The sequence below is a fragment of the Saimiri boliviensis genome, chromosome 16 (genome assembly GCF_048565385.1).
Source record: "Saimiri boliviensis isolate mSaiBol1 chromosome 16, mSaiBol1.pri, whole genome shotgun sequence".
Lineage (NCBI taxonomy): Eukaryota > Metazoa > Chordata > Mammalia > Primates > Cebidae > Saimiri > Saimiri boliviensis.
The window spans coordinates 27666443-27738531 of NC_133464.1; the positions used below are offsets into that span (position 1 = coordinate 27666443).

General features: G+C 35.6%; 1 non-coding gene and 1 pseudogene across 1 annotated transcript; both read left to right on the top strand.

Annotated features, from left to right (window-relative positions):
- The first annotated feature begins 9587 nt into the window (after positions 1 to 9587).
- LOC120365776 (U6 spliceosomal RNA) lies at positions 9588 to 9694 on the top strand. Its single transcript, XR_005580629.1, has one exon. It is a non-coding gene; the product is annotated as a U6 spliceosomal RNA (small nuclear RNA).
- A 58954-nt stretch (positions 9695 to 68648) lies between these two features.
- LOC101034428 (glucose-6-phosphate 1-dehydrogenase pseudogene) lies at positions 68649 to 70213 on the top strand (annotated as a pseudogene).
- Positions 70214 to 72089: the final 1876 nt, after the last annotated feature.

The following is a 72089-nucleotide window of genomic DNA, read 5'->3' on the forward strand; positions in this document are numbered from 1 at the left end:
CCTTGGGACATTGATCCCTGCATTGAGGCTACTCTGGCTCCATTCTCAGTTCAAAGTGTCCCAGAAACATCTCTGGCCACTGATCTGAAAGGTGCAAACTGTAAGCCATGGCAGCTTCCACATTTTGTTAAGTCTGAAGGCGTACACAATGCAAGAAAAAAGAAGTTTGTCAGCTTCACCTAGATTTCAGAGAATATAGTATAAGAAAGCCTGGGTATCCAAGCAGAAGGCTGCCACAGGGCTGGACCCCTCACAGAGAATCTCTACTATGGCAGTGCAGAGGGAAAATGTGAAGTTGGAGTCCCCACACAGAGTTCTCCAGGGCACTTTCTAGTGGAGCTATGGGAAGGGGGATGCCACCTTCCAGACTCAAGAATGGGAGAGTCACTAGCGGCTTACAATCTAAGCACTGAAAAGCTGCAGGCACTCAAGTACAACCCATGACAGCAGCCACAGGGACTGTACACTGTAAAGTCAAAGAAGTGGACCTGCTCAAGCCTTGAGAGCCCACCCTTTGCACCAGTGTGTCCTGAATGTGAGACATGGAATCAAAAGAGATTATTTTGGAGCTTTAGAGTTTAATGACTGCCCTGCTGGGTTTAAGATTTGCATGGGGCCTGTTTGACCCTTTCTTTTGGGTGACTTCTCCCTTTTGGAATGGAAGCATTTACCTAATGCCCATAGCACCATTTTATCTTGGAAGTAAATGACTTGCTTTTACTTTACAGGCTTATAGGCAGTAGGAGATGATTCTCCAATGAGACTTATAACATTGGACTTAATGCTGAAACAAGTTAAGAATGTACTAAACTATTGGGAGGAAATACTGTATTTTGCAATGTGAAAAGGACATAAGATTTAGGGGGTCCAGGCTGAATAACATGGTTTGGATGTTTGTCCCTTCCAAATGTTATGTTGAAATGTAATCACCAATGTTGAAAGTGGGGCCTGGTGACAGGAGTTTTAGTCATGGGAGCAGGTCCTTCATGAGTGACTTTTTGCTGTCCTCATGATAGTTACTGCATTCTTACTGTTAGTTCACATGAGAGCTGGTTATTTAAAAGAATGCGGCATCTTCCTTCTCTCTCTCTTGCTTCCACTCTCACTATGTGATGTGTCTGCTCCTTCTCACAATTCTGCCATGATTGTAAGCTTCTTGAAGCTTGCCAGAAGCAGATGTTGGCATCATGCTTTGTGTAAAGCTTGCAGATCCATGAGCTAATTAAATTTTTTTCCTTATAAATTACCCAGTCTCAGGTATTCCTTTATAGCAATGCAAAAAAAGCATAATACAATTTAGTAGCCAATGTACAGCACTTAATAACCAATAATTATTAAAAATGAAAAGATAAAGAAAAACTAACTTACTCGTCCAGCTTTATTTGTTGTAAGTTCTCTAAGTAATCTCTCAGTTTATGGTGAAGACATCTCAAATAGATAAATTTTAACAATCATATTTATAGAGTTATTAAATTATGACTAACCTGTTGTTTATCTTTCCTTACAATATACCTAGCCAAGTATATATTTAATACCTATTTTATTACTTCTTATATATATCAAATTCCATAAAACCTTTGTATCAATCTGAAACCTTTGGACATACTGTTTAATTTTTGTTTTAATTCATTTTAAAATTACTAAATATAAAGAATAAAATAAATGTTGATGAATTTGTTTTCTAATCTCATATGTAAACTGATTTATATAATGTATCATATGTTAACTGATTATATCACAGAAATTAAGCATTTTTGTGACCTAGAAAAACTACATGATCTTCATATATTATAATAAAGTAAGTACTATTGGTGTTCTGCCTTCTAATTTTACTTCTAGTAGAAGTAAATATTCTTTTACTTTAAGACAATTAGTATGAGGAGTTTGTTTATATATCAATAATAAATGGCCCATCATCCTGCCTAAAGTCCATGGTACTTCATATTTAAAACACTAACCATGTTTTTCTTCATTATAGAAATCTATAGACATTAACACATCACTAAACTAGGCTAGATTTTTGGGAAGATGCAACAAAGTATGTAACTTTTTCTCACCCACACCAAACACATTCATAACCACTCAAGTCTTTGCTAAAATGGTGAATATGTGAGTGAGATGAACATGAAGTACCTAACCCATGCAGGAAGCAGGAGAGGTGGGAGGGGGAATGGCAGTGATAACATAGGGGTAGTAAGTGTGAACGTCATATTTGAAGTTGTAGGTCAGAGAGCAATTCCCTAAAGAGAAATTTTACCTACTTTGGAATATTTCCCATAACTAAAAAGAAGTGAAGAGGAAGGGATGCTTGACTACACATGTGTTTGACTGTATGACTAAGGATTAAAATAGTGGTATTTGAATAAAAATATTTTAAATGTATATATTTACAATACTCAAAACATTTAAAATCATTTCTCAAATTTTATTCTCTCTGATTCATTCAACAAATTCTAAATATTTATATTGATCTAATTAATCACTATCAGCCAGCTCAATTCAAACTGCATTATCTGACTAGAATATTTTTATTGTTGAGAAGAACATGAAAAGAGACTATTTAGATTAGAATGATCTTGATGTTAATTATAATGCTTCATTATGCACATTAAATCATTTCTAACTGAATTCATTCCGTTGAATACAAAAAATAATTGAATAATCAGGGAATAATTTAGCTATAATCTCGTAACTATGAATAAATATCCTGACACGTTATTTCAGCAAAATATCAACAAGTTTAAATGTACAACATGTTATTAGAGTACAACCAAATGCTATTTATGAAACTTCCTAAACAATTTGGGAAAACATGTCATATAAAATATTTTGAAATGTGTTAAGGAGCTAGGTTTATCCACAAACAAGAGAGTCTAAAGTTAGATCCAATAGTTATTTTAGCAAGGTCTTCTACTCTCCTTCCAGTTCAGATAGGTAATCTAGAATATCAACTGTCTAGGATGTTCATCTGAGAAACCATCTATGTTTGGGATGTTAAAACTTTCTGGATTTTTTATTATTTTATTATTAAATATGACCATTAGGTAAGCTTATTTGGGTTTTAAGGTAGCCATTACATATTTCTCCAAGTAATTTGGCCTGATAAACATAGCTTGTTTCTAAAACATGAACAACCAAGTTTAGCACAGGTACTAGCTTTCTAATGATAGCCAATACAGAAATAAATCCTTTCAGGCATAAGTTTAGAGTTTTCTTTCTTGGTATTTATTTTTTATATGGTAGGAATTAGTAATGCCTAGTTACATTTTATTAGTTATCTGAAGACTAGTTTTATATGAAGCTTCAATATGTTAGTGAAACCGGAACAAGATATTCATGGCTATATGTCATCTGATCTACTTCCACATTGTGTTACAGCTTTAAATAAAGCTTCTCCACTGTACTTCTTCATCTACACATAGTAAGCCAGGAAAATTAACTTTGGAATCTATTGGTCAGTTCATTTGCTACAGATATCACCACTATGAACACTATAAAATTGTATTTAAATATAGTTTAACTGTCTGTAAAAGGCCTGTGTTAGTCAGCTCAATTAGACCCCCTGCCGTATCTCAAGGACAGAGGGCTTTCTGTATTCAGGGGTTCTTGCCATTGTATACTGGAAGAATTGGATCGCAGGTGGGCTTGGGGAATGAGTGCAAGATTTTGTTGAGTGGAAGTAGCTCTCAGCAGATGGGGGAGCCAGAAGGGAGATGGTTTTCCCCTGGAGTGGAGCTGCTCAGTGGCCCAGACTTTCCTCTGACTGCCCTGGCCAAACTCCATGTGATTCCACTGGTGGATGGCCAGCTGGCATGTTGTTGTGCTCTTCCACAGAAGTGCTCTTCCCAACATCCAGTCACTTCTGTCTTCTTCACTGATGTGCTCCACTCAACGTCCAACTGCTGTGCTTCTGCCAGCTAGGATCTCAGGGTTTTTATAGGCACAGGATGGGGGCATGGTGGGCCAGGGTGGTCTTGGAAAATGCAGCTTTTGGGCATGAAGGCAGGAGCTTGTCCTCACCTAGGTCTATGGACACAGGTCCAGGGATAGGCCTCTAGCCAGGGACCTGCCTTTCTCTACCCACCACTTCCCTGCCCCCTTTCTGTATCAGTAGGAGTTGTATTGAATCTATAGATTGCTTTGAGTAATACAGTCGTTTAACAATATCAATTCTTCTGATTCATGTACAAGACAAATCTTTCCATTTATTTGTGTCTTGTTCAGAGTCATTCATTAATCTCTTACAGTTCTTTTTTTTTTTTTTTTTGGTATAGATCTTTTACCTCCTTGGTTTAATTTATTCATACATATTTTTTTTCTCTCTGATGCTGTGGTACGTGGAATCATTTTCTTAATTTTCTTTCCCATAGTTTCCAGCTAGTATAAAAAAATACAACTGATTTGTATGTTGATTTTATACCTTGCAACTTTAAAAACATGGGTAAAAAGCTCCTTGGCATTGAATTTGGCACTAGCGTTTTTTTGGTTGTGACATCAAAACCACAGGAAACAAAAGCAAAAATAAAGTGAGACCATGTCAAACTAAAAAGTTTTTGCAAGCAAAGGAAAAAATGAACAAAATAAAAGAGCAGTCTGTGGAATGGGTTGCAAACTGTATATCTGATAAATTGTTACCATTCAAAATATGTATGGAACTCACGCTACTCTAGCAACACACACACACACACACACACACACACACACACACACAAAATACAATTAAAAAATGAGCAAAAGTCGGAATAGAGAATAGGGAGCCCTATAGACCCTTAGTGTGAATGTATATTGGCATAGCCATTATGAAAACAGTATGGAAGTTTTTTTTTCACATTAAAAATATAAGTACCAATATGTTCTAGAAGTCTCACTTTTGGATATTCATTCAATGGAAATGAAATAAATATGTCAGAGAAATACTTGCACCACTCATTTCCATTGAAGTAATATTGATGTTGCCAAAATATGAAAACAACCTAAGTATCCATCATGGGATAAATGGATAAAGAAAACACACAAAATGGAAAACAATTCAGTCTTAAAAAAGAAGGAGATCCTGTCATTTGCTACAACATGGATGAACCTGGAGGATATTAGTTTAAGAGAAAATAGCCTAGACATGTAAAGACAAATGCTACATGATATCATTCATAGATGCCATCTGAAAAAGTTGAACCCATAGAAACCATAGAAGTAGAGATTAGACTGGTAGTTACTAGAAGCTGGGAAGTGGGGGAAATAGAAAGATAGTAGTCAAATTGTACAACCTTTTGCTTTTAAGATGAACAAGTTCTGCTACGGTACAGCATGGGTGGTGATAGATGTGTCAATTAATTTGATTGTGGTAATCATTGCATAGTGTATACATGTCAGATCATCACATTGTACACTTAGAATGTGTATAATCTATATTTTTGAATTAAATGTTTCAAAAATAAAAATTTTTAAAAAAGAAAATTCAGTGTAGAAACTTTAATATGTGAAGAGTGGCAATAAAATATGTACATGAAATTGCAGCTTATAGTCTACCATTCATATCAAATTATTCATTACCATGACACTATTTCGGGTAGTTGTAACACGGAGATACCGATGCAGTTATTTCCCTAGGGTGAGATCTGTTGCAACAGGAAGCCAAAAAAAGGGGAAAACAATTACCTAAAATGCTGACTATATAAAATTGTTAAAACACCATGTAGATAAGTGATATTTAAAGAAATTAAAAAATTAAATTTTGTTTCATTTATAGAAACAAAAATATTCAGGTGTTTTTTTTTTTTTTTTTTTTTTTTTTTTTTTTTTTTTTTTTTTTGAAACGGAGCCTCACTTTGTTGCCCAGGCTGAAGTGCTATGGCATGGTCTTGGCTCACTGCAACCTCTGCCTGCCAGGTTCAAGCAGTTCTCCAGCCTCAGCCTCCCAAGTAGCTGGGACTACAGGTGCCTGCCACCACACCCAGCTAACTTTTATATTTTTAGTAGAGATGGGGTTTCACCATGTTAAACAGCCTAGTCTTGAACTTCTGACCTCATGATCCACCCAATTTAGCCTTCCAAAGTGCTGTGATTACAGGCATGAGCCACCATGCCGAGCCATATTAATGAATTTTATTAATGACTCTAGGGAAAATATAATGTAATCAGAGGGATAATAAACTAAGATCCTTCACTGAAGAACCTGACATTATGATGAAAGAGGGAACTAAACTGAAAAATATATTTCAGTATTGTAATGATTCATGTTGTAATCCATATAGACTATGAGTGGTGTGAACATTTTTTTCCCCCTATATTGGTCAGAAAAGTCTCAGTATAAGATGACACTGACTTCTATATAGAAGGGAATCACAGATGCAAGATATTAAAAGTTGAAAGAGGAACAGATTCAAAAGCATTTTGCACTTGTGTTCACTTCATGGTGAATGCCGATAAAAGAATATTTGAATTACTGTGCATCATTGTTATTATATATATCATATACTGGGTTGTGTTTGTATGTGCCCTATTATGGCATGATTAGACGCCTTTCTACTCTAACATATTAAGACTGATAAATGTCTATCAACAAACAACAATTATTGCTTCAACAATAGAATATATCTATTTCTGGACTATAAAAAGTATTTATTTGCTTTATTTATATTCAATGTAAACTAGGTCATCTATCCTAGAATCCCATCTATATTAATTGAGCAGAAAAATACATGTGTATACATGCATGTTTTTATATGTGACTCTGTGTGTGTGTGTGTGTGTGTGTGTGTGTAAGAGAGAAGAGAAAAGAGAAATGCACAGTTACGTAGAACAGAGACCCAGAGAAGCATGCTTTTACCTTGGCATTTTCAGTAACAGTTATAAATGTTGAACTGCCTGTATTAGTAAAGTAGATAAAGAACAAGCAATTTTTGTAGATTACATTAAAATTCCATATCGATTCTGAGTAATATTTCTATTACTTCAAGTGAATAGAAGTTTTGATAAAGGCAAATTAAATAAAACTACTTAGCCTTTCTAAATTACATGGGAGAAAATAAATTGGCATATGAAATTCATTGTAAATTTTCTAGAAATTTTAGAACATTAAGTTGTGTGTAAGCATTAAGAAATTGACACTTGGTTTAATCTTATTTTGTGAACAAGCTAGTTTTGCACTGAAATAGAAAAGCCCTTGTGGTTTTATCTGAATGAAAGGGTATTTGGCTTGTTAATGATTTAATCCTATTTTACTTACTATTTAAATACAGTCATGTATTGCTTAACAATGGGGATGCATTCTAGGAAATGGATCATTAGGTGATTTTGTCATTGTGTGATCATCATAGTGTACTTAAAAAAACCAACATGGTAGACCCCACTACACACCTAGACTGTATGGAACAGCCTATTGCTCCTGGACTATGAAGCTATATAACATATTATTCTACTGAATACTATAGGCAATTCTAACACAGTGGTAAGTAGTTGTGCATCTAGACATGTACAACCATATTATAGAAAAGGCACAGTCAAAATATAGTGTTATAGTCTTACGGAACCATCAAGTATGCAGACCATCATTGACCAGAACGTTGTTATGCAGCTTGTGGCTGCAATTCATACAGAATATTTAAAATTTTGTTTTATATATAACTCTTTATAGCTGGATAAATGTGGCAGAAGTCACTGGATTAAAATTAAAGAGAGTTGGGACTTCTGCCAAGATGGCCAAATAGGAACAGCTCCGGAGTGCAGTTCCTAGTAAAAGCAGCGCAGAAGGCGAGTCATCTCTGCATTTCCAAACGAGGTACCAGGTTCATCTCAATGGGTCTGGTTAGACAGTGGGAGTAGCTCAAGGAGGGCAAACCAAGGCAGGGTCGGGTGTTGCCTCACCTGGGAGGTACAAGAGAACGGAGAACTCCTCCTCCTACCCAAGGGAGGCCACCGGGGACTTTTCCAGGCACTCCAGCACTCTGTCTCAGATACTGTGCTTTTCCCACAGTCTTTATAGCCCAGAGACTAGGAGATTCCCACGGGTGCCAACAGCAGTGTTGCAGGTTTCCAGCCCAAAACTGGGCAGACATTTTAGCCAGCACCATGGGTTTCCAGCACAAAACTGGGTGGCCGTTTTAGCTGGTGCCTGGAATGCCTGTGATATGGATCCACCCATTCCCCTGAAAAAAATAGGGGGCTAAAGGCAGGGAGCCAAGTGATCTGGTTCGACAAGTCCCACCCCCACAAAGACCAGCAAATGGAAACCCTCTGGCTTATGACTTTTGCAGCCAGCACAGCAGTTTGAACTCTAGCCAGGGCCTGTTGAGCTTGGAGAGGGGAGGGGCATCTGCCATTACCAAGGCAGTTCTAGTCTTGCCAGTATAAACAAAATCCCAAGGAAGTTTACATAGCAGCCAGGCAGAGCCTACGGCAGCTTGGCAAGGGCTCTGCAGGCAGACTGTGACTAGAATCCCTCCTTGCTGGGCAGGGCATCTCTGAAAAAAAGCAGTAGCCCATCAGGGACTTAAAAATAAAGCCCCACCTTCCCAGGTCAGAGTACCTGGGAAAAGGGGTGATTCTGAGTCCCATTTCAGTAAACTTAAATGTCCTTGCCCAGCAGCTCTGAAGGGAGCAATGGAGCTCCCAGCACAGCACTTGAGCTCTGAAAAGAGACAGACTCCCTCATCAAGTGGCTCTCTGACCCCCATATATCCCAAGAGACACATACAGTAGAGCTCTCTCACCACTCCTATTCAACATAGTGTTGGAAGAAAAACAAATGAACAAACAAACAAAAACAAATACAGCATATTCAATTAGGGAAAGAAAAAGTCAAACTGTCTCTATTTGCAGACAATATGATTGTATATTTAGAAGACCCTATCTTCTCAGCCCAAAGTCTCTTTAAGCTGATAAGCACTTCAGCAAAGTCTCAGGATACAAAATCAGTGCGCAAAAATCACAAGCATTCCTATACACCAGTATCAGACAAACAGAAAGCCAAATCATGAGCAAACTCCCAATCACAATTGCTACAAAGAGGATAAAATAGGAATACAACTAAAAAGGGATGTGAAGGACCTCTTTAAGGGGAACTACAAACCACTGCCCAAGGAAATAAGAGAGGACACAAACAGATAGAAAAACGTTCCATGGCTCATGGTTAGGAAGAATCTATATCATGAAAATGGCCATACTGCCCAAAGTGATTAATAGATTCAACACTATCCCCATCACGCTACTATTGAGCTTCTCACAGAACTGGAAAAACCCACCTTAAACTTCATATGGAACCAAAAAAGAGCCCACACAGCCAAGACAATCCTAAGCAAAGAAACAAAGCTGGAGGCATTACGCAATATGACTTCAAACTATACTACAAGGCTACAGTAATCAAAACAGCATGATACCGGTACCAAAACAGAGATATAAACCAATGGAACAGAACAGAGGCTTCGGAAGTAAGGCCATCTACAACCATCTGATCTTTGACAAACCTGACAAAAACAAACAATGGAGAAAGGATTTCCTAATTAATAAATGGCTTTGGGAAAACTCACTAGCCATGTGTAGAAATATAAAACTGGACTGCTGCCTTACATCTTATGCAAAAATTAACTCCAGTGCTTGCTTCAGGAGCACATATACTAAAATTGGAATGATACAGAGAAGATTAGCATGGCCCCTGCGCAAGGATGACATGCAAATTATTGACACGTTCCGTATTTTTACACATATACACCATGGAATACTATGCAGCCATAAAAAAAACAATGAGTTTGTGTCCTTTGCAGGGACATGGATGAATCTGGAAACCATCATTCTCAGCGAAGTGACACAAGAAAAGAAAATCAAACACCACATGTTCTCACTCATAAGCGGGTGTTGAACAATGAGAACACATGGACCCAGGGAGGGGAGCATCGCACCCTGGAGTCTGTTGGGGAGGACTAGGGGAGGGACGACAGGCAGTGGGAGGTTGTGGAGGGATAACATGGGGAGAAATGCCAGATATAGGTGATGAGGAGGATCGAGGCAGCAAATCACATTGCCATGTTTGTACCTATGGAACAATCCTGCATGTTCTGCACATGAACCCCAGAACCTAAAGTGCAATTTTATATATATATATATATACACACACACACATATACATATATATACACACACATACACATGTATATATACACACACACACACACACACATACACACATATATAAAATTAACTCCAGATGGATAAAAGATTTAAACGTAAGACCTAACACCATAAAATTCCTACAAGAAAACCTAGGCAAAACCATTCAGTACATAGGCATAGGCAAGCACTTCACGACTAAAACACCAAAAGCATTGGCAATAAAGCCAAAATAGACAAATGGGATCTAATTAAACTTAAGAGCTTCTGCACAGCAAAAGAAACAAGCATTAGAGTGAACCAGCAACCAACAGAATGGGAAAAAATTTTTGCAACCTACTCATCTGGCAAAGGGCTAATATCCAGAATCTACAAAGAGCTAAAACAAATTTACAAGAAAAAAACAACCCCATCAAAAAGTGGTCAAAGGATAAGAATAGACACTTCTCAAAAGAAGACATTTATGCAGCCAACAAACGTATGAAAAAATGCTCATTATCACTGATCATTAGAGAAATGCAAATCAAAACCACATTGAGATACCATCCCAACACCCTTTAGAATGACAATAATTAAAAAGTCTGGAGACAACAGATGCTGGAGAGGATGTGGAGAAAGAGGCATGCTTTTACACTGTTGGTCAGAGTGCAAATTAGTTCAACCATTGTGGAAAAAAGTGTGGCAATTCATCAAGATCTAGAAATAGAAAAAAAATTTGACCCAGCAATCCCATTACTGGGTGGTATATACCCAAAGGATTAAAAATTGTTCTAGTATAAAGATAGATGCACAGGTATGTTCATTGTGGCACTGTTTACAATAGCAAAGACTTGGAACCAACCCAGATGCCAGTCAATGATAGACTGGATAAAGAAAATGTGACACATATACACCATGGAATACTATGCAGCCATAAAAGAGGATGAGTTCATGTCCTTTGCACAGACATGGATAAAGCTAGAAACTATCATTCTCAGCAAACTGACACAAGAACAAAAAACCAAACACCACATATTCTCACTCATAAGTGGGATTGAACAATGAGAACACATGGACAAAGGGAGGGAAACATCACACACCGAGGCCTGTTGGAGGGTCGGGGGCTAGGGGAGGGATAGCAGGTGATGGGGGTATTGGTGAGGGATAACATTAGGAGAAATACCTAATGTAGGTGATGGGGGGATGGATGCAGCAAACCACCATGACATGTGTATACCTATGTAACAATCCTACACGATCAGCACATGTACCTTAAAGTATAATAATTTTTAAAATGTTATAATAAATATAAATTAAAAAATCTTTAAGTATAATAATTTTTTTAAAAAAGTTAAAACCAACTTAAAAAAAAAAAAAGACAAACGGGTGGCCAACAAACATATGAAAAAATGCCCAACATCACTAACCATCAGAGAAATGCAAATCAAAACCATCTCATACCAGTCAGAATCATTATTATTAAAATGTCAAAAAACCATTATGGCAAGCCTGCAGAGATTATATAAAGGGCACATTTATATGCTTTTCATGAGAACGTAAATTAATTCAGCCTCTGTGGAAACAGTCCCGAGATGTCTCAAAGAACTTAAAACAGAACTATCAGTTGATCCAGAAATCCCATTACTGGGCATATATCCAAAACAAAAGAAATAATTTTACCAAGAAGACATATACACCCATTTGTTTATTGCAACATGATTCACAATAGCAAAGACATGGAATCAACCTATGTGCCCATCAATGGTGTATTAAAGAAAGAAAATATGGTATATATACACATCTGTGAAAAAGAACGAAATCACGTTTTTGCAGCAATGTGGATGCAGCTGGAGGCCAGTATTCTAATTGAAGTAATGCAGGAACAGAAACCCAAATTTTACATATTCTCGCTTATAAATGGGATCCAAACATTGGGTACTCATAAAACACAAAGATGACAACAACAGATACTTGGAAGGAATAGAAGAGGGAGGGAGAGAGGGCGGGAGGGGGGCAAGGATTGAAAAGCTGTTGGGTACTATGCTTATACCTAAGGGACAGTCCCCAAATCCCAGCATCACGCAATACACCCATGTAACAATCTACACATGTAACCCTTGAATCTAAAGTACAAGTTGAAATTACGAAAAATAAAATAGCAAATTAAAAAAAAATTAAGGGGTGCTAACTGATTTTGGGGAATTTTGATAGATATTTGTGATAGGTAAAATATACCTTGACTACACATAGGTGTGTATTTATACATCTGTATATATTTTCTTCTCTTCCATATCTATCAAGAAAAGAATAGAGAATGACAGAAAGAGACAAGCAATAGTACAAAAAATTTATTTTGTTAAGGTATATTAAGAATAGGACTTAGCCAGGCATGATGGCTCACACCTGTAATTCAGCACTTTGGGAGGCTGAGGAGGGTGGATCACTTGAGGTCAGGAGTTTGAGACTAGCCTGGCCAACGTGAAATCTCGTCTCTACTAAAAATACAAAAAAATTATCCAGGTCGGGTAGAGGGCGCCTGTATTCCCAGCTACTCAGACGCTGAGTCTGGAGAATCGCTTGAACCTGGGATGCAGAGGTTGCAATGAGTTGAGAATGCACTGTTGCACTCCAGACTGATCAACAAGAGCAAAACTGTATCTAAAAGGAAAAAAAGAATAGAACCCAAAGAGCTCTCAAAGTTTGAACAGAGAGCTTGTTCTGAATATTACGTACCCATAGAGAATTTTGAGGTAAAAGATAATCAGTCTAATTGTCGGAATTCAGGACTCAGAAAACAGAATATATTTTAAAGGTTTATATTGTTTGATAAGTTTTTCAATGGATATGTTAAATCAGCAGATAATTATTGATTTATTTAGTTTATGCATTTACTGGGAATTAATCTTCTTATCTGTATTGTTATATTACTTATACTGACAAAAGTCAACTAGCTTATTTTACAAAACATATTATTAGGGTTACTGAAATGGAAATAAAATCCACAGAAAAGTACTATTTCAAAACATTGATTACCTGGGTTGCAAAAAGAAATACATATTTGTGGATGGCTAGCTGGAAAGAAACCTGTATTTGTGGCTTTACCATAGCTATTCTTTAAAGTACTAAAATAAACTTGCTTCTTGATAGAGTTTCCATGCACTGCCTGAGATGAAACTTGTTTATAGTCTACATTTCTCTCCTGTTATAATAGTAGGAGTTTATTTTTGAAGTCATATATGTCTGTGTATTCCTTTTCTAGTGATAACTTTGGAATAAAGTGATAATATCAGAACATAATTTGATTCTGTGCTTTTTTATATCTTATTTTTTTCTGTATTATCTGGATTTTCTGTTAAAATACACACACCCACCCATGAAACAGGTATGTAAGACTTCTGTTTTTACTTCCAACATGGAAAGAGCTTGGAAGCTGCCATTTCCATTCTTACAATAAGAAAAAGCTAAACAAACTGAAAATAGATTACTTTTGGGGGGGGCGCATCAGGAAACTAAATGAATAAACAAAACAAAATATATACATTACAATGTAATGCAGCTCAACTATAAAAAGAAATGAGCTACCTAACAACACAAAGGTATGGGTGAATCTTAAATAAATATTAGTGAAAGAAACCAGCCTGAAAAAAATTACATAATCATTCCTAGTATATGATTTTTAAAAAGAACATTAAAATATCAGAAATTGTTAGGGGGTAGTAAAGTTGAACACATGAAGAAGTATAGTGTGTTTTGTAAGGGCAATGCAACTATTCTGTATGATACTATAATAGTGGAAACGTGATACATTAGACAAAATGCATAAAATTTTACAGCTCAAAGAACATTTTAATTCATACAAATTTTTTTTTTTTTTTTTTTTTTGGAGACGGAGTTTCGCTCTTGTTACGCAGGCTGGAGTGCAATGGCGCGATCTCGGCTCTCTGCAACCTCAGCCTCCTGGGTTCAGGCAATTCTCCTGCCTCAGCCTCCTGAGTAGCTGGGATTACAGGCACACGCCACCATACCCAGCTAATTTTTTGTATTTTTAGTAGAGACGGGGTTTCACCACGTTGACCAGGATGGTCTCGATCTGTTGACCTCGTGATCCACCCACCTCGGCCTCCCAAAGTGCTGGGATTACAGGCGTGAGCCACCATGCCCGGCCCATACAAATTTTAAAATAAGTTTAGATAGAAGGGATTCCAGGATGGCATTTAGAATTAGAGCAAAACAACAAAACTGTGTTATAAGTATATAAAATGGCCTCACTAAAAGAAGTGGGGAAAAAGGCGCTCCCTTAAGTGACTCTGGAAACAAGTGGCATATATAATATTAAATACAAGAGAAATTGTACATAAACTATTTGGTAAAGTTATCTCCCCCAAGGAAAATATTTAATAATTCTGGTACTGAAATTGAACATTGAAGTTAATGGATGGTGGATGGTTGGAACTAAGTTTTTTACTGTTGGACTGAAAGATTATAGACAAATTTGAGAAGGTGGCTAGAATGATTTGGAAATTGATTAGAAATGGAGATTTTAATATGAACTATGTTTAACTTAATATGAATATACATAATTACATGTAGAAATAGATTTACATTGCGTAGAATAGAAATACATTTCTATGAGTATAAACATGGGCTAATACATAGGTACCTATATATGTGTGTATGTGCATGTTCATGTATATATTTACACAAACATATATATATAGTCTAGACACACTTTTATATGTGTGTGTGTGGATAGATAGATAGATAGATATGTCTCTGTGTGTGTGAAAATCTGTTCCTTGTTCTATTAGGTGAGAGGGGCTAGAAGCTATGGGAACATGGTAGTGACAAACCTGATGCCAGGATCTTAATTTACTATACCATTATCCAATAAGGAGACATAGGGCTCTATAGAGAAATGGCTGACTCAGACTAGAGCAAGTAATATGCAAAATGAGCCTGGAACATCTTCTCATGCTATAAAACAAAAAGTTCTCAGAAAACCAAATGAAACAAACATGTACACACAATGATATGGGTATGTCAAAGGGTCACAGGAGCCCAAAGAAAGCTGTCAATGGTGAAAGCTGGATGAATTCGAGCAGCAAAAGGAAATAAAGTATAAAATAAATATCTATGAATTCACACTGATGTAAATTATTGAACAAATATATGAAGCAGAGACACATCTTCAGTGCAGAAATACTCCGAACACTTTACGTGGATACTCTGCCATCAAGGAGGTGGATTATAACTCCCGATTCCTAACTGTAGGCATGTATAGTGACTTGCATTCACAGAATATATGGAAATGGGATATATTCTAATATCAATTACACAAATTACACAAATGTAATTAGCAGTGGGACACCTAACAAAGAAACACTACCTCAACCAGGTTGAAGGTGATGATGGTTAACAAATAGTGATAAGTTTTGTGATAGCAGGTAATATTTTTGATACGTAATAAAATAACATGTCGCTTCTGTGGTCTGCCTCCTCAAAACACGTAAGCTGAATTTAATCATGAGAAAAACATTAGACAAGTGCCACTTGAGGGACATTCTACAAATTATCTGTCCAGAATTTCATAAAACTGTCAAGATCATCAAAAATAAGCAATTTTGAGAAACTGTCATAGCCAAGATATACTTGAGGAGTCAAGGCAAGTAAATGTCATGCAGTATCCTGAATGGGATACTGGGTCAGTTAAATGACATTAGGTAAATCTTAAGCCTATCTGATACAATAGAGACACTAATTACTGCTAATATTTCAATACTGGTTCATTAGTTGTAACAAGTGTATCATGCTAATGTGAGATAATAATGGGTGTAAAATATTAATAATTGATAATAGTCATTAAAAATAACCGGATGTGTATTGTATAGAAAGTTTCTGTACAATTTTTGCAATTTTCCATCAAACATAGGACTATTTTAAATTAAATGTTTACTTAAAGCCACAGGTATCTTATTATGCTAATCTTCACAAGTCATCTTTGTATTTGACCACCTAATATGTGCCTAGAATTTTCACATATTTATACATTTACATAATTATCTCAAAATATTATAAATAAAGTAATTTTAGCAGACTGTGTACAAATACAGAATGCTGTTGTTTGTGGCAAACCTGGCCTGTGGTCCCATTCATGTTTCTTGGCCCTGCATCACCATCACATGCAACTTACCCCCAGAGGTTGGTAGTATATTATCTATACTAAAGTAAAAACTGTTTAGAAACAGTTTTCAGAGTCCTAGATGTTGTTAGTGGTGCTGGTGGTGTTGTATGTATGGCGATGGAGTATGTATGAAGAGGTGTGATTTTGTGAGTGTTTCTTCAGCAAGGAAAAGAATCAGCAGAATTGTTAAGGCTGGGAACCACAGCTCATGCTTATAATCCCAGTAATTTGAAAGGCCAAGGTTGGGGGATTGCTTGAGTGAAGGAGTTAGAGACAACAGCTTGAGCAATATAGCTAGAACCCATCTCCACACAAATAATTAAAAATTAGCTAGGTGTGGTGGTGCATACCTGTGGTCTTAGCTACTAGAGAGGCTGAGTCAGGAGAATAGCTTACTTCAGGCTGGGCAACAGAGCAAGACAAAAGGAGGAAGGAAGAGGGAGTGAGCAAGGGAGGGAGGAAGAACTCACCACCAGTACTGGAACTTGATTGATTAATGCACCTCAGCTTCTCTGTGTTTTACTTACTAGAGATTAGTTTGAGGTTTTGTTTGGAAAAGACGTTTCCCTGCTAAAACTAAGATTTAAAGTCAATTTGGTAAATTGAAAACTTATGAAAATTTATTTATTATTTTAATGAAAACTATTTTATTGAAAGTATTTAATATCGAATACCAGCACTTTGAGGAAAGAGAGGAAAGGATCATAATTAATGGGGTGTATAATAGTTCAAGGCAAAAAAAAAAAAGAGCATGGACACAGATTACTTACAGATGCATTCTAAATGGTCTTTGAATTTTCGGTGACCTACCTAGTACGGACACATAATAAGTTTATGTTTTATTTATGAGCATAAGTCTAAGACAGTCTGTACTATGGCAATGGAAAGATGTATGAGATGGAAGTAGAACAATATTTTCTAAATCTGTTGTTTTGTTATCTAAAGATTATTTAAACATTCAATTTGTATTTTTTTCTGTCAAGTTTCCACGCAATTTTTAAAAGATTTTATTTTACTATGATTTTTTTTTTTTTTTGAGAAAGAGTCTCACTCTGTCGCCCAGGCTGCAGTGCAGTGGTGCGATCTCAGCTCACTGCAGCCTCCTACCACCACCCCGCCGCACAACCATCACCCCTGAGTTCAAGTGATTGTCCTGCCTCAGCCTCCAGAGTACCTGGGATTACAGGCACCTGGCACCATGCCCGGCTAATTTTTGTATTTTTAGTGGAGACAGGGTTTCGCCCTGTTGGCCAGGCTAGTGTCAAACTCCTGGGCTCAAGTGATCCACCTGCCTCAGACTCTCAAAGTGCTGGGATTACAAGCTTGAGCCACTGAGCCTGGCGAAGTTTCTATACAATTTTCAAATGTTATACTCAACTTTTGTGGAGAAACTTTCGTTGGCCAAAACAAAGTTCATGGACCAGTGATGGTCAGTGGAACACATTTGGAGTATGACTGGCATAATACAATACCTAAGAAATAATAAGTGCTTGATAAAAGTTAACAGTAGGTCTGGGTCAACCACTGAATCATCATCTTTGTGAAACCAATATTGAAATGGCATAGAAATTTCATGTAAATAATATTAAAATTGTTCTAAAATAATAGAAGCAATAAAAAAGTATACTTGTATACAAATAAGCATTAAACTTGCCTCATATTTCCCTTTGAAGATAATAAATGCCACAAAATAAAGAAAAAGGATGACAATATTAGTAGAAAATGCTATAGTCTCATACTGTAAGAAGCATTTTAAAAATTTAAATATCTTATATATGCAATCTTTGGAAAGTAGCTTATAATTAAATTCTGCTGAACCCAAGTTAAACCAAAGCTTCAAAAATAATGAAAGCCCCTAGTTATGCTTTCCAATCTACAACAAAATAGGAAATCAGTGACACATTTGCAAATAGAAATGATGGATGGTAAGAGTGGATAAAACAGGGAAAATATCTAAAAACTCAAATATAAACACACATACACAAATAACAACCATAAAATTAAATAAAGCATGAAAAAATAAAACTGTTAATGCATATATTGTATATCTTCATAAGATGCAGAAATAATAAAAGGGTTATAGAAACAAAATGAAAAAACAGAAACAGCTCAGTAATCTTAGTATTAATTGAAATATCAAAAACTAAATTCAAAAAGTAAATAATTTGAGTTTTTATAAAGAGTTCAAGTTTCTAGGAAAAGAAAAAATGTATGCTCAGTTTATTTATGAAAATCTTCAATGTGTGACTCTAAAGATTGAAGAAATTTACAGAAAAACAAAACTATCACTTTTGAAGAAAAATACTAAAATTAAAAATTCTAAAAAGAATCTAATGGAATACATATTAAAATAACCTGCTAAATACTTAATATATGGGCAAGAAAGAAAGGAAATATGGCTGAAAAAATTTTTAAAATATGTTATAAATGTTATAAATTTTTAAAAAATTTTTTTATTGCATTTTAGGTTTTGGGGTACATGTGAAGAACATGCAAGATTGTTGCATAGGTACACACATGGCAGTGTGGTTTGCTGCCTTCCTTCCCTTCACTTGTATCTGTCATTTCTCCCATGCTATCTCTTCCCACCTCCCCACCCCCCATCCCTCCCCCATTTGCCCCCAACGGACCCCAATGTGTAGTGCTCCCCTCCCTGTGTCCATGTGTTCTCATTGTTCAACACCTGCCTATGAGTGAGAACATGCAGTGTTTGATTTTCTGCTCTTGTGTCAGTTTACTGAGAATGATGTTTTCCATATATTATAAGTGGTCATATAAATGTGACTTAAAATAGTAGTATAAATTCTTTCTCCTACGTGAAAATATATAAGATTTCAAAAAGCATATTTTATGCATTAAATTTTGTTTGTTCACTTTCTCCAGGTGATAATTATATGCATACAAACACATATACAAACACATTTTTGAAAATTATTTCTTAACAGCACATGAGTTTAACATGTTATAATTCATAAAATGAGGAGTATATTTACTGCAGCTAGGATTACTCAGCTCAGCAGACCCAGTTTCTAGGGGGGCTGAGGAAGGAAAATTGGTGAGCCCAGAAGTTTGAGTCTAGCCCAGGCTGGACGTAGAGAGATCCTCAGCTCCAAAATACAAACTAACAAAAAATTACTCACTTCAGTCAAAAAAAAAAGTTAACAGATGTTTTAAAATGTATATACGTACATATATATGTATTCTGGAATACAAATTTTTCAATACATTAGCTATTAAAAAAGGGATCCATACATATTTATACCTTGGACTCTGGAAATACTTTTCTAGGAATCATTTCTAGGAAAATTATATGAAAAAAGATGTGCTTTAATACAAAATTTTAAAATGATTGTCTGACTGGGTGCAGTGACTCATGCCTGTAACTTCAGTAGTTTGAGAAGCCAAGGTGGGCAGATCATTTGAGCTCAGGAGTTTAAGACCAGCCCAGGCAACATGGTAAAACCCCATCTCTGCAAAAATTAAAAAAAAAAAAAATTAGCTGGGTGTGGCAGCACAGGACTGTAATCCCAGTTACCTGGGAGGCTGAGGTGGGAGGATCACTTGAGCTTGAGAGAATGGTTGAGGCTACAGTGAGCCAAGATCACACCACTGCACTCCAGCCAGGGCAACAGAGTGAGACTGTCTCAAAAAAATGAATAAATAAAATAAAATATAAAATAAAATAAGTGGATTAAGTGGATTATTTGAGCATTTCTTATTTACATTTTAATTTTGTTATGATGTTTTGTGGTCTGACACATTGCATACATATTGTCAACATATTAAAAATAGACATTAAAAATAGACAAAAAATATGACATCATTCACAATCTTATCATCCAGGTATATACACTGTTCACTTTCTCCAGATAATTATTTGTTTATGTAATTGTGATAATTATATACATCATAACACATATGAAAACACGTTTAAAAAATTATTTCTTAACATCACATGAGTTAAACATAATTCATAAAATTAAAATTTAAATAAGTAAACAGTAATAAACTGAACATTATAAAATTCATTAACCTACAATATTAAATTAGATTAATTTTCTATTTAACTGAAATTTGTATGCAGTCTCACATTGTTTAAATTATAACTAAGATACTTGATTATAATAAATACTGGGAGAAACATTTTATGATTAAGGGGAAAGATCAGAAATGTGGTTGAAAATATAGTAGAAATGATTCCTTTTATAAATTAATGCAAGAAAGTAGAACTGTAAAAAAATTATTAGTAAATCAGACAGAAAATCAAACACTGCATGTTCTCACTCATAGGAGGGTGATGAACAATGAGAACACATGGACACAGGGAGGGGAGCATCACACACTGAGGTCTGTTGGGGGGGAACTAGGGGAGGGACAGTGGGGAGTGGGGAGTTGGGGAGGGATAATATAGGGAGAAATGCCAAATACAGGTGATGGAGAGGAAGGCAGCAAACCACATTGCCATGTGTGTACCTATGCAACAGTCCTGCATGTTCTTCACATGTACCCCAAAACCTAAAAACGCAATAAAAAAAATACTGGTTGAAATTTAAGCAAATGAACAAGAAAAAAAAAAAGAAATATAAAGAAACATGTATCAAAGTTAAAACTTTTAAAATAAATCTCAAAATCATTTTTTAAAAAGTTTCTTGTTTTTTGACGACTGTCTTATTTATCTATTTCTGTGGAACAAATAACCCCAGAACTTAGACCCTAAAATAACAAACATTTATTATGTCGTAGTTTCTTTGCATGAGAAATCTGAGTGTGACTTTTCTTGGCCCTCCTGTTCAGGATCTCACAGGCTGCAGTCAAGGTGTCAGCCAGGACTGCAGTCAGCTCAAGCTTAACCAGCGAGGATTAGCTTCCAAGCTCACTCATGCATTTGTTGGCAAGATTCCATTTTAGGTTGTTGGAACAAAGGCCTCAAATCCTTGCTGGCTGTCCTAGTTCTTTACAGCATGTACCTCTCCTTAAGGCAGGAAATAAATGGCAGCTTGGTTCAGCACAGCAAGCAAGCGATAACCAGAGAAACAGAATGTGTAAGAAAATGCTAGCAAGATGAGAGCCATGGTGTTTTTGTAACCTAGTAAGTCACATACAATCACTTTTGCACTATTCTGTTCCTGAGAAGTGGGTCACTAGATGTAGCTCACACTTAAGGAGTGGAGATTATCCATCTTGCTTGAATACCAGGAGAGGGATCACTCAAGACTGTCTTAGAACCTGTGCACCACTGTGACACGTTTAGTGAGAGTATGGTATGTGATAATGCCACTCAAAATTCCGAACAGTTTTTGGTTGGACAGTCTCATGAATGACAGAGATGGTAAACTGATAAAACTTTCAGGATACCCATCTGAAAATAAATATTAAACACCATGTTTTATTTTAATCTGACTGAAACTGTCTATTGTTAGGTCTTTAAAGAAATGTGAATGCATATGCACAAATATGTACTTAGAGTAATGGCCATCACAATGTGGTTAAGAGTAACAAGAGGAATGATTTTGAATTTTTACATTACGGATTGGTTAAATGGTGCATACTTAGCTTTGCTATTTTAAGTGATGGTTAGAATAATTTCTGTTGATATAAGATAGATAAAAACAAATGACAGAGTAATGAAATAATATATGAACCTCTTTTCATTACTATCTGTGTAGCCTATCCCTCTATCTATCTATGCATTTATCTATTTATCTATCTATCTATCTATCTATCTATCTATCTATCTATCTATCTATCTAATGTTTATCTACAGGTTCTGGGATGGCAGTTGCTTTTTATTAACTTTAGTTTTTACTTAACTGACATTAATACAATCAAAATTAAATTTACTTTAATGAGAAACAGGTAACATCTATTTTATTTTAAAGAAGTTATAGATTTGAAACATAAAAAGTAGAAGCAAATACATTTGCTTTTCAAAATAGCTGCAAAAGAGAGAATAATAAAAAGGAAGGAAAGAATGTAAGAATAAAGGCAAGAAAAAGGAAAAATGAAAGGAAGATGGAAAAAGAGGAAGAAGGGATGGCAGAATAGGAGGAGGGAGCATGGAGAAAGAAAAGAAAGAGAGAAAGATTATATTACCATATTTAACTCTCTATTCTACTTTACTGTGGTGAATTTAATTTAGCTTGATTTGTTCAGAAGTTACTGTGTGCCCATTTTCTATCACTGCATAAACCCTCATATATGTTGAATGATAGATTGAATATTTTATTACTTTCTTTTTAGACAAAAACTTTGGAAGACATAAAGCAGAAATCTATTTTACATGTTAACAGAATGAAAAGATCTTTATTTTTTCAAGTATTTGTGTGCATGTTGGAGGGATATATTCTCTAAAAAATGATGTATTACATTCATTCTCTAAAGGGATGCAAATAATTAAAAGTTCTGGTAACTACTGACTTATTGGACAATGTAACAATTTTGTACACTCGATGGAAGTCTTTGTTTCCTATGAAAATATTGTGTTGCTTAATTATGTGGAAGTTCCTGAAGACAGAAAATCATGCATGTGTCATTTAATCAGTATCACAGTATAAGCAAAGTTGAGAAATACTGGTTTGGAGACAGGAGGTCTCTGTTCCTCTTCCAGATGTAAGGCTGTCTAAGGACATAGCTTTAACATTTGAGTATCAATTGGAAATGGAGTGAATCATGACTACCTCTCAGAGTTACTGTTGTTAAAATTTAGTGAAACCGTATATAGAAAAAAACAATAAATAGTAAGCAAATAATTCAGATTGTTACTAGGTAATTCCATCATTTATGTACAGTCAGCAAGTACTCTACTAGAATTATAGAAATGCTCAGTAAACTTATCAGCATAGTTATTTTGAAAACATGTCAACCTGCAGTGTTTGATTTTCTGCTCTTATGTACCCCAAAACCTAAAATGCAATAAAAAAACACTGTGAGACAGTTTTCAACCCATGAGATTCAAAAAATAATAAAATGATTAACATAAAAAAAACCCATGTCAAATTTAATTAAGACTTTAACATTTTACAGATGTTTGAACCAGTTTTTGAACATAAATTAAAGAAAGAGTACATAATTTTAATTAACTAAATTGACTACTAAATGGCCAGGAATGTGTGAACATATCTGTGAACAGAAGTTTCTTTATAAAAGAATCCATTGCAACCATAAAGCCAAACAATATTTGTACGAGCATATTGTAAAATCAGTGAAAATATGTTATTTAAAAATGTTGGCATGACATTAGTCTCTAAAGTCACATATTGACGCAATGGAATTCATTGAAGTTTTTAGCAGATAATTGTTATGCAAAAAAAAGTGAACTGCATTTAAAATTGAGTTCAGCTCTTTTCTCAGGAAAAAAATCCTCATATAATTTCTATCTACTTCCATTTTTATGTGCAAAATAAAAGAACATGACAACATGATTGATGAAATTTCATTCAACTTTACATTCAAAAAAATCTATATATTTGAACCAAAGATGAATTACAGATCTCTCAGAAATTATGCTATAAGGTAAAATTCCATAAAAATTGTTCTCTCAATAGAACCAATGTCAAGATATTATGATATAGCATTTTCAAACATTTTATTTATGAAATATATTTTAAGCCAAAAATAAATAAAGTATTGCAATTCAGTCATTTTAGTTTTTATAGTTTATCAAATTTTAATAGTTCACATATTAAAAAGAAGCAGCATTTTCTTAAGCATGGAATCATATGGGTAATTTATAATTTATTTTACTTAATAAATATTAAATCTTGACATCATGATATCATTTTTATGCCCAATGCAGAATCTTAATGTACATCTGAGAATATGTTTATTATGACACCAAAAATAAGTATATTTGAGTTTAACATTTAATCTTAGAGCTATGAGAGACATTCATATGAGGAGCAAGTACTTTTTTCTTGCTGATGCAATATTCTCTTTTAGAATACAGTTGGCCTTTCGTGTTTGTGGATTCTCCATATGTGGATTTAACCAACCACTAATCAACACTGCAGACTCCAAAAATTGGTGGAGAAGAAAGGGATCAAGGACTGAAAAACTGCCTGCTGGGTATGAAGTTTATTATTTGGCTGATGGGTTCAACAGAAGTCCAAACCGCAGCACTGCATAAAATATTCATGTAACAAATCCATACATAAATTCCCTGAATCTAAAAATGCATGTATATGTTCAAAAAATTGTTTCTGTACTATGTACAGATTTTTTCTTAACAACTACGGACTTAGCATTTACCTTGTATTGGGTATTGTAAGTAATCTAGAAATGATTTAATATATAAAGAAGGATATGCATAGTTTATATGCAAATATGATGCCATTTTATATTAGGAACTAGAGTATCTGCAGATTTGGGTGTGTACAGAATGTCCTGGTAACAATTCCCCATAGGTACAAAGGAGGATTGCAGTTCTAAGAATTTAATCAGAGCTGGATTATCTGCTCCTTATAAATATAGTTTATAATATATGTATTTATTTTAGACAGAGTCTTGCTCTGTCGCCCAGGCTGGAGTCCAGTGGCATGATCTTGCCTCACTGTAACCTCTGCCTCCCGGGTTCAAGCAATTCCTTGCCTCAGCCTCCTGAGTAGCTGAAATTACAGGCATGCGTCACCAAACCTGGCTAATTTTTGTATTTTTAATAGAGATGGGGTTTCACCATCTTGGCCAGGCTGGTCTTGAACTCCTGACCTTGTGATCCATCCACCTCAGCCTCCCAAAGTGCTGGGATTATATGCGTGAGCCACTATGCCTGGCCATACTTATAATTTTTATTCTTTGGATTAGAACAGCAGTGAACATCCTTTTTTTAATATGGAAAAAAGTAGACTCTAGAATGCTTACTTGGTTGAATGAATAAACAAATAAAGTATAACTCAGTTATTTGAATCTTCATTATTATCGTGCTTACTGTCGGTTTATGTACAGATATAAAGTCATTTTGCATCATAGTGATGCCTTAGATAGAACAGACATCTCTTATAGTCATCTCTCTAATGCTCAATATTTTTGAATCTTTTACACTCTATTAATTTATCCCTCTGTTCATAAGTTTAGTCCATTTATGTCTATTATTTGTATTTATAAATTGAAAATATAATAAATTTTGTTTGCTTAACAAGATATCCACAACTCCATTAACCTCAAAACCCTGCTTTACAGAACCTTATCATCACATTTTATTTTTTCTAGTGTTTAAAAATAAATAGGCTGGGCACAGTGACTCATGCCTATAATCCTAGCACTTTGAGAGGCTGAGGTGGTCAGATGACTTGAGATCAGGAGTGGAGACCAGCCTCCCCAACAGGGTTAAAATCTGTCTCTACCAAAAATTAAAAAATTAGCTGGGTGTGGTGTCATGCACCTGTAGCGTCAGCTAAAGAGAGTGAGGCAGGAGAATACCTTGAACCCAGGAGGCAGAGGTTGTGGTGAGCTGAGATCACACCACTTGCACTACAGCCTGGGCAAGAGAGCGAGACGCCATCTCACAATAAATAAATAAATAATAAAAATTAGTTACTTAATAAATGTTTGGGGAAATTTTTCCTATAATTTTAGAAAAATTACGTATATATTACTTTAATCAGCAAAAAAACCCCACTGTTTTTGTAAAGATTGCATACTTTTAAAATTTGTATTTCAAAACTTTCAGAAAATATGAACTAAATGTACAGTTCTGAATTTCAGTGGCTCTTTTTTCAATGGCTTGGCTAACCCTTTGCTCTAAAACATCTGTATCTATTTTCAGTCTTTTTATTGTCTCTCCTTTTCTTTATGTCTCAACTATTATTTCAGTTTTTTGTCTCTTTCTATTTATTTTCATGTTTTTACTTTTCTTTTGGATGACTTAAGTGTATCATTATAATTGAATACTCATTGCTTATTGCCAGTGAATGATAATAGCTTTGTGTTACCGCTCTTCAAAAATAGTGGGTTTTAGGATACATTTTGTCTTAATCTGTGATAAAAATTGTACCATATTAAAGCTGTATCTCAATTGTGAACCTCAAATCATTTGTATTATCAGCTCATGCTGAGTTCTTATATTGTGGCAACTCCATATATCTTCACAAATGTGAGATTATTTTCCTTGTTCCTTTTTATGGCAATGCGAATTTTCTTAAATTTAAAGCTATAATAAAGAAGTTGGTTGAAGCCCTTAATGTCTTTTTATCTTCACCTCTAGGATCAAGATCAGCTATATTAAAGATTGATGTAGTCTTTATGAAAATATGCCTCATTAGTTGGCTGCAAGAAAGTCATCCAGCCTACAAAAGGAAAAAGGTATGTTCTAGCTTAATATGTGTTTAAATAAGAAAAATTTTCCCATAGCTACCTCTTAAACATTTATCACTAAAAGCCCTTCACTCTTGAGATGCAATTATGTTGAAGTGCTCTAAGTGGTGAGCTATATGATAATGGGATTTGAAGGAAATTTTTGTCTAGCATGTAGAAGAGTAAAACAAAGCCAGTTGAGAAGGGACTATGTTTAAGGAAATATTTCCTTATCATGAGAAATAAACACTGTCAAGTACTCCCTACTTTTATGACAACCTAAGACATTAATGCTTGTGAAAGCAGTTTACAAATTTTTGAACCTATGCAAAATTGTACCATTTTTATCTAAAACATAGTGTAGAAATGGTTTGCATAGACTTGGAGGTCCTATTATCAAATTAATAGCTGCCGGGAAGAGCAGTTAAATGAGAGTGGTTGGGGGAAATTAACTTTTCTTAAAGAATATCTGAGAACAAACAAGAGTAGACACAACTATGAATGAGTCTTGACGCAGATAATCATATTTAAATTTCATTCTAAGAGGCACTGCTACCCTTTGCCCTTGATAGAACTTTTGTGTCATGCTGCTTATAAGTATAATTAAAGCAATTAATGTGCCGTATTCTTAATAAATCACTATCTTTCTATAGTACATTTACAAACTACTGGGATATGTCTTATGCCATAGGTTTTTGAAATGTGTTTTATGCGTATAGAAAAACTAATTAGATACGACTCCTCCTACTGGACTGTTGGGAGCCCAATACATAGGCATAGGGCTTAGAAATAATGATTTAGTTTTCAAAGAAAAGTGGAAAGTGGAGACATTTTATATCCCTGCATTTTTTATTCACACCTTTCACTTTTGAGTAATATTTTTCTATATTAGAACTTCTTGAACAAACAAATGCACCCTATTCCATATTTAAGAATCATTTGTGGTTCTGAGAGATTATTTTTAGTTACTGCTGTTTGGGGGTATTAATCTACAGTAGCACATTAAAGCAAGTTGCATAAAGAAATGACACCATGCTGATACATCAACAACAGCTATGTTCAATGGGCAGACAATTTCAAGGCTTAAGAGAAAGGAAAGTGAATGAAAGGCACAGAAAGCTGGCACGCAGGGCTGCACAATAGAATGCATGTGTATCTCAGTGTTGCTGGATGTAATATCCCAGAAATAGCCTAAAATCTAGAACTTTATGTGAAATACTGTTTTCTTTTGTTTTGTTTTGAAAAGAGTATCTGACCCAAGCAAAGCATGTCTGCAATTCATATGTGCTTTGTCAGATCTAATCTTTTTTAGACCAAATGTATTCTATCAGAACTTTATTAGTTTGCATGTAATGAATAAAGTTAGTAGTTATTAATTAATAGTCTTTTTTTCATATGAAGAGAATCTTCATTTAGGTAGTTGATGATATTAAGTAGTTCCATATAATTTGTTTCCTTTCATCTGTTTTACTCTGACATTCCTAGACAGTGACTCCCACCTTACGGGCCAAAATAAGCACTGTGAAAGAAAATCGAAACTATGGATCCAAACTCACTATGCCAAAGGGAAAGTTAAGCTTGGGAACTGAGTCACGCAATTTTCTTTTGTTTTGTTTTTGTTCCCAAACAGAGCTGTCATTTCCTTTTGTTCCCAAACAGAGCTGTCATTTAACAACATTTGTGTTGTTAGCCTCATGTGTGTCATACCCTCATCCATAAGCCAGGTTCCCACAATCACAGAAGGCCACATGTCTCCCTTGATTGCCTCCCTCACAGATTGCTCACAGTGAAATCCACTGTGAGCCCCTAAATCTTTCAGGATACATATCCTACCTATAAACTAGCCTGAAACTGAGTTCTGTTGAATCTCACCCTGATGATGTCAATTACTAGCTTACCTTCATAGCTACAGGACAAGGACAAGACCAGAAATCATCCTTGCACCTACACTGAGAGGAATGCATGATTGACTTTTCTCTACTCCCTTTTCACATCTTTATCTTATGTAAAATGTAGATGTACTGAGTACAGACAAATGCATAATTAACTTTTTCCTCTGTTCCCTCTTTTCACATGTAAAATGTGGATGTAAGGAGCCCTAATCAGAAACTCACAACAATGTAACAATTTGCCTCACTGCCTACCTTTCCTTCTTTTTTGGCCTCCTGCTTACTCTTTCCCCTTTAAATATGTAAGTTCCCCAACTCTTCGAAAGAAGCACAGGTCACAGAAGCTCCTGTGACTTGTGTTTTCCGGGGTGCATCTTCAATCTGTGACTAAACAAACCTCTTACATTCAAGGCATCTGGCTTGGTCACTTTTTGGTTAACAATCCTAATGCTTCATCCATTACATTCGTGTTCCAGACTATCCTCTTAGATTTCAATCAGCCTAGTTGTGCTGACTCTTCACATTGACTTAGATGTTGCATTGGTCCATTTTCATGCTGCTAATAAAGAATACCCAAGACTTGGATAATTTATAATGAAAAAGAGGTTTAATTGGCTCACAGTTCTATATGGCTGGGGAGGCCTCAAAATAATGGCAGGTGAAAGAGGATCAAAGGCATGTCTTACATGGTCGCAGGCAAGAGTGTGTGAGCAGGGGAATGGCCCTTTTATAAAACTACCAGGTCTCGTGAGACTCATTCACTATTATGAGAACAGCACAGGGGAAACTTGCCCCCATGATTCAATTCCCTCCCATCAGGTCCCTCCCATGACAAGTGAGGATTATAACAATTTAAGGTGAGATTTGGGTGGGAACACAGAGCCAAACCATATCAGTTGCCAATGAAATACATTTGAATTTATGGTTTATTAAAAGGCTTTTACACACCAGCAATCATGGACACACATTCACCACACACACATTCAGTAGTAAGAGGGGAGGTAACAAACCATAGCAAGTAGCATGGGAGACCAGCACACTGAGTGATGAGCGAGGCAGCTCTGGATTTCCCGTGACATGCTGACAGGGTTTGGGGAGGGGGTTGACTGCTCTTTCGAAGAAGAGTTTTCTGTGGCATCTGTGGAGAGAGGGCCTCAGAGTTTTCATGAACAGAGCTTCTGCAGGCATCTTGGCCATGATTGGTTTCCGTGATGTGTTATGGCCCTCTGTAGGAATGTCCAGGGTGATTATCTAAGCTACCTTTTAGCTTCACTTTCTGACTTGATCTCAGGGATGCCTGGGCACAGCAGGCATTGTCATCACCTCAGTTAGTGATTCATACGTTTTTCACTTTGAGTGGTCAGCAGTTCCACTGTGGGCTGAGTCACTTGTCTTAGGTGACTCCATTTTGATACATTTAGGATCACAAAACTTTAATACATAGCACAAACGAAAAGTCAGAGGAAGGTAAGATTTTAACACTTCTCTGTTGAGAAAATTGATAGATACCACATGACATGTCTGCTTTTGTCTAACAGGGCAGAACTTGTCACATGGCCATTTGATAGGCAAGATGGAAGTGGGAGTGTTATCTTATTTTAGGTGACTATCAGCCCAGATAAAAGTAAAGCATTTTATCATAGAAGAAGAAGAGGAACTATATAATATCATGAACAACTATGAACACTCAGCAGCAGAATCATTTAAAGACTAAAGACAGGAAGTTGCAGAGCCTGATTGGCTTGAATAAAATTTTCTTTCTTTGTTTTACTAACCATGCGACTTTAGGCAAGTCATATTAGCATATAAGCATTAGCTGCCTCATCTTTAAAAAATTGATATTAAGGTATTTACTCATATGCTTATCATAAATAAGATGGGGAAAAAATTCTTAGAATGATGCCCATCACATAGTAAGTGTTAGAAGATATTAGCTATTATTTAACAATATTGACACAGAATAGTGAAAGAGAAGCTCTTTCAAGACAGCAGGAAAAAACATCTGATAGGAGTCTAAGAATGACCTTAATCCACAAATTTGGAGAGAGATAGTCTTAAATAGGCCATGCATAATTTATGGTGCACCAACTTTCCTAGGAATTTAGGACTGCTTAAAAGAACAAACATGTTTAATACCTTAAAGGAACTTAAAGTGTAACAAATTCAAGGTAAGAAGAAAATAATACTGAAAAACTCTATGTGAGTAGAGTTTATAAATTTCCTTGTTCTATAAATTATGACACTAAGGCAGAGTGTGCTTAAATAATCTTCCCAAGGTCACCTGGCTAGGAAATGTTGAAGTGAGGGTACCAAGTCAGACAGTCTGAATTTCTAAAAGCATAACGTTAGCTACAAAACCAATTCAAAGGGAAGAATATCATTCAATAGACATGGAAGTCCAATTAGAGGTCTGGCAGCTTTCTCTATCATTGACTTTCACAAGGATATGCAGAAGAAAGAGCAGGTATGTTAAGTATCAGAACTATCTGCAGGCCTACTGGTGCTAGGGTGACAGAAATACAGAATGTTGCTCTTTTTAGGGCTTTAGTTTTCTTCAAAAAATATACCTTACTTTGAAGGCTGTCTTAGTTTTATATTATTTTTTTGAGGGAAGAAAGCAGTAGCAAAATTACTAGGAACGCTTAAAACTTTTAGACTTCCTGGTCAATTATTTTTGCAAAAAAGTGTTTAAAGAGAATCCTTTTTTTTTTTTTTTTGTGGTCTGGGATGGTGGCTTGCTCAGTTGCCCAGGCTGGAGTACAATGGTGTGATCTCAGCTCACTGCAACCTCTGCCTCCCACCTCTCAGGTTCAAGTGATTCTTCTGCCTCAGCCTCCTGAGTAGCTGGGATTACAGGCACTTGCCACCACAGCTGGATAATGTTTGTATTTTTAATAGAGATAGGGGAGTGGGCATGATGGCTCATGCCTGTAATAAAGATAGGGTTTCACCATTGGTCAGGCTGATCTCTAACTCCTAACCTTGTGATCCACCCACCTCAGCTCGGATTACAGATGTGGGCCACCATGCCCGGCTGAGAATTCAATTCTTTTTTTTGAGACGGAGTCTTATCTTACTCTGTCACCAGGAGCCAGGCTGGAGTGTAGTGGTGGGACCTCATCTCACTGCAACCTCTTCCTCCCGGGTTCAAGCAATTCTCCTGCCTCAGCCTCTCGAGTAGCTGGGACTACAGGCTTATGCCACCATGCCCAGCTAATTTTTTTGTATTTTTAGTAGAGATGGGGTTTCACCATATTGGCCAGGATGGTCTCAATCTCTAGACCTCATGATCCGCCTGCCTCAGCCTCCCAAAGTGCTGGGATTACAGGCATGAGGCATGGTGCCTGACCAAGAATTCAATTCTTATATGTCAAATGAAAAGACAATTCAGGCTTAAATGAACATAATCTAGGAATGACCCTTACATGGTTGTGAATATTACTCAAATATTGCTGCCTCAAAGACATCATGTTCTGACGTGAATAGCATATTTATTTGTCTTACACATTAACAACTTTAAAAAAAATTTAATTGCATTTTAGGTTTTGGGGTACATGTGAAGAACATGCAAGATTGTTGCATAGGTACACACGTGGCAGTGTGATTTGCTGCCTTCCTCCCCATCACCTATATCTGGCATTTCTCCCCATGCTATCTCTCCCAAGCTCCTCACCCCACGCTGTCCCTCCCCTATTTCCCCCCAAAAGACCCCAGTGTCTCCTCTTCCTGTGTCCATGTGTTGTTCTCATTTTCAACACCCGCCTATGAGTGAGAACATGCGGTGTTTGATTTTCTGCTCTTGTGTCAGTTTGCTGAGAATGATGATTTCCAGGTTCTAAGAACTTTATTCATAACATGTAGAAGGTTGTTTCTTTTTTTGTTTTCTCTTGTGGCAAACCCTAAAGCTGTGTGCGTATCTACTAAAGATGTAGACAAGATTGAAACTAATTTAGCTTTATCTCCATAGGCATTTGAAAGAGAGACTCCATCAGTCAAAACATTACATTCTTTCCACTTTGTTCAAGCCACGATGCTTATAATAAACCTACCCTCCAGCTATTTTCCATGTTCTTACTTTACCCACTGTTACTGATTATATATAATGGCATGCTGATGCCTATATTTAACCTTGCACAGTTCATTGTGAAAATTAGTCATTATGGAACAGATCACATCTTATCTTTGTACGTTTAAAGCTTGCTGAGCAAAGACAGCAGGCTAGTCCTAAATGTTATGTGACAAGAAAAGCATGGTTTAAAGCAATAAAATTCCATTATGTTTAATATAAGAAGAAAAAATAAGGATGCCTGAGCAAGGTGTAATGTGCCTTTTTGTAAAATTGTCAAAATCCTTGTCATTTTTTTTTTCTTAGAATTACAAAAGAATTGTTGTGGCTTAGTTCTTTTAACAGAAGCTTTGATTGCAAGCTTTGGTTTGCAAGCAATTGCTCTTTAAATAGGGAAGAGAAGAAATAGCATTGGGAAATTATGAAAGAAGAGTATGAAATAGAAAAGGAAAACTGATACTAATTTGTAAAAGTATTCCACCATTTTGTTTTCTTTTTAGTGAGTAGCAAAGATGTGATGGAAATATCATGATAAAAGAGAACACATATTTTACGTAAATAAATGTATTCCCTCCACATAAAGAAAAATAGATGTGGTCATTACTTGGATCTATAAATGTGGTAAGGCTATAGTATCTATTTATTCATTCAAATACTAATCTAGGTCTTGGGTTGAGTATTTTTAAAATATGGTTATCTTCCACAATCAGTTGACTTAAAGAAAGGAGATTGTCTGGATAATATGTGTGGGTCTCATTCAATTGGTTAAAGGCCTGGAGAACAAAATGTAGGTTCCCTGAGAAAGAAGAATTTCTGCAATATCAGCTGACTTCGAGTATCCAGACTGCTGTAGTAATCTACAGATTTTGGACTTGCCCCCCCTTCATGAGATTAACAAAATCTCTCTCTCTCTCTCTCTCTCTCTCTCTCTTTCTCTCTCTCTCTATATATATATATATACATATATACGCATACACACACATATATGCATATATGACATATACACACACATCCATACATACTCATGTATATAAATATATGTGTATTATATATATATATATATATATAGAGAGAGAGAGAGAGACATTATTATGCCAGCCCACACAAGGTATTTTGTGTATATATTATTATAATTATATTATAATTATAATAATATATACACATATGTTATATGTATATGTATAATAATATATGTATGTATATGTATATGTATAATAATATATACACATTATTATACTGATTTAATAGTTTAGCTTGCTATGTAAATCATGTACAAAAATACGTGTGTGTGTGTGTGTGTATGTATACACATGTGCATTTTTGTATATGATTTACTTAGCAAGCTAAACTATTATATCAGTCAGGGATCGCCAGAGAAATCAAACCAGTAGGAAAAAAATGTATATATATATGGTATATATAAAACATATATGTTTTTTTCTACTAGTATAGACATATATGTATATATGTATATGTGTGTATATATACATCTATATATGTATGTATTTCTATGTCTTTAAACATGTATATACACACATATGTATGGGTGTGTGTGTGTGTGTTATGTATGTATATGTGTACATATATGTGTATATATATTTATTATTTTATATATATTCCTTTTAAATGTATAGGTATGTATATTATATTATAAAATGACTACTTCGTCCACTCTACCTAACAGTGAAAAGTGCCTGGACTATAATAGGAACCCAATAATGATTACTTTTCTTTTCTTCCTTATATAATTTCATATATCATAGGGTTCACAATCTCAGTTTTGCATGTGGATACATTTTGCACCATTATAAGATATAAGCAATATGTACTACTAAAACAAATCCATTTTTAAAATGAATACATTACATTCTAAAATTTTAAAATTCTTTTATGATGCTGATAGGTTCTACAATTTACTTAAATAAAAATGTTATAAACACTAAGTGTAAAATTATGACAATTAACATTTCAACCTAATTTTGGTATAGACTTAACAGTAAAATTGAAGAAAATAGAATGACTCGATTTATTTACTCTTTGGGATTGGGGAGGCAAGAGGGCTTTGACTGACAAATCAGCATAATGCTACATCCATTTCTATCCAAATAAATAAGTTAAAATGTTTCTATTAAAGAAATATGTGGCTGGGTATAGTGGCTATCATTTGTAATCCCAGCATTTTGGGAGGCCAAGACAGGCAGATCATCTGAGGTCGGGAGTTTGAGACTAGCCTGATCAACATTGAGAAACTCTCTCTATTTAAAAATACAAAAGTAGTCAGGCATGGTGGCACATACCTGTAATCCCAGCTACTTGGGAGGCTGAGGCAGGAGAATCACTTGAACCGGGGAGGTGAAGGCTGCAGTGAGCTGAGATCACATCATTGCACTCCAGCCTGAGCAGCAAGAGCAAAACTCCGTTGCAAAAAGAAAAGTAAAGAAAAGAAACATACCTCATTTCACTGGTCTCACTAACTTCACTCTTAGTCTAGTGCAATAGTCAAGAGGGCAGACTCAGAAGTTTGTGTTTGAGAAAATCTTGTAGGACTTTGTGCAAATTGACTTGAATGTAGCATTACTCTCACCCCCAACATCTCTCCATATTAGGATCCTCATGTGAAAAATGAGGATAATAACATCCTTCCTCGTTAAGTTGTTGAATATATTTAATAGCTTAATACACAAAGATTCTAAGAATAGTGTCTAACACATAATATCTTTCAAAATTTAGCATATTTTTGCTAAAATTATATAATGGAACATAATTACATGGGGCTTACTCTTATAAAACATAAATATTTAAATAAGACTTATAAAGAAGAAGGCAGTTTAATTTTTTTCCTATCTCATGTATACACTTAGTTGTTTTATGGTTTGACGTCATGGGTCAAGAATCTGTTAATTTTCAGCATTCCTAATAATTTATGGAAAGATGTAAATATATTTAATTCCAAAAGCTGGTAAAGATAAGATCCTGAAAGTCTGACTACAAATGGCAAAGGGAACATAACACTGGCAGTTTCTCTGCTGAAAAGCTCGGTGTCTCCTAGAGCCTTTGCTTTGCCACTTTTTCTTTTGTCCAAGTACAGTAGTAACATCTAAGTTTCCTCCAGTAATTGGGTTTTGTTTTTATCTTACTTGTATCAGGAAGAAAAATGGTCCCTCCTTCAGATAACCACATCAATTTCATAAAACCTAGGAATGTATCTCAAAAGGTAAAAGGTTAGGTTAATGGTCTAAGGAGAGAGCTACTTTGGTAGACAAAGGTGGGTGGATCACTTCAGTCCAGGAGTATGAGATCAGCATAAGCAATATGGTGAAACCCCATCTCTACAAAAAATACAAAAATTAGCTAGGCATGCTGGCTGGCACCTGTAGACCCAACTACTCAGGAGGTTGAGGTGGGAGGATCACTTCAGCCTGTGAGGTTGCAATGAGCTGAGATTGTGCCACTGCACTCCAGCCTGGGTGACAGAGACCCTGTCTCAAAAATAAAGAAATAGGCTGGGTGTGGTGGCTCATACCTGTAATCCCAGCACTTTGGCAGGCCGAGTAGGGCAGACGACTTGAGGTAAAGAGTTTGAGACCAGCCTGGCCAACATGGTGAAACCCTGTCTCTACTAAAATTACAGAAATTTGCCAGCTGTGGTGGCAGGTTCCCATAATCCCAGCTACTCAGAAGGCTGAGGCAGGAGAATTGCTGGAACCCAGGAGGTGGAGGTTACAGTGAGCCAAGATCACGCCACTGTACTCCACCCGGAGGGACAGAGCAAGACCATGTCTCAAAAAAGATAATAAAAATAATAAAAATAAACTAAACAGAGCCATATCCTGGATTATTGTAGATCATCGATGTAGATCTTAAATGACATCACACATGTGCCTATAAGAGAAAGGCGAAGGGTGATTTCATGCAGACACACACAGAGAAGGCAATGTGAAGATGGTCTCAGAGACTGGAATGATGAGGCTACAAGCCCAAGAATGCCAGGGCAACAACTGGAATCCAAAAGAAGCAAAACAAATAAATATAAACAAACCAACCAACAAACAAAAACAGATTCTTCCCTGAATCCCCCAGAGGGGACCTGGCATGCTGGATTTCATGGCCTCCAGAACTATAAGACAATAAATTTCTGTTATTTTAAGTGACCAAATTTGTGATAATTTGTCAGAGCACCCTTAGGAAACTAGTACAATACCTTACTTTAGCAGTTAAGAATGTTTAACAAGAAAGAAAAACAGCTCCATTCTGTTAGGCTCTTGGTATGGTCTGGCTGTGTATCCCCATCCAAATCTTAGGTCAAATTGTAATCCCCAGTGTTGGAAAAGGGACCTGGTGGGAGGTGATTAGATCATAGGGGCCGACTTCCACCTTGCTGTTCTTTTGTGAGTTCTCACAGGATCTGGTTGTTTGAAAGTGTACATGCAGTGGCTGGGTGCAGTGGTGCATGCCTGTAATTCCAGCACTTTGGGAGCCTGAAGTGAGTGGATTGCTTGAGCCAAGGAATTCGCAACCACCCTGGACAACATGGCAAAACCTCATCTCTACAAATATAAAAAAAAACTTGCCAGGTTCAGTGGCATGCATCTGTGATCCAAGCTGGTTTGGAAGCCGAGGTGGGAGGATTGATCACTTGAGCACAAAAGTTTGAGGCTTCAGTGGGCTGATTGCACCACTATACTCCAGCCTTGTTGACAGAGTGAGAGCCTTCTAAATAGATAAATAAATAAATAAATACAAGCATATAGCACCTCCCCCTTCTCCCTCTTTCTGGCCTGCTGGTCATGTAAATATGTGCCTGCTTCCTACTCACCTTCCATTATGATTGTAAGTTTCCTGAGGCCTTCCCAGAAGCAGAAGCCCATATAACCTGCAGAACCAGGAGCCAAAAAAACTCTTTAATTTATAAATTACTCACTATCAAGTATGTCTTTATAGAAGTGTGAAGTGTGAGAATAGACTAACAAGGCTCTATAATTGAGATAAATATCTTGATCAAGCATGGGTATCAAGATTATAATCTAAATTAAAGTATTCCATCTATCTTCAGACATCATGGTAGATAATGAAATATTTTGAATACTATGATGCATTATTCATAACTTAATAATTCAGAGGTGCTGGGCACTTTGCCCTGCTCCAATAAAAAGACGAAGTAAACATGTGAAGGTACAATACTTGCTGTTGGTACAGAAGGCTGCTTCTACAGAATTTTTTCAGCCCATAAACAGTGGTCAAGCTAAAGCATACACACTCAGGCTAAAGACATTTATCTGCCAATGAATTAAAATAAATGAGTCTGAGTATTGCTGTGAGTATAAAGCAGCACCAACCCTAAGCCTTTACCACTGCAGAGTTAAGAGAGGGCCTGTGCACTGAGGCAAGACTTTACTAAATCTTTTGCCTCCATCATCATATGAGAAGGAGGAGTCCTTGAAAACAATCTTCCCAGCCCTCAACACGTAAACCTTGCCACTACTGTCAGTCTTGAAGTCACTAGGATTCATGTGTCTTTTATCCCAGATCATAAGAAGCCCTGGCAACTCCTGTATTGCAATTTCCATAATGCTCTGTGAAGCCCCTGTTTGCTTTCCTTTTCCCACCCGTCCCCAGCTCTTGAAATGCTACCTCACTAAATATGTCATGTGTTTATTATGTTCTTTATTTCATATTCTTCACCCTAGAATATACACTCTACAAAACAATAATCTTCAATCATTTTGTTTACTAATGTATTCTCCAAGTTCCTAGAAATATGCCTGTCTCCTAGTCAAGGCACAATAAATATTTGTAAGATGAATAAATGAGTGAATGGATGACTCAGCTTTCTGGCCACTTTCATTTTTCTTCTCATGAGAAAATAATGCTAAATTTTAAATATAATGACATGTACTTATATTTAGAAGTTCTCCCTCTAGGTAACCAAGAGACCTAAAAAGAATAATAGCTTCCATTTCTTTGTTTTCAAAGCACTATAATAATTAGCTCATTATAGATTTTAATTCAAATTACTTTAAATGCTAAAATAAATTGTATTAAAATATGGTATGTTTTATATTTATTGGGGATTAGACAATAGCAAAGAAAAAGGAAAAAATATTTAATAAAAAATAGCCATGCCATTTAAGAAAAAAACAACTACCAAGTTTTAGTATCTCTCTTTTTAGTACTTCAGTATTATGTGAGAAATAAAGATCTTTTTCTTATTTTTTAGATCATAATTTTAGTTTTCTGTCTGGCATGCGTGCACACACACACACACACACACACACACACACACAAACACACTTCTAAAAACTTAATTCCATTAGATTTTGTCCATACTTTGCTATTCAGCTATCATTTTCTATGTGTGCAGAACAGATTGTAGTTGTTAATTCCCAAGAGCAGGAAGCAGCATTATTTTAAAGTCAACTCTTTATGCCCCTCTGTAAAGGAAGAGCCCAGTATTCCTTCTTAACAGTTCTATTGGAATTCAACAGTTTGGTTCTTCATAGCAAGAGGTCACCTTCTCCATGAACAACACCAAATAAATTCTTAGATGAAGGGTTTTCATTTGAAAATGACAGTATTTTGTTGTCTTCTCTTTCCAAGTTTGAGATTTTATCTCCACATCTGTGTAGTTCTTCCCAGCCAATTGAACCTCTAATGAATCGTGATAAAAACAGAGAAAGACAGAACAACTTGGCCAGGTGATGTCCAGCAAATAACTTTCTGAGCAAGTAACAGTGGTCACTATCCCCACTGGTAGAGGAGCAATAGTGAGAGTGCCTGGGTTATTTTACAGTTCCTCCTCCACATTTCTGATGCTGCTGTCTCTGTTAATTCTCCTGCTGCATTTGCTAATCATTTCATTAGAATTTTTCAAAGACATTGTCATTATTCTTCCTCATGGATGACAGATGGTTTTTCAGTGACATTTTATTGGTACAATAGGAAAGAAACAAATTTCTTCAGATGAAAAAGAAAAAAAAAGACAAACTCATGGATCTAGTAATATCCCCCCTCTATTTTTTTGTTGATGGACAAAAAGAAAGAAAATGTGTTTCTGTTAAGCAGACTTTCCCTCATAATTAAACTTTTAAACTGCCCTCTCACAGTGAATAGGTGCCGACACTTGAGACAACAAGCAGCACTGAAAATCCTCCCTGATTCAGTGACTTACTGAGTGACTTCAGTGGACTCACAGTAGGCTTTGTGGCATTACCTACAGGATACCATCAGTTCATGTTGTTTGTACTGAGGATCTCCAATTCTGATCTAATAATTCTTTTTGCAAAATACAATATATTTTAGTTTCAGCCCTTGCTTATAGTTTCATCTCTAAGGAGTTTCCATTAGTTCTAAAAGAAAAGAGTTGGTCACACAGTCATGCCTCCCTGCTATTTCCACTCTTCTTTTTATCCCCAAGTCCCTAAATTCCTATTGAAAATCTACTAAACCTTTACTTATATCTTGTTTTTTTTTAATGCATCTTTTAAAAAAAGGTATTTTTTTCTAATAAATATATTTAATATATAACTTTCTAGAAAAATGAAAATTTTACTGGAGTGAAAATATATATTTGCATGACATATTAGGCCCTAATTTAGCCATATTTCTCATTGCATCCTTCATGTATACTTCAAATTACAGCTATATTTTTCTCCAGCAACATGATGTGCTGAGCCTCAGGTGTGAAAATTAATTAGTTAATGTAATAGATATTTATTGGACTATATAGAGTCTACTATTTTCTAGCCTCTGTTCTGGCTTCTTAGTATATGTGCTTCAAAAAAAGGGTAAGTATACTTACTCTAATAGAATTTACCTGTTAGAGAGAAGAGACAGAAAATTAAATATACATGTCATTTTGAAGTGCTATTGAAAGTACTATAAAAATAAAATCAACAAGAAGAAAGATACAAGGATACAGGCATTGGTAGATATCAGACTATGGAAGTGAGAGAATGCAATTTCATACATGTTTGTTAAGATGGACCTCAATGACATGGAATTTGATTGAAGGGGCAGGAGATTAAGTCTCTGGATGTTTGTATCTACATTTTAATTTTAACTTATTTGTGTTTTTATATTTAAAGAGGGTTCCTTACATAAAGTTTCATATTGCTCTCTTATCCGATCTGATAATGCCTGCCTTATAATTGGGATATTTAGAAAATACTGTTTAATAGAACTTTCTGTGTTGATGGAAATGTTCTATTCTGCACTGTGTTACTACGTGATAGCCACTGGCCACAGGTCACTATTGGAAACTTCAAATGTGGCTAATGTGGCTAATGTGGCCGAGAACTTGATAGTTTAAAAATTTCAATTATTTTAATTTGAAATAGCCATATAAGACTAGTTGCTACCACGTTGGACAAAATAGGAGGCCTTTTAGGTTCTATGCAATTATGAATGTGTTTTCATTTTAATCTACCATTTCACTATTTGTTTTCTATTTGCCTCTACTGTACTTTGTTACATTTTTATTTTAAATTTTAAAAAGCACAGTATTTTATTTATATATATATATATATATACGTTTTGTGAGAATCCCTCTGTCACCCAGGTTGTACTGCAGTGGCACCATCATGGCTCACTGCAGTTTCCACCTTCCATGTTCAAGCAATTCTTGTGCCTCAGCCTCCCAACTAAGCTGAGATTACAGGTGTGCACCACCACACCTAGCTAATTTTTGTATTTTTAGTAGAGACAGGTTTTGCCATGTTGGCCAGGCTGGTTTTGAACTCCTGGCCTCAAGTAATCCACCTACCTTGGCCTCCCATAATGCTGGAATTATGGGTGTGAGCCAACATGTCCACCCCATTATAGCTTTTTAATTTCACTAGTGCTACAGAAATCACAAATCTAGGAAAATAAGCTTTAAATAATCTGCCTAACACAATTCTACAGTACTCTTTTTCTTCTTTTTTATTCCTGAATACTCTTTAATCTCATTTTCAGTTGATGTTTACTTTTAATATCATGATCTGTAGAAGAAAAGTAACTTAGTATTTCCTTTAGCATGGTTGATTGAAATTTAAACAGTTGGGATAGGTGAATGTGTGACTTACTGATATTATTCCAGTTTTTAGGAATGGAGCAGGATACAAAACTCTGATCATTGTAATGAGATTCCATCAATAAAGGGAAAGAAGATAAATGTGTACACACACACACACATACACACACACACACACACACACACACACACACACATATGGTGTTATAATGGCATATACTCCATTATTAGTGATCATTGACTTGACAGAATAGTGTGTTTTTGTTTTTTGTTTTTTGTTTTTTTTTTTATTAGAGACCAGACCTCCTTGTTCTGCTGCCCAGGCTGGGGTGTAGTAGTGGCATCATCTTGTCTTACTGCAGCCTTAATCTCCTGGGCTGAATCCTCTTGCCTCAGCTTCCTGAGTAGCTGGGACTACAGGCTCATGCCACCATGCCTGACTAATTAAAAATCATGTAGATATGGAGTCTTGCTATATTGTCCAGGCCGAGAATGGAGCTAGCTTTTTTTAATCACCAGCCTTTGCCAAGGTTCCAGATTCTTGCAGTTTTATGGTTAGCAGTATTCTCCACAGATTAGTGCTGGTTTCATACATTTTAAACATTGTTTCCCTTTATTACTGACATATTTCCACTTGCAACAACAGTGCAAAAGAACCCATTTATGTTACCTTCCAACTTGTAGCCCCTTGTTTACACAGTGTAATGCTAAGTGAGTTGATGCAATATGTGGTATTAATAGTAATATCTTGGTTCTCAAAAATGCAGTAGGTTCCCATATGGGATGAGAAGATGTTGTCAATGAAGTTAGAGTGAAAAGACACTGCAGTTGTATCCAATATTGTATAATTATTGTATTTTTATTACAGATTTTTTATAAAACCATATGATGACTTTAACACATTACTAGTGTCCCTCTCATAGGACTGAAGGCACATGTACAAGTGAGGGGCTCAGAATTTTAAAATTCATTAACATCTGCTTTTAAGAATGGGTCAGAGGTTTTTCTTAGGATTGACTTACTTTGAATTTTTAGAACCATGGCCAGAAAGGAGTATATGACTTGGTGTGTAATTGAATGTTATTTATTTTCATGCTCAAATCGTTTCAATTTTGAACACTGGGAACTCTGTCAGTTAGTATCTGTGTCCTGTTGATATGACTTTATCCATTTTATTTTTAGTAAGTCTTTTATTTTGTCACTATAAAATGCTCATCTTGTACAGGCTTACCCCATCCTGGATTAAGCCATTTCTCCATACACTCAGAGACTCCAGAGATAAATGATGGAGATTTCTACCTACCAACAACCATCACCATTATGTTTGGTCTGCTATTACAGCTAGGATCAAGTGTGCCAATGGTTTACATTCCGTGGCATTTAGCATATCTTGAATCAATTCTATTTTTCAAGTGTAGGCAGATACTGTATCAAAAGAGTGGGATAATTTTTTAACAATAAAATAAAATTCTTTAAAAGCAGTTTTTCTGGTAGAAAAAAAAAAAAAACTATTCTCCAGCTCCTCAATTGCACTATGTTTACCTTTGTTTCTAATTGTGTCTGGTACACTAGTATGGAACAGCATGCATTTATTAATCATTTAATAAATACATATGTATGCCCTTACCGTCAGCATGAAAGTATTTTCATTCACAATCCCCTTACTATTAGCATGAAAATATAGCATGAAACCAGGGCTATATTTTTCCTAACAAAAAGACAACAGAATAATATTTTTTGCATTAGATGTAGAGGATATACCCAAACAAGGATCTAAACAAAATATTTATTGAGAATTTCATTGTAAATTTTAGTGATATATTCAAACTCATTGGTTATTGCAGGCATTGTGACAATTGGAGTTAATTTGACTTCTGGCCACATTTCCCTCCAGCTCTTGCCATGGAAGCCTTTGGGAATTGTCTCCTGAGCTGTTCCTCATCCTTTAGTAAGAAAACACTCTGTAGACATTCTTTTTTTTTGAGATGGAGTTTCACTCTTGTTGCCCAGGCTGAAGTGCAATGGCGCAATCTCGGCTCACCGCAACCACTGCCTCCTGGGTTCAAGTGATTCTCCTGCCTTAGCCTTTCAAGTAGCTGGGATTACAGACATGTACCACCACACCTGCCTAATTTTGTGTTTTTACTAGACAGATTTTCTCCATGTTGGTCAGGCTGGTCTTGAACTCCTCACCTCAGGTGATCCGCCCGACTCAACCTCCCAAAGTGTTGAGATTACAGGCCTGAGCCACCATGCCCGGCTGTAGACATTCCTTCTACCCATTCCCATGACTCCTTTATGTATCTAACTTCTTTAAAATTTTCCCTCAATTCAGAGCCACACCTCAGATTCTGATGTTTAATTTTTCAGTACTTTGCTTTGTGTGTATTCTGTAGCCTTAGGTGGAATTGTGAAGGTAGGAAAAACAAAACAAAGCAAAATGAAACAAACGTTTATCAGTTTCAGCTTGTGGTGAACTATCTAAAATTCAAGTAGGTCTTTCATATGGTCAAAGTTAGTCTCTGTTAACAAAGCTAATACGTACAGTTCTACTGCTATTAGCAGGGTTTCACATTTCATTGGCCAGTAGAAAGCTATGGAAAATTGTTTTCCCAATACATAAAAAAATGCCTGAGATTACACAGGAGCCAATTACATTACAATGTAGTTATCAAATCTCAACGAAACAAATTTATGATATAGCAGTATATATGCTTGTTTATTGACATACATACATATGACTAAGATCAACTGGCACTTCTAATAAATACTGTAATTTGAAAGCTATAGAAATAGTAGAAGAGTGTAAAGAATAGATAAATCTGTAACAACTGCAATGTAATATAAAATATAATTTATATGGCTGACAAATTTACAAATACAATTAAAACTATTGTGGTTTGTTTCCTAATACATAATGAATGAAATGCTAGATTCCAGTTTGAAGTCAGTGAAAAGAAGATATTTAAATTTTTTTACATCCAGTATATTGATACTCTTAATTTTATCTAGGGATTTCATCAGAGTTCATGGATTCTAGTTTAAAAATCCATGTCTGTAATTATTTATGCAGTATTCTTCAATTGTATTTCATATCAAGATCTGTTTTGTCAACCAACCAAGATTTGGGCCATGTCAGAACTCACAACAAATAGAGAAAAAATAACTTTGGCTCAAAGTGACACTTATTTTCTCTAGTCTTTCTGTCACTGCTCTTATTTCATGGTTTGACTACATCTTAAGCATCCTAACATCTCATTACTTTGATTCATAGCCCTTTCTAACCCATTTTCCATTCTGAAGCCAGAATGATTTTCTAAGATACTAATTTGATCATGTGAATTAGGTAGTATCCTTTCTTTACCTTACTCCCCAACTCCTCAATTGCATTGTGTTTCCCTTTGTTTACACTCATGGCTGGTACACAAGGATGGAACAGCATACATTTACTAATCTCATAATAAATATATATTTATGTCCTTACTATCAGCATGAACCATTACTAGGAAATTGTGTGTGCGTGTGTGTGTGTGTGTGTGTGTGTGTGTGTGTGTGTGTGTAGAAAAAACTGGAGTGCAGTGAATGCCATAATCCCTATCCCTGCATCATTTTCTGCCTTTCTGCAAATGGTTTCCTTTTCCTTTAAGCTTGGGTATTTGGGAATGTGTTAATTTTGCATTGCTCTGAACATTTTCAGGTCATAATACTAGCATTTTTAATATTACTGCTGGAAGGCATAAAAGTGTGTCCTGGCAATGACAAAATACACTGAGAAGCAATTTACATCCTAAGTAATTGTGGCTGAATGAAAATGGAGATTGAAAAAAAGGTATATCAGGTTTTTTTCTTTAATTGGATAAATTTCCAGTGATTTATTTTGTGCTATTTTTTTTGGAAAAAAAAAAAAAAAAAGAATGTTTTCCTTGCCAAGCAAATTTGACAGTGTAAAAGATCCAATTTATTGAAAGAAGTTCTTGTAATAGCTGCATAGAGAGTGTTGGTCTCCACCCATTTCAGCACTTTTATGTAACCAGTTCTCTCTTGTGGCCTATCACTTCTCTACGTTCACATAAACAACACTATTTGGTACATAGAGTGCATCTAAATGTTATGTATTAAACTAAGGCTGATTAATAGAAGTGGACACATCAACTGTATATCCTATTACTAAGGCTGATTAATAGAAGTACTGGACACATCAACTGTATGTCCTAAGTTATCTCAAAACTTTTTCTAACTTATACTAAATAATTTAATGTCAGAGTTAATTATCACATAGAAGGAGCTTCCTGCTCTAGGCTAGCAGTTAAAAATAGTGATTTATTTATTTATTTATTTATTTATTTATTTTTGCAAAGAGATTCAAGGAATTGCTAATACTAATATTTGGGGTTTTTTTTACTTTAATATCTAGGATAAGTAATCATCTATTTTAAAGGACTATTACAAAATCTATCAATAGTTCATATTTTCATTAAACTATTTTTCACTGAATTTGTTTATGGTACCGTTTTTAAATGTTGCTGATACTAATAACTAATTAGGATTGTATTAAACTTACTGTGACATAACTGTTCAGAATATCAAGTTTAAGCAAAGAGTTTTGGGAGAAACACTGAATATTAAAACAAAGAAGAACATAAAGAGTACATTTGCATATGTGTTAAGAATGAATTATAAAGTACTAAATATGGTTTAACTTTGCAATCTAAACAGATGAGACAGACCTGTGTTGTGCTAGCTTTCCGTTCTCCCTCCTTACTGCTGAGGATGCATTCGTGGAACATGGTTGAGGAGTTGTATAGTGGACTGGCCAATTTAAGAAAGCATATTGCAAGCAATATAGCAAGCAAAATGGACCACTTTGTGAATACAGGCCTTGGCAGAGTGGTTTGTTTATATACAAGTATTGAGTTTAAATTTAGTTTCAGACTATGGCCCCCGGGAAGTGTTGTTTGTCAGTGGATTGTTTGCAACATGAATCTAACTGGATACTTTCATTTAAAGAAAAAAATTAAGAAAACTTTGGGCTAGGAATGAAAAGTAAATTATACACATACACTGTACTTCTACATGAAGAATTTCATTTAATCTAATAATATTAGAAATACCTATGTAGATGACAGGGTGATGGATACAGCAAACCACCATGGCACATGTATACCTATGTAACAAACCTGCACGTTCTGCACATGTATCCCAAAACTTAAAGTATAATTACAAATATCTAATAGTATTGTTCATAGAGCCTATGCTGACAAGTATTAAGTTTGCCATTTAATGGCAAAAACCGCAATTACTTTTTCATCAACCTAATACTATATAAATACTATATACATAAATCTAGAATATAGCTACTTTCCTAATTAAGAAGTAACACTTTTTTTAAAAAGAGATTATTTCCTAATTAACTTTAATATTCATTCTGTACTTTTATTTTTCTGAAATATATATTCTATATAAAAATTCTACAAATTTCTATGTACAGTGCATAAGGAAATAAAGATATTATTTCAAAAATCATTTACATAGAAAATACTAATATTAAAGATGTAACAAGAAAATACTACTCTAAATGTATGAAAAAGGAAAACTTATGAATAATGCATTTCTCTTAATGTAGAGTTTGCAGAAACACATATGAACTCCAATTTACAAATGTCTGTTACCTATTGCTTCTGAATCATTATTCATATTTTTGTATTTTTCCTGTTTTAAAAATAATTTTTACAGAGCCCCTGCCTTTTTTTTTAAAGGCTATTCCATCTTTGGGAAGTTCTTTTGCCAAAATCTCCCATGGAAAACAATGTTAGGAAGAATTTGTGAAGAAGATACAGAATGAATAGATCTCTGTAATACACCAATGGTTTTGCTGTATCCTTCTTCTCTGTGGAATGCAGATTAAGTAGGAAAGAATCTACTCTTCTCGTGTCTTTTGATGTAAACATTTCCATTTAATTGCATCTAATTGGACATTTCAGTCAAATTACAATTACAATTTCCTGTATCATCTTCAACACCTATTATATGACATGCAGAAGTAAAAAATTACCAGATTTAGTGCATTTTATTGTTAGAAATAGCTTTCAGAAGTACATCAGTCAAGTGAGTGTTTCTGCATGAAGATTTGTGTGTCTCCACTCCAAAGGCTCAAAAAGGTTGTTATTTCCACTTAACTAGAAAAATGTGAAAAGATAAGATGTTATAATTAGCTATTAAATTTAACTGCTATAATTACATAAAATTATGTGATTCTAAAAGAGCAAGTGAGGAAATTATTCATAAAAGGTCAATTTTATGTAACAAAATATAAAAGTAGACTTCTACATTTACTTAAATTTTAGAGCATTTGTATGGGTATCACCTAAGAAAAATTATTTTTTAGAGCCCCACAATTTTTTTAAAGTCTTACAAATATTTGATATATTAAAACAAATGAACAAAGCAAATTGTTTTAAGGTGTAAAAGATCCTGTATTTTAGGCTGGGCGCGGTGGCTCAAGCCTGTAATCCCAGCACTTTGGGAGGCCAAGGCGGGTGGATCACAAGGTCAAGAGATCGAGACCATCCTGGTCAACATGGTGAAACCCCGTCTCTACTAAAAATACAAAAAATTAGCTGGGCATAGTGGCGCATGCCTGTAATCCCAGCTACTCAGGAGGCTGAGGCAGGAGAATTGCCTGAACCCAGGAGGCGGAAGTTGCGGTGAGCCGAGATCACGCCGTTGCACTCCAGCGTGGGCAACAAGAGCGAAACTCCGTCTCAAAAAAAAAAAAAAAAAAAAAAAAAAGATCCTGTATTTTATAAAAACAAATATTTTTGAAATATTCCAGTAAGTATAAAGGCACCAAATAGTCCTTTTATATTGATACATTTCTTCAACAACTATTTAGCATTTAACAAGCATTTATTTATTTTTATATTAATTTATATTTTGAAGCAGGATCTCCTTCTGCTCCCCAGATTGGGGTGCAGTGGCATGATAATGGGTCACTGCAGCTTTGACCTTCCGGGCTCAAGTTATCCTCTGATTTCAGCCTGCTGAGTAGCTTGGACTACAGGCACATGCTGCCACTATGCCTGGATAAGTTTTTTTCTTTGACATGTTTCTTTTTTCTTCTTCTTCTCCTTCTCCTTCCTCTTCTTCAGTAGAGATGGAGTCTAGATGGCAGGAGCAATTGGTCCTCCCACCTGAGCCTCGCAAAGTGCTGTGATTACAAGTGTGAGCCACTGTGCCTAGCCTTTAAGAAACATTTATAAAACACCTCATTATCTTCTAGTAATGTATCAAGGAGATATAATATTAAAAAGAACAGACATGTTTCCTGAATTCATGGAAATAAAGGCATGAGCAAAATAAATAACATAAACGCAAATAGTATAATGCTATAATGGATTTCTTGTTAAGAATTCTCTCTTTGAATATGACACAGGCAATGCTTTTAGGGTGGTCTGGGAATGCCTTTCTGAAATATTGAGACACAAGTGGAAAAATGGGGATTACCAAACATCCAGCCATGAAAAATGTGGAGAAGAGCAGAGTCATGCAAAGGGTCAGTTTGGAATTGTTAAATTTGAAAACTGTATTAGAAGTCCAAAGCACAAGCTTGAACTGTCAGGTGAGACCTTTGAGCATGCTGATTGTATTCAAAATGTGAAAATGTATTAGAATAATTAGAGAAATTGTGGCATATATACACATATGTACATACATATGCACATACATATTTATGTGTGTAATATACATACAACACACGTGTGTAATACACACACATCATACATATGAGCATAATATACACACATGTGTACCTACATATGTGTTGTGTGTATATAACGTGCATAATATACACACATGTATGCATACACACATTTGTTATGTATATGTGTGTGATATAACACATGTACACACGTGCTGTGTGTATATACATATGTGTATTATATGCACATATGTGTTGTGTGTATATGTGTGTCATATACACACATGTACATACACATATATGTGAATTATGTATATACACACAACATATATAAATGTGTTGTGTGTGTATATATAATATACCCATATCCATGTATATATATACACACACGTATATATATATATACCTGTGTGTATTATACAGACACACAACACATTTACATATGTGTGTGTGTATATACATGTGTATATATAGTATGTGTATATAATACACTGTATATATTTTGTATATAGTGTGTGTCTATATAATACACAATATTATATATAATATATATTGTATATATAATACATGTATATATACACCCAATATATGTTATATGTGTGTATATATTACACAGCACATGTGTGTATGTACGTATACACACATGTATATACAAGTGTGTAATACAAACATACCTATACATGTGTGTAATATACACACACGCATATGTGCATACATACGCGTGTGTGAATATTACACGCACACATGTGTACATACATGTGTATATATGTGTAAATGTTACACACATGTACATATATGTACATGTTTGTATATTTTATTTTATATATGTGTGTGTATTGCACACATATGTGAAAATAAACAACAACTTTTGCTCAAAAAGACATGGGGGAAAAGAAACCAAAATGCAGACACTTTCATAAATAAAATTAAGAAGCAGATAGAGAATGCAGGGAAAAAAAAAACAAAAAAAATCATAATTGAATAATAGAGAATGTATTTCAATATAGAGTGTTCTAAGGGCTCAAAAGATGTATTTTAGTTTGTTTACTTTTTCAGCAATACAAATTCACAACACTTTTCTGAAATCTGTGGGCCAGATATAATTCAAAAATTTCAATGGATCAGGTGTCAAGTTTGGTAATATGCTTTATAAACTGTACCATGAAACGCCTTTAATGAGTCTAAAGTACACTTTAATAAAACATTAATATTTCAGCAACCAAATGTAAAAATATGCATGCCAAGTAAGATAAAGACTGTAAGTGACTTTGCATTAATTCAGATCAGGTTTGAAAGGTTTTTTTCCTTTTTAGATCTTCTCAGGTTTTCTGATTTGGAAGCTGAGGAAGACTTGTTATACTCGTACACTAGAAGATATATTTGTGCTGATTAATACGAGCCAGAATAGAAAAGGGACTGATGATGCAGAAGACACACAGAGATCTGATAAAGTGAAATTTCTTACAGTGGCAAAAAGATGGGATTCAGTATGTTTCTGTACATTAGGGAACTCATGTTCCTCTGGGTAGTTAAAAGATTGCCACGAAGAATTATAGCATTGACAGGTTTTCCATTGAAAGGAATCAATTCCCAGCAACTCAATTTTCATGTGAACTTTTCTAAAACTATGTCTCTGAAAAATTTATCTATGCTCAGGATACAGTTTTTGTTCCCCAAGTAATGGTATAACTCAAAATCCTAATACAGTATATTATCCTTTGATGGATTACTTCTGGAGTACCAAATAGTAAGGCTGTCTGATGAGAATTCAACATTTCAGTCCAGAGTTTCTCACTTTTCATGTTCCGTCTACATTTTACCTATCTATCTGTCTATCTGTCTATCCATATATCTATCTGTCTGTCTGTCTGTCTGTCTAATATATCTCTAGTAATGTGAAGCTTGATGTTAAAAAAGTGGCATATTCATCCATGTTGAGATGTTGTGAGTTAAGATGTATGTAGGAATAAAGTGCAAAACACTTTCCTTAAATGAATTTTATATTCTCCACCTGATTCGTTTACAAGGATTTTAGAAAAATGTCAGATATTGTGATAGGAATCATGTGTGAGAAATATTTCCTTGAGAGTTTGAGTAGTGCAAAAACGTATCTGTAAGGGATAATGAATGTTAAATGTGGTTTGATCCCTGTACTTGAGCAAAACCTATTTTTTTAAATGTATTCTCAATTCACAGCCCTAGAGTATGTTATTAACTTGAAAGAAAAACTACTCCAAAGATCTAAAAGTGATGCTGATTTTTTGGAGATAACTAAAGGTTTTCAAGACTACCAGAATTTCAAGCTACATGGGACAATTACCAGTGTATGGTGTGTGAGGGAGGACTTCAAAAAGTTTAGATGTCACTGAATGTTTTTCACTAAGGGGTTTAAAGCATGTTATACCATACAAATCAATAAAATGTCTATTTTATTTTCAGTGAATTTTTTCTTAGAAAAGTATTTATTAAATTTTACCACATTAATAAACAAATGTCAGAAGATTATAGATTAGCAGTAGACTGATTTGTTTCGTAACTAAATATGTCTTTTTCATTATAATACATCTATAGGAAAAGTTTAAGTCTAATTTTATCTATAGAAAAATAATGCTTTTTTGCCTACTATGTAATTACTATCAGAATTAGAAACAAATTAAATATATGCTCATGTACTGATGTGTACAAATGAACACATCTAGAAAAAAATCAGTGACTTTAATCCTGTCTCTTCTCATTTTAGGCACATATCATGCAGAATTATTTGTTTTAATAAAGACAAATGTAAAATAGTTCTCAGGTTTATGTAAAACATTACTAGAATGATTTATTTATATGATATCTAAGTAGTTTTAATCTTGCTAAATTTTAATTATTCATATAGTTATTTTTCTAGAATTTATTTCTTGTTATTAATAAGCTCTTTGTAAAATGTACCTTAATATATTAAAATTAAAAATAAATTTAATTGGGCTGGGCATGATGGCTAATACCTGTAATCCCAGCACTTTGGGAGGCCATGGCAGGTGGATAATTTGAGCCCAGGAATTCCATACCAACCTAAGAAACATGGTAAAACTCCATCTCTCCAAAAGAAAAAAAAAATTTGAGCACGGTGGTGTGTGTGTGCCTGTATTCAGAGCTAATCAAGAGGCTGAGGTGGGTATATCACTTGAGACAAGGAGTTTGAGGCTGCAGTGAGCTGTGATTGTACTACTGCACTACTGCCTGGGCAAAACAGAAAGATCATATTAATTAATTAATTAATTAAGTCATTTTTGTGTGTATATATAATGTGTGTGTATATATATATGTCATTGTGTATATGTATATGCAAATACATTTTGTCTATAGTCGGGGACTGGTCTTAGAACTGATAGCAGCAGGAGACAGGCAAACCCTAGGTAGATAGGGGTGGACCCCCTTTGAAACCCCACCTTCAATCCAAAGACAGTTTAAAGCCTGAAAGCCAAGCTACAAGTCTCAGATAAATCCACAAACCAGATTGAGAACCTCTCTTCCCATTTGGTGCATTTTCCTCTGATTAATCCCCACCTTTCACCCATTTCACATATACATACCCTTCCTTAATTGTTTTTATACACCGTCATGCCCACCTTTGAGTGGTGCCTTTGTTTTAGCCTTTTTTTGCTTACTCACGAACCAGTAAATCAGCATCCATTCCTCCATTCTGAGCCTATAAAAGCCCTGGACTCATCTACACTTAGGGACTACCTGCCTTCAGGCAATGGGGGCAGCTACCCAACTTCAGATGGAGTAGGGGGTTGCCCTTTCCATGTCTCCTCTCCACTGAGAGTTGTTGCTCAATAAAACTTTGCACCCTGCTCACCCTTCAGCTATCAGCATAACCTCATTCTTCTTGGACTAGGGACAAGAACTCACAACTCATTTAATGCAGGTATGAAAAAGGCTGTAGCCCTTGGCCCTCCATTGATGCTGGGCAGCCATTCCATGCAATGGGAAGGTCTATTGGGGCTAGGCCAGCCCCAGACCCGCTAGCCAAATTGGGGGCCACTGGACTGAAAGAGCTATTAACATACCCCCATTGGCCAGGTTGCAAATGGTGGACTGAAACGGCTGTTAACATGCTGTAACACCTCCCTTGGGGCTTTGGAGTGTTGGCATCCCTCTTCAGCCACCAGGTGATCCCCTCATCCAGATGCTGGCACACAGGGCAAAGGCAGGTTGGGGCATGCCTGGCCCAGCTGCTGGCTGTGTACAGATTCTGTGGTAAGCACAGGATCTGGGCTGGAGTGCATGCTGTTGGCCAGGTGGGCAGGGTCCCTCCTGTGGTGAGCCCAGGGATGACTGAGGCCCAGGCAGCGCAGCGACATTGCTGGCCACTGATGTCTCTGGCTGGCAAAGGGGCACCAAAAAAATCCTGTGTCAGAAATAAAAGATCATTCTTCCCCTGTATCTATGGAGAGGAAGTTTAGATGTAATTTCAGGTAAGACTGATGATTTAATTTGGATAAAATGAGAGGATTCCTTTTCTGATGGCATTATTTTCTCAAGTATTATATAGCATATGCAAATTCAACCAGATGCCCCATGAACATTTTATATAAAGCAGGGAAAAAGTGTAGAATAGGTTTTAAATTCATAGAGGAATATTATTGTCTCGACGTATTTGTCTCTGTGTCTTATCTTCCCAAATTCTAATCTCATTGTAGGAAGAATAGTAAATAAAAGCTGATGGTAATATAGAAGTGATGATAGTCATAAAGTGACCTGAATCAACATATCCAAAATGTGAATACTCAGTATCTGCATCATTTTTACACACCATTTATTATAATGCTGCCTCAGCTTTCTCACTTGTCACACAAAAGTATGTTCTCAAAAACTGTGATTCAAAATGTGTGTTTATAATAGTAATAATTGGTTTAATTCTAGAGATTCTGAAATATATATAGGCGAGAAAATAGGAAAGCTATTCATAACTGAGAAAGAAATGTACCATAAGATTAAGATCTGAAAAAGGAATAGACACACAAATGCATACAACACATGTACACCTGTATTTAACAACATCTGAGACTATTTTTCTGAGGAATTGTTAGGCAACAGGATAGAGAAAATGGAGTCATCAGAAAACAAATATATGATATTTGTGGCAAACTTAAAAGTAACATTGCATTGTTTAGGGATAAATGCATTTATAACAAGCCTACAAAACATACCAAAGTTAAACAAGAACACCAAATTGAGAATAATAGTTACTTCTTAAAGGGAAGAGAAGATGAGATACAGATGAGTAACTCAGGAGCAGCTTGAGTGATAAGGGGATGTATTATATTTTAAGGTAGATAGTGGGAAGATAAATTATGTTTTATTACTAAATATACATTAATGTACTATCTGTATTAATATGTCTATGTCATGTATTTCATTTTTTTAAAAACTGAAAACAGAAATTAAGCTTTAGATGTTATCTGCAACTTTAAGGAGTTGAGCCTGAACTAGACAGTTACTAAATGTTACATTTTGATACAGGCCTTTATCCAATGATAACCAAGGTCTTCAAGTTGCTAAGAGGTCAAGGGATCTCTTCAGTCTTGGGGCATTCTCTTCTTTCTTGGTATTTTAGCTGTTTCATCATTGTCTCATTTTTTATTAGGAAGCTTTGTAATCACAATATATTTTTAATAAATATTTTATTTTATTCTTTTCATTGGAGTGAATAGCATCTTCTGATAATTTTAAATATATTTCTAGAGACTAGTGACAGAAAAAAAAATTGCTACTGTACTGCTTATTCCAGTTACCACCAATTTAACAGTTACTATGAGATTTGTTGGTTAATATTGCTGATTTTCTCAAGATGAATCCATTTTGATTTTTAGTGACCATATTTGGAAGAGTTTAGACACTTAACATTGCTAGTAAATTTAATTACAAATTGAAAACAATAAGTAATTTCTCTAGTCAACACAATAATGAAGATTTATTTTAATCAATTTCACCATATATTACTAAAGTTCATAGTCCATCCTTTGTGCTTCACTAAAACTTTGCAGTTTATGACACTCATGTAGATTGAGCTAAAATTTCTCCAACGGCACTGTTTACACTATGTAATCTAAACAAATCTACTGATAAAAAGCAATGACTTACTTAATTGTCCAAAGCCAGGCAACTGGTTTGAACACATCTCTTTTTGAGCAGATTTAGTGTTACGGTCTTCTACACACATAGTCTGTTTACTAAGTGTCAGGAATGAGATGCACATGTGTAAAGATTTAGTTATAGTGGGTAAAATTCTGGATAGTGACCCAAGAGAATTAACACACCTTTTCCCCATTAAATAATTACCAGAAAATTAGATAGGCATTATAGAGAATACAGGCTATGATACAATGTTTTGTTTTCATGAAAATAATAAACCTAGTTTTGGTATTATAGTCACTGCTGTATTTTGGAATGAAAAGAGCTTATTTATTAAAAGTGAAGAGTATATGCTCTCAGCTGTTTTTCCAGAATCACTTTCTTTTTCTTCTCTTTTTGTCTTTATTTTTTGTGCTATATTTCCTAAATGTAAATATCATAAGGGGTTCTGCTGTATATGTTTAAATAACAAAGAAAATTATTTTCCATCTAAATGAAGCAGGCTCTTTGGGACTCTAATTCTTCCCATGTTCCTCTTTGTACATTAAGTTGACTCTTCAAGTAAAATATACCACATGTACCAAAGCTCTGATGTCTACTGCTACATGTGTTTCTTCAAAGGCAGCACCTCACATGTTGATCTCTTTGCCATTCTGATGCTGTCCCAGGATCCTCTCTCTTGGTCTTTTTGAATATCCTTTGAAGTGCCACATGTAACTGAAGAAAGTCCTGGGATGCATCAGCACATTACGAATTCCAGCTGCAAGCAAGCCTCCTGCTGGAGCTTAGGAACTGGAAAGAGCTCACAATATGCCCTCTGTCTTGTTAAAATAAGGGCAAAAAGAAAGTAATTAAAAGAAAAAATGTAAGGGAGACGACTCATGCAATAGCCTCTATGCAGATAATCCATGGGATCTGTTACAATCAGTTGAATTTAGTATTAGCTACTATTTTCTTACAGCAAATATCAAACAAAATAATGACTCTAAATCACTGTTTTTTACATTCTCATCGAGTTGTTTGCTCTTTTTCTTCTTTACAAAACTCACCACCACCTTTATTCCACTTTGGGGTATAGGATAAATATATATTTTTAGAAAACATTCTTGAAAATAACAAAAAACAGCAAAACTCTGTAGGTTGCATATTAAAAAAGAAAATAGCCAAATATTAGCACCTTAGTACCTGCTGATGTTTGTGAAGTCAGTATACAGGCTGGTCTTGAGTGTGATAAAAGAAATCATTTTCAAAATCAAGCTCACAAAATGATCAACATACTGTTTTCTTGTTCTATTTGGCCAAAGCCCAGATAATTCTGTTGTATTATATATTGTTTGATTTGGAGTGTCTGCTTCTCTTCTTACTGTTTTTATTCTAGTCATACAAACTTGCTATCACAAAGTTTATTTTCTTTTATACAGTAAGTATGTAAATTGATCATGTGAATTCATGTTCAGGTTCCTCCTACCACTCTTAAAAGCATTTTATTTTGGGAAAGGTGATTGCAGATTTATTGTCTTTTCTATGAATTCAGTGTTTTTTCAGTATCTAACCCTATTTTACCTTACTCTTCTACCATGTCAAGCTCATTTTCCTTCAAAATAAATTTGCTCACTTTTTATTTATTAGTTTTTCTTTGTCATTCTAAATGTTCAAAGAAATCTGGACCTCTTCAAATCTCCATCTTAGAACTGTTCATCATAGCCCATTGTTGCAGGAACTAGAAACGTATTGTGAGTCATGCTTGGGTTTTGATTACAAAGTTTTGGACCTCTTTAATCTTAGTACATAGCTATCATAATGACATATACCTTCTCTATCAGCCTGAGGATTTCTGTTTTTTAACTGCTGTATTAGAGGTTCCATTTGGGGGTCTTCTGTACTCTATTTCATGCCTGTCTTGGAAAATAAATATTGCAGGAGCTTGTTCTGAAAGGATCTGTTTGAATTAATCTGTGTGTGATCATGTATAACAAGCCTTTATTCTACACTCTCAGCTGATTAATTGATAGTAAAGATGAGTTTAAAATCGTAAGTTGTAAAGAATTTTACTTCAGAAATTTTTGTTTGTTTAAATGATACATAATATAAAATTTATCATTTTGACTTTTTGAAGTGCACAGTTCAGTAGTGTTAAGTATATGCAAATTATTGTGAAATCGATGTCTGCAATTATTTTATCTTGCAAACCTGACACTTTATACCCATTAAGAATAAACAACTCACCTTTCCCCTCTTCCCCCAGTCACTGGTAACCACCATTCTTCTTTCTGTCGCTCTATATTTGACTACTTTAGATATCTCATACATGTGGAATGATACGGTATTTGTCTTTTTGCAATTGACTTAATTCACTTAGTATAACATTTTTAATGTCTATCCATGTTGTAGCATGTGACAAGATTTCCTTTCTTTTTAAGGCTTGATAATATTCTATTATATGCATATACCACATTTTGTTTATCCAACCATCTGTTAATCAACATTTGAGTTGCTTCTATCACTTGGCTATTGTTACAAGTGTTATCTTTAATATGGGTGTACAAATATACTTTGAGACAGCTTTCAAAAAAATTTTTGGCTGTATACCCAGAGGTAAGATTGCTGTTTCATTTAGTAGTTCTATTTTAAATATTTTGAGAAAACTTCATGTTGTTTGTCACAGCAGTTGCACCATTGGGCAATCCCACCAAGAGTACACGAGTGTACTAATTTCTCCACATTCTTGCCAAAGTTTTCTGGATTTTTCTGTTTGTTTGTTTGGTTTGGTTTTTGTTTTTCATTTTGATAGTAGCCATCCTAATGGATATGAGGTGCTATCTCATTGTGATTTTGGTTTGCATTTCTCTGATGATTAATGATGTTGAACATTTTCTCATATATTTGTTGGTCATCTGCATATCATCTTTGGAGAAATGCCTATTCCAGTTTTTGAACCACCATTTTTAATTGGGTTATTTGACTTTTTTATTGTTGAGATGTTGTTTCTAACAAATTCTGAATATTAGTGCCTGAGCAGATGTATGATTCATAAATATTTTCTCTCATTCCAGAGATTATCTTTCATTCTGTTAATTCTGCATTTTGATACACAAAAGTCTTCAAGTTTAATGGAGGTCCATTTGTCTATTTTTGTTGTTATTGCCAGAGCTTTTGGTGTTGTATCTGAGAAATCACTGCCAAGTCTAGTGTTATGAAGCATTTCCCCTAGAAGTTTTATAGTTTTATTTTGGATATTTAGAGCTTTAATTTATTTTGAATTAAATTTTGTATATCATGTGAGGGAGGAGTCAAACTTCATTCTTTTACATGTAGTATACAGTTTTTCCAACACTAATTCTTCAAGAGATTTTCCTTTCCCTGTTGAATAGTCTTGGTATCTTTTTCAAATCATTTTACCACATACAAGTGGCTTTATTTCTGGGCTTTCTATTTCATTCTGTTGGTCTGTTTGTCTTTATGCCAGTACAATACCTTTTTGATGACTGCAGATGTGTAATATTTTGAAATCCAGAAATATAAGTATTCCAGCTTAGTTATTCTTTTTATTGTTTTAGCTAATTTGTGTCCTATAAAATTCCAAATAAATGTTTGGTTACCTTTTTCCATTTTTGCAAAAAAAAATGTTGTTGAGAAATTGATAGAAGTTGTATTGATTCTGTAGATTGTTTTGGATACTATGGACATGTTTTGGATACTATGGACATCTTAACTATGTTAAGCCTTCTAAGTCATCAACCTGGTGTATCTCTATATATTGTGGTTTCTGTAATTTCTTTTAACAACATTTTGTAGATTTCGTTACACAAGTCTTTTACCTTCTTGGTTAGGTTTACAAATGAAATAGTTTTATTAATTTCATTTACTGATTGATGACTTTTCATGTACAGAAATGCAGCTGATTTCTTCATGTTGATTTTGTACCTGACAATGTTGCTAAATTTGTTTATTGGTTCTAACAGGTTTTGTTGTTGTTGCTGATGTTGTTGGGGAGGAGCGAGTCTTTCTAACTTTCTACTTGTAAGTTTGTGCTATCTATGAACAAAAATAATTTTACTTCTTCCTTTCTAGTTTAGATGCCTTTTATTTCTTTGTCTTGTCTAATTTTATAGCTAGAATTTCCAATAGTATGCTGAATAAAAAATGGCAGAGTGGGAATTCTTGCCTTGTGCTTAATCTTAGAGGAAAATCCTTCAGTCTTTCCCGTTGAGTATGACAGTTGTGGGCTTTTCATAAATGGTCTTCATCCTGTTGAAATAGTTTCCATCTATTCCTAGTTGGTTTTTATCATGAAAGGGTGCTGAATTTTGTCAAATGTTTTTTCTGTATTAATTGAGATTATGATGATGTGGATTCTTTTCCTTCATTATGTTTATGTGTATTACAGTGATTGATTTTAGCATCTTGATACATCTGTGCATTCCAGGAATAAATCCGACTTGGTCATGGTGTATAATCCATGTAATATGCTGCTAAATTTGGCTTGCTAACATTTTATTGAGGATTTTTCATCCGTATTTCTAAGGGATATTGGTCTCTAGGTTTCTTTGCTTGTAGTCTTGGGCTTTGGTATCAAGATAATTCTGACCTTACATAATGAACTTGATAGCGTTTTTGTTTAAACTTTTTTGAAGAGTTTGAAGAGAATTTATGTTAATTCTTCCTTAAATGTTTGATAAAATTTGGTCACTGATTCAATCTCCTTACACATTATTAGTCTGTCCAGATTTTTTATTTCTTCTTGATTCAGTCATGGTAGGTTGACCATTTCTAGGAATATACTCACTTCTTTTAGGCTCTTCAATTTATTGACATACAATTGTTTGTAACATTCTCTGATTATCCTTTTTATTTTGGTGGCATCTGCCCTATTGTCTCCTCTTTCATTTCTGAGTTTCTTTTATTTGAGAAACTTAGCTTCACAGAATTTTTGTTTTTCTACTCAATTTTGTCAGTCTCTGATCTTTATTGTTCCCTTCCTTCTGCTTTTTGGAAGTTTTGGGTTTAGTTTATTCCTCTTTTTCTAGTTTCTTAAGAAATAAATTTATGTTATTGATATTAGCTCTTTCCCTTTTTATATATATTTACAATCATAAACTTTCCTCTTGGTACTATTTTTACTTCATTCCATAATTTGGTATGTTGCATTTTCATTCTCATTTGGCTAATTCATCAAGAAGATATAACAATTGAAATATTTTACAACTTTCCTTGTGTCTTTTCTCTTGACTTTTTAGTTATTGATGAGTATGTTATTTAATTTCTACATATTTGTGGTTTTTTCAATTTTATTTATGATTTTGAGTTTTTGTTTTATTTTATAATTATTTTCAAAGATATTTTATATGATTTCAATTTCTTTTGAATTTGTGAAGGCTTGCGTTGTGATCTAACATGTGATCTCTCCTAAAGGTTGTTCCACAGGCACTTGAGAAGAATGTCAGTTTTGGTGGTGTTTGCAGGAGTGTTTTATGTATCTGTGTTATGTCCAATTTGACTGTAGTATTGTTCAATTCCCCTATTTTTTTTCATTGTCTCCTGTTTGGTGTATCAATCTGCTATTGAAATTGTAATATTAAAATCTCCTACTATTAGTATGTTGCTGTTGCTCTCCAACTTTAGTTTTGTCAAAAGAGTTTTATATATTTAGGTTTAGTAGATAAATATTCATAATTGTTACATCTTACTGGTGAATTGACCCTTTTATCATTATATATCATTTTGTCTGTTACAAAAATGTTTAAATGTATTTTTGTCTGATATAGCTGGTCATGGTATATTTTGTTTATCATATAAATAGATTGATTTTTCCCGTCCTTTTGCTTGCAACCTATGTGTGTCCTTAGATCTAAAATGAGTCTGTTGTAGACAACTTACACTTGAATACTGTTTCTGTTTTCATTTTATAAAATCCATTCAGACAATCCACAATTTTTGTTTGGGGAGTCTAATCCAATTAAATTTAAATTCATTACCATTAAAGAAAGACTTACTCTTGCCACTTTGTTAATTGTTTTCTGTAGATCTTATAAACTTTTTGTACCTCCTTTTCTCTCTTACTGGCATCTTTTATGATTTCATTGATTTTATTGTAGTGTTGTACTTTGATATCCTTTTCATGTCATCTTAGGTATATTTAAAGATATTTTCTTTGTGGTTACAATAGCAATTTCATACAATATCTTAAAGTTATACCACTGTACTTTAAACTGAGAACAAATTAACTTCAATCACATACAAAAACTCTTCCTTCTTATAGCTGGACACCCACATGCTATGTTATTCATGTCAAAATTACATCTTTATATATTATATACCCATTTTCATAAATTTCTCATTTTAAATGCTTTGCTATTTATATTATATAAACCAAAATTACTACAGTACAAATTACTGTATTTCTTCATTCGTTTACTTTTCCCAGAGAATCATATATTTCATATGACTTTGTGTCACTGTCCACTGGACTTTCACTGCAACTTGAAAGACTCCCTTTAACATTTCTTCTAAAAAAGGTAACATGGTAACAAACACTTTGGCTTGTTATGTAGAAAAGTCTAAGTTTTTATTTCTGTTTTTTTTTTTTTTTTTTTTTTTTTTTTTTTTTTTTAGGAGAGTTTTGTCAGATACAATATTCTGTTTTGATAGGTTTATATTTTTTTCTAACAGCCTTTTGAACATATTATTCCGCTCCCTTCTGGCCTGTAATGTTTTTGCTGATAAGTTTACTGATAATCTTATGGAAGTTCCCTTTTATGTGGTGAATCATAACTTAGAAAGTAACTTTCCAGAACGCTGTAGTGGGATATAACCATACAGTATCATAAATTGAAAAGGAAACACATGAATCTAAGTGCTTTTTAATAAAAAACACTGAAGTCTCCTTACTTAACACAGTTCCCTTAGATCAGTGGCAGACATACATAACTGTCTGTGTTGTTTCTGGAGCCTTCTGAGGATTCTTTATTGTAAATTGTGCTTGCAGCTTTATCCACTACTATTATAATACTCTCTTAATTATCTACTAACCAACTTTCAAATTTTGTTGATATTATCATATCTCTTGTTCTTTATATTTCTTTCAGGTTATTATTTTTAATGTATTTTTCATTATTTTATTTTGGGTTTACAAAGGAGACATTATAAGCATCTATAGAATTAATTATCTTAAGTGTTAATATTTCTCTGTAAGACTCAAGTGAGCACTTTTTTATACAACTTCATGTTATTTTCTGTGGTGCCAATAAAACATACTGTATATTTCATTTCCAGGGTTTCTATTATCCGTTTGTTACCAAAAAGAAGCCATCTAATTAAAACACTCTGATTACCACTCTAGTTCTTCTTTCTGCTAAGTGGTCCAGGACCACTGTTTTAGTTTTTTTTTTTTTTTTTTTTTTTTTTTTTTTTTTTTTTTTTTTTTTCCTGCTATAAGGATCTGCATGAGACTGGATAATTTAAAAGGAAAGAGGTTTTGGCTTCTTGTTATTTATGCAAATTTCTGTAGCCTGCTTGAATTTCTCCTCAGAAAATGGGTTTTTCTTTTCTATTTAATTGCAGATTGAACATTTTCCAAACATTTATGCTCTGCTTCCTTTTTGAGCAAAAGATCCAATTCCAAACCGTCTCCTTGTGAATGCATAAAACTGAATGCTTTTAAGAGCCCCCAAGTTACATCTTGGATGCTTTGCTACTTCGAAATTTCTTCAACCAGACACCCTAAATCATCTCTCTCAAGTACAAAATTCCACAGATCTCCAGGGCAGGGGCAAAATGCCACAGTCTGTTTGCTAAAGCATAGCAAGAGTAACCTTTGCTCAAGTTCCCAACAAGTTCATCATCTTCATTTGAGACCACCTCAGTCTGGATTCATTGTCCATATCATTATCAGCATTTTGGTCAAAGCATTAAACAGGTCTCCAGGAAGTTCCAAACTTTTTCACTGTCTTCTTCTGAGCTTCCAGACTGTTCCCAACCTCTGCCTGTTCCAGTTTCAAAATCACTTTGACCTTTCTAGGTATCTTTATAGCAGTACCTTACTCTTTGTACCAATTTACTGTATTATTTTGTTTGCATACTGCTATAACAACTGCCTGAGACTGGATAATATGTAAGGGAAAGAAGTTTAATTGACTCACAGTTCAGCATGGCTGGGGAGGCCTCAGGAAGCTGACAACCATGGCAGAAGATGAAGGGGAAACAAGGTACCTTCTTAACAAGGTGGCAGGAAGAAATGCCAGATGAAAAAGGAAGAGCCCCTTATAAGACCATGAGACCACTTGAAAACTCACCCAGTATCATGAAAACAACATGGGGGAAACTGCTGCCATGATTCAGTTACATCCACCTGGTTTCTCCCTTAACAAATGGGGATTATGGCATTATATTTCAGGATGAGATTTGGGTAGGGAAACAAAGTCTAACCATATAGGCTACTTTGCCTAATTAAGTGTTGTCATTTGGCCTCTGACACAATGTGTTTCCATTATTCTTTCTGAAATTTTTAGAACTATTTTAATGGAAGAATTCTCCACTTTCATCCATGACTTGAAGAGATTATTAGAGAACTCTTCTTAGACACTACTTTTCTTCACAACAATGCATTTGTCATTACATAGTGCAAGGGGATGTCATCTGACACCTTCACAGATATTTTGAGGTAAGTTGTTGATTTGTATATGGTAAAAGTCCTTCACTACTTCTGTCTTCTTAAGTCTTAGATTCCTCCTAATTTTCAACAAATAATATCTGACATCTCAACTTCATTTAGCATAGGTATGAAATACACACTCTAATCATTCACTTTAGCAAACAATTTGAAACATTCCCACTCTTGAATTGATATGTTTAAAGAGTAATTTTAAGTACTTCCATATAAAAATAGTTTTATCTAAGTTTGACTTAATCCTCCTTAGCCTGAGACTCTGTCTTCTACTTTGTTGCCAGACCTTGTTCTGCTCCCCTGGGACATACTCTTATCTAACTATCATCATAGGTCAGGACATTTGTCTCAATGCAACCATGGCAGAGGGTGTAGAATTCCTATAGCAAGGTAATACTCTTGGATTTAGATAAAGATATGTGTTGTTTCGAGTAAAATTATAACAGATATATTAGACAAGGGAAACAGATCAGTTTCTATTGTCAACAAAAGGTTTAGAAGGATTTTTAAATTTGCTTTATTCATAGTGTTCCCAATTTTCACTGAAAACCCTGTTCCAATTTTCCAAGTTCAATCTTGTTCCAATTAATACCTTGATGGTCACGTTGCATTTATTATGAAGCTGCAAAATTAATTTAGGCTTTAAACAGCAATTTGAAAAGGCAGATTCTGTATCTGATATTTTTGCAACATGAGACTTATGGATGGTTAAATGATTGAAAGAAATTACAAAAACTTTCTGAACGGGTGAAAACTTTTAACCTGAAAATTTAAATGATTAGTTTGTAATTTTCTTCCCTTAAATGGTGTGTGTTATAAATCACCAGTTCACTCCACAGACCCCCATATTTTTTTATTTTATTAAAGAAATAGCTTATTGCAGAGACTGCACACTTTGCTAAAGTATTGCCTGTTTTATACTCTTTATTTAAGGTAACCACAGTGATAATGTAAGTACCTATGTGCCTAACACATCAATACATGGTAATGACTACCAGTAGCCATATACCAGTGTTAACAAAATTCGTGCTGTTTTCAAAATCATTCATCTCCGAAACAAAATCCCAGATTTTTATTTTTTATATATCTGTAGCTTGCAACAGCACTGTACAATTACTCTGACAGGCAGATCTGTCATTACTGAAAAGACAATTCACTCTAGCTAATTTTAAGGAGACATAATTGTTACTATAAAATAAGTTATTAATCTAATGTTAGGAGATCTGGGGGGCAATGATATGTACTAAATTAAATATTCAGAAAATTCTTCCATTGTCCCATTGCCAGAATGAAGCTATCAAACAGAGGAGCCTACTTTGTGTAAAAAGTTGTAGTATATAAAAGCTGCCTATTGAGATAAGAAGATGTCATCACTGCTGCTTCTGGTCCCAGAGTCACATCCACCATGACCTGATTCATATCAGCAAAATTGATGCATTTTGCCTTCCTCACTGTATCCATGACTTAATTACAAATTCAAGTCATGTACCAGTGAAACTGCTTAGCAGAATATAAATCATGTCCAGAATCCTAGCATACTGGAAGAGAGTTAGAAGGAATCTTGAGCAAACCAATCTAAATTATCTGCTTCACCTGATCATTTCAGAAAAACAAAAAAGAAAGAAAGAAGCATATTGAGTCAGTTTATAGGTAATTCAGCTGGATATGTCAGCACTGTGGCAAAGTGAGCTTCTCTGTTATAACGGCCTTATTTAGCACTGGCACTAAAGAATGTGAGAGCAGGGACATTCTCACAGTAAGTAAAACTAGAAATTCTCTACATTATTTGTTTTATGGCTAAAAGAATAATTGCTCTGAGGTCAATATCTGTTCCAGTTCCTATAATGTATCGGATGGTCAGGACTTATGTCAGAAATTTGGAATGTCAAAGCTGGAAAACTGGAATTAGAAGGCTGAGCTGTACATAATGGGCCACAAATCTGCATATGTACATAATTTACATTAATGCTTTTCAAGTGGGGTTAGGATACTATCTGAAAGATACCTGACTGTTTTATTGCTGCTACTGTAGTTTCAATTATATATCTTAATATTCTCCCAGGACTGATTGACTGCTTCCGAAGTTAAGAAATCATTTTTTAAATGCTTATGCTTCTTGCCAGAAACCATATTTACCTTAATATAGTGTTTAAGATGTCAAAACCTTGGGAGGGAGAGGAGTGGTGCATGGCAGTTACTAATAAAATAACTTACATGGTAGAGTGAACATTGGCTATAGGCCAGACGTCCTATATGCTTCACATATTTTAACTTATCTAATATACCTAGCATTTTGTTAATACTCTGTTCTGCCCTGCTTGAAAGGCAGGATGGATACTCCTACATCAAAAATTCAGTTCAGATGTTGAGACTGATGTTGCTACATTCTCACATCAGGAGGATAGGAAAAGGTTTTCTGTATATATAACTGATGTCTAAAGGAACAGGGAGATATCTCAAAATATCTTGATGGAACAAAGAAAGAATGGCTTAAGATTTTTGTTATGAAGAGGGGTACGACTCGGGGTGAGAGTTCCTCTGCATGGGCAGGGGCTAAGATGATGTGATTCTTTCATCAGCAACAAAGGACAGAGAATCTAGGCTTTCTCAGCAGCTTATACATGTGTGGGGAGCAAGGGAAAGAAGGAAGTACAAAATCAAAAACTGATAGCAATCAACTATGAAAACATGGTTACAGATTCTTTATTATGCTTCAACCTTGCTTTATGACTGCTGACTATAACATGCCATATTGCAGTTAGTTGAATTTGGGTATGTTTAAATCAGCCATTATGATGCTCTAAGATGCCTTCATCCTGAGGTGGTAAAGTAGATGAAAGTTCCCATTGAATGGCTTATTAAGATGTCAGAATTGTGTATTTCAATAAGGGAAATGCTCTACAATGCCTGCATCCTGAGGCAGGTAAGGAAGATGAAAGTTCCCATTGAATGTCTTATTAAGATCTCTGCATTGTGTGTTTTGATAAGTGAAATGAGTGCCTTGGTCACATGAATAATATTTAGAACTCTGAAATTGATAAATGTGTTTGGGTGAGATCTTACATCTTGGCTTTAGTATATATAGCCTATGTTGTGTTGTTTGTTAAATTGATTTATATTTCGGATTTCTATAAGGCAGGAGATTGCCAGAATTCATCACCTTAATGGAGGTAACTTTGATGCAGTGGCCCCAGAATCTGTAAAAGTGTTCAGGTGGGGCTGATTAGCCAGGCCATCTAGCACCAATAGCTGCCTAAGGTTTGGCCAGTTGTGTCATTTGGGTCTGGTCTTTTATCAGAAAAGTCTCATTTAAGGGATGAAAGCAGAAGGGATGAAAAGCAGCAACTCTTCACTGAGTTTTGTCACATTCCTGGGTTTAATACTGTCCACAAAATATAAGAACTCATTCAAGTTATCTCAAAAGACTCCCCAGGTAGCCACGAGCTTGGGTAAAAGCTTATACTGCAACACCATGGAATCTGATAAAATACTAAACTGAGTGGAGGCCAACCACTTTCCCATAAAAGGTATATACTGGTTGGGCAATGGTGGGTTGCGCCTGTATTCCCAGCACTTTGGGAGGCCGAGGTGGGTGGATCACATGAGGTCAGGAGTTTGAGACAGTCTGGCCGACATGGAGAAACTCTGTGTCTACTAAAAGTACAAAAATTAGCCTGGCATGGTGGCCAGCCCCTGTAATCCCAGCTACTCAGAAGGCTGAGACAGGAGAATAGCGTGAACCCAGGAGGCGGAGGTTGCAGTGAGCTGAGATTGCACCATTGCACTCCAGAGCGAGGGACACAAGAGCGAGACTCTGGACTCCATCCCAAAAAGGAAAAAACAAAAGATTATCAGTTTGAATATCTTAAAGATTCCAGAGGCACTCAGAATTGAACAGACTTGAAAAAAAAAGTTGGAGGGATACACCAGAAGGTACAGGGTTGTTCCATCTGGTATCAAGGAGGCCTTGGTAGCCATGCAGAATTTGTGAGTCATTGCTTCCATGACCCAAGGCATACAGAACAGCAGGGTAAGGAGACTCGCAAGTTCAGGGACTGTGAGAGCTTCTTTTTCCAGGAAAGCATAGTGTGCAACCAGTAACTGCCTTTCTGAGAGCATATATTATAGTGAAAAGGAAGATAGTGTTGGATGTGGCAGGGGGAGGATTCCTACACCTGGGAGGGTTAAGGGAAACAACTGGAAGATATTTTTGAAAAGCAAAGGGAAGGGAAAAGGATTACAGCAAAACAAACAATACTGTGATAGAAGGAACAATTGTATAAGAAGGATAGAATGATGTACCAAAAATTTTTTTAAAAGAGGGTCATTTAGTACAGGGATGTTCTGAAAGATAATGTTCAACACAAGTAGGAATAATTTTATTAGAAGTGGTAGATGTGGAAATAGATTATTTGAATTATAAATGTTGAATAAGCAATTTAAGAATAAAAAGATAAAAATCACATTATATTTCAGAAGGACATGGGTTTGAATAAAGATTCCTTCTATTTTTCTTTTGAAGTGTATATATATTTTAAAGTAAATTTTATGGCGGATATTTAATGTATACAACTCGATGTCATAAGAGACTCACATTTTTTGAAACGGCCGTGCACTTCCAGGCTGCCAGCCTGGAGGGTGGTGGCGATGAAGCACAGACAGCGTCATGGCCGAACAGTTGGCCCTGAGCTGGACCCAGGTATGCAGGATCCTGCAGGAAGAGCTGTTCCAGGGCAATGCCTTCCATCAGTCGGATACACACATAGTCATCATGATGGGTGCATCGGGTGAGCTGGCTAAGAGGAAGATCTACCCCACCATCTGGTGGCTGTTCCGGGATGGCCTTCTGCCGGAAAACACCTTCACCGTGGGCTACGCCCGCTCCCGCCTCACGGTGGCTGACATCCGCAAGCAAAGTGAGCCCTTCCTCAAGGCCACCGCAGAGGAGGAGCTCAAGCTGGAGGACTTCTTTACCCGCAACTCCTATGTGGCTGGCCAGTAAGATGACGCTGCCTCCTACCAGCACCTCAACAGCCACATGAACGCCCTCCACCCGGGGTCACAGGCCAACCTCCTGTTGAACCTGGCCTTGCCTTCCATGGTCTGTGAAGAACCGTCACCAAGAATATCCACGAGTCCTGCATGAGCCAGGCGGGCTGGAACCGCATCATCGTGGAGAAGCCCTTCGGGAGGGACCTGCGGAGCTCCGAGCGGCTGTCCAACCACATCTCCTCCCTGTTCCACGAGGACCAGATCTACCGCATCGACCACTACATGGGCAAGGAAATGGTACAGAACCTCATGGTGCTGAGATTTGCCAACAGGATCTTCGACTCCATCCGGAACTGGGACCACATTGCCTGCGTGATCCTCACCTTCAAGGAGCCCCATGGCACCGAGGGTCACGGGGGCTATTTTGATGAATTTGGGATCATCTGGGACGTGATGCAGAGCCACCTCCTGCAGATGCTGTGTCTGGTGGCCATGGAGAAGCCTGCCTCCACCAACTCGGATGATGTCCATGATGAGAAGGTCAGGGTGTTGAAATGCATCTCAGGGGTGCAGGCCAACAACGTGGTCCTGGGCCAGTACGTGGGGAACCCCGAGAGAGAGGGCAAGGCCACCAAAGGATACCAGGATGACCCCAGGCTGCCTCACGGGTCCACCACCGCCACCTTTGCCGCCGCGGTCCTCTACATGGAGAACGAGAGGTGGGATGGAGTGCCTTTCATCCTGCGCTGCAGCAAGGCCCTGAACGAGCGCAAGGCCGAAGTGAGGCTGCAGTTCCGCGATGTGGCCAGCAACATCTTCCGCCAGCAGTGCAGGCGAAACGAGCTGGTGATCCGCGTGCAGCCCCACGAGGCCGTGTACATCAAGATGATGACCAAGAAGCTGGGCATGTTCTTCAACCTCGAGGAGTCAGAGCTGGACCTGACCTACGGCAACACGTACAAGAACGTGAAGCTCCCTGGCACCTACGAGCGTCTCCTCCTGGACGTCTTCTGCAGGAGCCAGATGTACTTCCTGTGCAGCGACGAGCTCCGGGAGGCCTGGCGGATCTTCACCCCGCTGCTGCACAGGATGGAGCAGCAGAAGCCCCAGCCCATCCCCTACATGTATGGCAGCTGAGGTCCCGCAGAGGCAGACGAGCTGATGAAGAGAGTGGGTTTCCAGCACGAGGGTACCTACAAGTGGGTGAACCCCCACAAGCTCTGAGCCCTGGGTGCCCCCCTCCACCCCCGCCATAAGCCATCCTCCTTCCTGACTGCCCGACCCCCACTGGGGAGGACTCTGGGACCATTGGCCTCAGCTGCATTCAATCCTGGCCTCAGGCTCGGGTCACCCTGGCCCACCCCTCATGGCTGCCACTACCCGACCCCTCTACATTCCTCAGCTGCCAAGCACTCAAGACTCTTGCTGTCACCATCCTGGGCCCCATAAACCCTGCCTGAGCTGGCCTCCTCCCTCACTCCAGCCAAACAGAAGGAAGAAGGAGGGTGTCCATTCCTCTGTCCAGTAATGGGCGCCCTCCCCCTCATCCCTCAGGAGAGTGGGGCCTGGGCGGGAGGGAGGGATGTGAAGAGGAAAGGGGTGAGCGCCCATGTGAGAGAACCTGCTTGTGGCCTTGCCGGCCAGCTTCAGTGCCACTTGACATTTCTTATCATCAACAACATCTGAGCCCTCTGGATGTCCCCTGTCCCACCAACTCTGCACTCCATACTACTCGTACGCTGCCTCCCTATTACAAGAAAAGCAGAAGCAGCAGCTGGGACCCCTCTCAACCTCAATCCCCTGCCATTAAATCCACAAACAGCCAAGTAATAATAATAATAAATAAACTCACATTTTTTATTATTTACAAAAGTATTTAAAAATAGTATTTGCCTTAGATATATATAAAATACAAATTAGAAATTATTATGAATTATATTCTCAAACTTAAATACTGCTAACAGTTTGTATTATCTTTTTCCTGAAATACATTCTCATTCATGAAATCCTGTAACATATACTCCTCTGAAAAGAAATACTTCTGACAAGGTATCAGGGCCAAGAGATACTAATACATTATTATTTTAACAGGAGTCTTAATGTATAAATAAATAAATTAACATTTATTTAATTACTTTTCTTTTATTTACAAAATATATTTTTTATTTTGTTATATTTACAAAATATATTTCTTGTTTTTGTGATAATAATTATTTATAGATCAAACATATTAGCCTACTTTCCCCATTATTCACTTAGAAAAAAATTAACTAAGAATTCATATACACACATATGTGAGGCAACTACCAGGAGTTTGTGAATGCTTATAAACTGAAAATAAAGATCCAGAAATGAAAATTACTCTTGGTGGAAGCAATAAAATAGATGTAGGTAGGTCTCTGAGGGAGAAGACAAAATTTTGATTCATGAAATAAAGGAAAAGAGTAGGCTTAGACAGAAACACGATATTATTTTACTGAAAGGTGAGAAACAAGAAGAATGTAAGTGGTTACATGTGCATACAATAACTTGAGAGTATACTTGAAAACAATATGTTCTGGAAATAGTGGGTACAGAGTTAGGATAGATATCTGAGGAAAACTGATATTTTATTGTTGGTAGACAATAAAATTTGGAAAAAGGAAGAAACAAGAGAACTGGCAATTAAAATGGAATGAAAAGCAATGGGATAATGCACTCGAAGCCTCACAAACCCACGTAATGAAATGTTGCTTTTGATTTTCCAAAGTGTTTTGAGGACCTATATTTAGGAACATTGATACAGTTTAAAGGTGAGGGAGTACAACATAATTTTTCTCTTTGGAGTATAGTCTAGAGAGCAGCTGATGTGATATAGATGTAGTAAGACCAGAAAAAGGAGAAAATGAAAAAAAGAAGAAAAATAGGATTGAGAGAATGAAAGAAGGACAGAATTTAAAAATGGGATGCTTTCATCCATAAATAGAGAAAAATACGTATGCAGAAGAAAGGAATTTTATGGCCTTCCAGATGTTGGGTAATTAATATGTCATGGAGCTTATAAGAAAATAAAGGAAATAATCACAGATCAAAATATTTCATTTCAATGTTGAGCAACACT